At 36.6% G+C, this 72,089-nt stretch overlaps 2 protein-coding genes across 2 annotated transcripts in view; one reads left to right on the top strand and one right to left on the bottom strand.

Annotated features, from left to right (window-relative positions):
- Positions 1-37,013, bottom strand: part of LOC150076138 (protein turtle-like) — a 481,828-nt gene extending 444,815 nt beyond the window's left edge. The window contains exon 1 of the mRNA XM_090387265.1: positions 36,897-37,013. Within this exon, the coding sequence (XP_090243391.1) occupies positions 36,897-36,957 (61 nt within the window). The 5' untranslated portion in view covers positions 36,958-37,013. The remainder of the gene's footprint in view (positions 1-36,896) is intronic.
- Positions 37,014-37,635: 622 nt separating this feature from the next.
- RpL40 (ribosomal protein L40) lies at positions 37,636-68,382 on the top strand. The gene is made up of 5 exons (XM_090387849.1): positions 37,636-37,735; positions 46,061-46,178; positions 53,597-53,683; positions 58,588-58,690; positions 68,235-68,382. Exons 2-5 carry the CDS (start codon positions 46,076-46,078, stop codon positions 68,326-68,328), a joined length of 387 nt encoding a protein of 128 aa, XP_090243975.1. The 5' UTR covers positions 37,636-37,735; positions 46,061-46,075; the 3' UTR covers positions 68,329-68,382.
- Positions 68,383-72,089: the final 3,707 nt, after the last annotated feature.

The following is a 72,089-nucleotide window of genomic DNA, read 5'->3' as shown; positions in this document are numbered from 1 at the left end:
GAACCAAGCCGCTCAGCACAATGATAGAAAGTAGTAACATGAGAAAAGCTAAAAGGCGATAACTTATCAAGTTATTCAAAAACCGCAGAGGATAAATTCTTTGAGAATATTATTTTTACCCATAGGTAAAAGTTATGAATTACGAATCTTAATAAAACAAAAGATTCATTAACTTAAAAATTAGACAAAAGATTTCATCCATCCAGTTTCATTAGTTTTGCTACCAAGCTTAAAGTCATGTTAAAATCTAAAATGTATGAACATTTTTAGAATTTTTAAGACTACTTTTCTAATAGAAAAATCGTTCTCAGGTGAGAAATAAATTTGCCACAAGCAATTGAGTTTTTATAGCTCCTAAATACCTTTAAGCTTTCGATGCCCAAGACATATCAAGTTCACATACTGTACTGCAATAATGTGCTTGAGAAAAACTCCAGATGAGTACCTGAAATGAAAAACTGCTAGCATCAGAGACTCACGCATAACAGAAAAGCATTGTGCAATTTCCAAATATTGAACGATAAATCTAAATGCAGGTAGGTATCACTTATGGGAATGCATGTCTCTGATGGCTACCAATGGTCTGCAGAGTGAATCTGATTGGATCAGTCTTTCACCAAAACATACTAAGAAAAGATAATGGAATCGGTAGTCAAGAATTGATACAACTGCAGTTAACAAGACTGCTAAGATAGCAATAATAAAATTAAAAAAAAAAATGAAACTGTTGTTAAGGAAACATTGATTATTTGTGTAAGTAAAATAGATTGTTTTGTTTCTCTTTCCTCTTTACCACTCTGTAAATATTTAAAAACCATTCAATATTAAAAGAGAAACGATAACTTCTCTAGCACTGAAGGCTTACTCATTGCATTTATACTGGGCAGTGGCATTTAAGAACAGCTCTACTGATAACAAAATGCTGTTTTTAGTTGATAGCGAATAAATAAAGCGCAGAAAAACTCCACATTAAAAATAATAATGTCTGAGAACCTCGGTCATCACACCTTTTTAAGAATCCCAGTCGTGCTATCACTTTGAAAGTGCTGTTACAGTATTGCCGTTATAGCATTAATATTGGATAACATTAATTCCCAATGAAATTCACACTTTTATAGTCTTTTACGAAAAAATAATATTTTAAATATCCTTTATAAGCCTGTAAAAAACCCTTAAAATATTCAAGTCCTTGAAATTACACCAGATCAAACTGTGATTTCAGTGTTATATCCTTGCGATGTGCGTGGTGCAGTGAAACCATTTGCTTGCCTTTGGCCAAACTTCCCTTTTAGCGACTGGAGGCTGGAATAGCTGTTTCTCCACGATATATCTAACCAGTTTCCGCTAATCGCGTGAATTAATTTTCCTGGGTCATCCGAGGTGGTAGAAATGGCAACATCTGTGTCGAACCGTTAGCGCTAAATAGCATTTCCTGCAACAGATTTTCGAGATCCATGAAAATTGTTCCTAATCGACTTTGCACAGATGTAGCAGCCAATCATTACACCAGGTGAGGTGTGGTAGCGTGCTCCATTAATGTAGCAGGAGGCTGTTTCACGGTTTTCATAGTATTCGGATCCTTAGTTATAGCATTATGGGGATTAGTTACTTAACATGTTGCCAGAAATTTCTCTAATTATACAAATGTTCAATTTGTATTACGGTAAAGAAAACGACTCTCCTGAATTGCATAAATCCATTCAAATTATAACTACATAACAAGTGACTCGTACGTGATGCCATTCACTTTTAATGCTAGCATTTAAAACAAACATTCTTTTTGAAACGAATAATTTTAAAGTTGAGATAATTCTTGAAAAGGACAGATAGTCTATCTTCCATCATATATTGGGACATTTCACCCCCGGTAAATAATGGTGAATTCCATAGATCACATGATAGGTAGTGGTAGTATTAGTATTAGTATTAGTATTAGTAATGGCCGCATGGTGCAAGAAAAGTAGATAATAGTAACAGTTACAGGTAGGATTAAAAGGCATGCGCAGTCAGTAACATGTAGATAGAAGAGAACGGGATGAGAAAAGGATCTTGATCTCCCTTCACAAGAAGTATAAAAAAACTATCATATTACGAGAGTCAATTCATGTGCCAATGTGTAATATTTCTATAAATTGTGTATGTCCTCTCCTCGATTTGCCTGTTTTCTGGACGAAAAAGCCGAATTTCCAGGAGAAAAAACCTTGCTATCCAAGCCATAAAAGTTCCTCACTTCATGACGAGATTCAAACCCGAGCCTTTCCCACTTGGTGTCATAGTCATAGTATAGTCATAGTATATTGATGTACGTAAGGTGGCACATACATCTAGACTTAAAGTCCATCTCCACCGTATAATCAGTATCAAGCAGAACATCTACCAATAGAAAAAAAAAAAAAAAAATCACTCTGAAATCGGGGAGCAAACACCAAATTGGCGATTGCCCTCCGATGCCATCCCTAGAGCCGAGTCTGGGTCAACTATTCCTGTCTGTGCACAATGCACGAACTCCACACCCATCGGATGAAGTGCAATATCTATAGGTGTCATCTTCTCCGCATCCTGGCTGTGCCCACACCAGGAATACAAAAAAAAAAAAAAAAAAAAAAAAACATATGCAAGCAGTCAGGAATAAATCAAGCATCATCAGTTCGTGATGCCAGCAAAAATAAAATAAAATAAAATAAATAAATAAATAAAAAAATAAAATTAAAAAAAAATCCTTCTGACTGCCCGCAAAAAAAAAAAAAAACAAAAACTTAACTAAGCTGATTCAACAATAATCCCGCATCTTAGCATCATAAGATGCCAGCAAAAGAAAAAAAAAAAAAAAGGCTGAGACAGTATAGATAAAAAAAAAAAAAAACTTAATCACTGTCAATCAGAACATTAAGCTGCCTCCTCTTCTGAAAAGCCCTTCTGGCAAACTCCTGAAATGTCTGAAAATAGTCAAACATAGATAACAATTTATATTCATTACCTCTGCATAAATCAACCACCACATTTACAAGATTAATTCTCATCTGATCGTAAACCGAACAGCCAAATAACACATGGTCCCAAGTCTCTACGCCTGACGAACACAGTACGGGTCAGACTCTATCCCTAGCTCACACAACTTGCCCTTCAAGGATCCGTGACCAGTTAATAAGTAAGAAGTCTCCATTCTCAAATTAAACTACTTGTTCTTCTTATAATCTACATTAAAAGTTACATCAGGAATAAACCTCCTGGTCAGAGCTCCAGCCACACTGGAATTCCATCTTTCCCGCCAAATTTCTATTAGTTTTGACATAATATTCCTATTAGATATCTTTCGATCAAACTGAATATCATTACTAATACCAATAATAGTAGTAACTGGCCTACACTTCCTGATAAAATAACAAAATGCCCTAAAAATTATAAACATATCCAATGGAAGAGCACCCGCAATAACCTGTATTGCGTTCATTTTACACACCCGTAATATAGTTAATAACATAGATCTTTGTAATGAATTTAACTTATTCCTAAATTTAACAGTAATCACTCGCAAAAACCAAACAGACGAAGCATATGACACAATAGGCAAAAATATAGCTTTGTAGTACAAGGAAAGAACTCTTCTATTCAAACCCCAGTCATTTCTTGTAATTCTGACAATAGAGGCTGTAAAATTTTTAACCTTACTAGCTAAGTATTCTAAATGAGCAGTAAATGTAAATTTATCATCCAAAACAACTCCAAGATTTTAACCTGAGGAACAAGAGGTATCTGTTTATTATCAATAACTACCTTCGGTGGACGGTAATCAAGCTTACCTTTCGTAAGCATCATCACTGTTTTAGAAGGAGAAATCTTGAGTTTGTTATTCGAAGCCCAATGAGCAAGACTGTTCACCACTATTCCTATTTTATGTTCAATTTGTTGTCTAGATTTACCCTCTACCAACAAAACCAAATCGTCCGCAAAAGCTTTCTTATGACACTGAGACTTATCAAAGGCTAACCACAAGTTTAAAACCAAGTTCCAAAATACCAGGCCCAACACTGATCCCTGAGGACATCCGCGGTTTATAACCCTCTCATATTTCAAATGCTGGGACCTTACTATGAATTTCCTGTCACTTAAATAAATTCTTATTATTTTATATAGCATATCTGGGCATTTTAATAATCTTAATGCTAATAGAACACTCTCGAACCAAACAGTATCGAATGCTTTTACAAAATCAACAAATAAGGCCAATACATACTTGCTATTAGATTGCTTACTGAAATTCACTAAATCTTTCCACTAGGTGTGGAGAGGACGGTGATTATAACCACTGTGCAACAGGTGCAGTTTCAGAAAGCGATAGTAAGTTGTCACAGACCAGAATGTCCACTCGGCAGACAGCAGAAAGAGCGAAACACCTTATAACAACTCGAAACATCGCATGCCAATAGAACATAGAAAACAATGCGCTTAATATTAACGAATTCCCGAGTCCACAGTTTAAATAGGCAGTAACAGAAAATCGCAAAGGCATCCTTAATGTGCTGCCTCGAAAGACACTTGACAGAATTGAGATAAGACTTGGCTGGATAGAACCAACAACCATTAGAACACCTTATAGAATGAATTACCGTGGTCTTGCAGCTGCTGAGAGACAATATCGAGTTTTTTCCCACCCTTTCCAAGTCACCACCCATTCTACTGTAGAGAACGGCAGCATTACAGCAATGGTAGAATGTGAAATGGAGCGATGAATCACGCTACATAGTTTCAGTATCAGATAGACGCACCTAGGTGTGGCGTATGCCTAAATACGATTCCATCTATATTGTATTGTACCAAAAATGAAGTCCAGTCAAGTTGTGTGATGGTATTGCCTGTTTTACGTTATTTGGTATTTTGATTCACCGACTGTCATCAATAAAATCACGAATGCAGCTGTCTATTGTAATGTTCTGAACAATTCTGCTTTACCTGCACTGTAGCAATTCTTTAAAGAGGGATTGTATTTCATCAAAGTCACGAGGCCAATACAACAGTAGTTTGAAGAGAATAATGTGAAGAGCTCACTATTTCAGGGCCAAAGCACGGATATAAATCCGACTGAAACTTTGGGATGTTTTGGAATAGCGACTGAGCAGAAGAAGGTATCCCAGTTCAAGTAAAGAAGTAGTCACAGCATTACGGAGGAGTGGAGCAAGATTACAGTCTCCACGTACCAAAAGCTTACATAAAATGTCTTCCAAAGGGTTAGTGATGTCATTAAAGTTAATGGGAGGTGACTAAAAATATATTTTTCTAACCATGTTTTTTCACTTATTGTAAATCTTAATACATTATCAGACGGGGATATTGCATTTCCTAATAATTTCTGAACAATTATTTTTTTAGAATACCAATCAGCAAAGACGTGTCTCAACAAAGAATCCAACTGTAGCAGTCACCTGAAAAATTCTGTAAAACATCTTTTAGCGCTTTAGGGAAATGATATATGACAGAATTTTGTGTGAAGTTGGAGAAAAATGGCCACGAGACGCTGAAATTCATCCTGAAATCTTGTACGATCTCTATATCCTGTGAAATCCCAGATCGTGAAGAGTACGTTGCAAAGTCTATTCATATTGGCGCAATAAAGAATATTTATAGACTGGATACATTAAGTAGGGCATCGGTATTCAGGCAATGGAGATAGTTTAAGGATGGCAGTTTCCACAGGAAAGGTTATGCTGATCCTTTTTTTCAACTCTGAAAGGAATCGTCCGTAACGCTTGAGTGTCCAATAACTAAACGGTGAGTGGAGATTCTTATTCGGCGGCGTTTCGCTATCGCTTGACATATAAATTTCACAAAAAAAAGGCCATAAATGTTGAATAAGCTATGGTCTCTGCTGCAGGATAAGAGTAGATGGCATGTTGTTTATGTGGCTTGAGGGAATACTAACGGATATCGGAGGTACATCACTGGAACATCCGTTCTATAGTCTGGATCTCCGCCCTATATTCTGGATCACTTCACTTGCGATTTTTGCGCGTTCCCAACTTTAAAACATGAGAATGAGGGTAGATATTTGGTATGGAGGTGAAAAAAAAAAAAAAGCCACAGCCGTTACATTGAAGTGTATTTCAAAAAACGGCCTGTTGCTGTTTCAGACATGGATAGTACGCTGCAAGAAGCCTATTATGTATGAAGACTGTCATTTCAAAAAGGGTTCCGAATGCTACAGACAGCTCCAATTCTGAATAACAGATACAGTTACAGAACTTTTCAAATGGTTCTCTTTAGTAGCTAAACGTACGTGAAAATCTCTGTAATGCAACGTGTATTACAGACATCTCTCGAACTGGAGAGGAAGTTGTATAGGAGAATGACATCGTGCAAATTTTAATTAAACATTTAGAATTAGCACAAAATAAAATCATCTTAAACATGAAGCTACACAGAATGAGAATTCCCACATCATTAAAAAAAAAAAAAAAAAAGAAATAGATGTGTGTATTCATTCCTTGTGAGTTTTAGTGCGAAATATGTGAAATTAAATATTCCAGATTAAAATGGAAGAAAAAAGTTGGGAACACAGATACTGTGACAAAAAATATTCATATGAATTTAAAAGGACATTTTTTTAGTAAATAAAAAAAATCAGCTCCATGGTATAAGTCCATACAGCTCTCCTGGCCCATATCCCGGTGGTTTAAGCCCACGTGTACTTTCTCTTGTCCTTTAGGTCCAGCTTGGATAATGAAAGATTATATGTGTTCAGCGGAGGTAAATTAACTGCAGCGAACAACCAGTTTGCTATTTCTAGGACTACACTGATTAATAGTCAAACTACGAGACTGGTGCCACATTCATAAACATTAATCCTATACTGAAGCAAGTTGCTTGAATCATTATTTTCCACGTCTGCGTTTATACTTTTTCTCAATTTCCTTGTGATATTTACCACAAGGATATTGAGGATAATATTCACTATAACCAACAGTTTTCTATCCGTTTTTACCCTGATTAATCTTGGACGCCAAATGAAGTATCTGCTTACTCACACCATGCAGAAAAGGCCTGAGTTCGCTTCTCTTCACTAACCAAAGTTGCGAAACACTTCCTGTCCGGATGGCTGAGACATTTATGAACTTGTTTGCCTCAGTGCATAAACTAAATTATTATATCAGCTGAGTAAATTCAGTAATACATAGAAAGAAAGAAGAGTGTTTACTGGATCCATAAAAGTTCGAAGCTGAAAAGTTTTGCCCTATTGCACCCTAAACATAACAAGCCTTACTCTATTTCGCTATTCATGTTATTTATTTAATAAACGACATATGTAACAGGACCAGAGTACTTGGTAAACGTAAGTACACTACTTACACGTCCAAATAAAGTATTAAAATATTTATAGAATATTTACATTTACAAAGCGAAAGTACAATATTTCATATAAAGTGAAAAATGTACCAAAAATACAGCTGGCATATGAGTTTATCATATCTGAGGAAGGAGTAGTTTGTGACAAAACGAAATAAAGGTGAATCGGGGGACTTTTTTGGGCATTTTTATTTTTTCCAGAAATGGAATAAATTATGTTTTTAACCATAGTTCATTGTTTTGGTAATATTATTCAGTATTGACGCAAATATAAATTATTTAACAAAATTACATTCTCTCTAGGGCGATACTGTATGTAATTAGGATTCATTAAGTCATTTCTGTTTAATATCTTAAGTGCTGGTCTTGTCCCGTTTCTTTCTTATAACCTCACAGTGTATCATCATGGCCATAAGAAAATTGGATAAGTCAGAAAGCTTGTGCATCTGAGCTTTGTGCAGATATTAAAGCTGTTTGGAGAATTTTGACTTTGTGTAATTCTGTTTCCCGCGTCTCTGAGAAATATAATGTGAAAAAAGAATTTCTGTAAACTGTAAACAGCAAGGCTTTAAGGAGTCCGATTCTGAAGATTCACCACTATCTCAATTTCGGCTTTTTAACTTCGACTTTTTAACTTTTTAACTCCGACTGACTGTATTCAGTTTTTCCAAGCACCACTACACGGTCACTGTAAATTATCTTCTACTATGTAATAAATAAATAAATTTTCTGTTTATACTCCGGACGACCACATAAGGTTAGAAGGAGTTACCATGTATCAACCAATAAAGTCAAGGTAAATAAAAGCTTGTTTTTATTGTTTAACTTTTTTTCAACACAAACATATACAGAGAAACTGTTTAAATTTTCAATTACGTGGGATTCTCTATTTCATGAGGACACCCAAGATACATTGTGGTTCCAGTCCATCTTTTTCATCCGTTAAATCCGAAGTCAGCTAAATCGACGTCAGTAAAAATCGAAGGTTTACTGTACTTATTACATTAATAAGTATGTACATATCGTCATCATTTTATCCCCATTTGGCCTAAAGAGGAGCCATAGAGGACCCGAAACGGTGTTTATAAAGCTTTTGTAAATTGGAGGTACTGGGTAACACTTGGGTTAAGTGTCTTCTAAGATGCTTCGGAGACTGGGCGATAATTAACAAGGTTCCCATCGACTCCTCTCTCTCTTTCTCTCAAAAATAGGAGCCAGTTGTATCTGTTTGAAGTAGGATGAATTTCCCCCCTCCTCAATCGCTATATGCGTAATTTAATAATACTCGCTTATACTTATACAAGTATTATTATGTTTTCTAGCCTTTTAGCATTTTTATAGCAGTAATGTACTCTGGTTTCTGGACTTTTGGATCTTGAAGAGCATTAAAATTTCATTTATTTTATATTATTATTGTCAGTACAAATAAAACTTTTTATATTCGACTAGGAATTCTATTAAAATAACGTCATCGCTTACAGTGCGACACTGCATCGGAATTTTTTAAAGGTTATTCGGGCAACTCGCTGTACGCCTCTTACATAACCACCGATTTAATTAAAATTAGTGCCTGAGTAACGGAGTAAATGGAAACAGAAATCGCCACTCATTGACAAAGTACATTAACGGAGAAACCACTGTATGCATTTGAAAAATATCCTTTAATCTTCTGCCCTAATTAATCCATTAAGGACTTAACAAATAACGTGAGCGTTCGTTAAAAAAACCATCCAGTACTTTCTTCATTATTATAGATATTATAACCATCCATTCATTAACGTTCAAGAGGATGCATTCCCACCTACCGTTACCTCTGACGTAACGGGTCTGATAAAGCAAAAAAAGTAAAAAAAAAAAGGAAACCAACAGAAAAATTATACAGCTGTAGTGCTATGGAAAACAGTTTTTGAAAGTTTTTCTTTCCTTAAAATTAAAATAATTATTTATAACTAAAAGCGTAACTTATAAACATACTCTGACATTTAGAAACTCATGACTCAGCCGCTGAAAAGAATAGATTATCAAGAAAGCCCATTAGGACTGTCTCTTACTGATTCCTTTATCTTGCACGAGCTTATTCTCAGCCCATTCTAAACTACACTCATATATGGGACAATTCTCAGTATACAATGGAGTTATACTTTAAATGAAAGAGTTCTATAGCACAGAGATGTAATGTATTGTATATTAAAAGCTCTCAGTTGTCTTTCGTTTTGCAGGAAGAACGATAACTCCCAGTCTAGGAAAACAAGTTCTCGGATGCCAGCAATTTCCTTTGACCATCATGTTCATCACTCTAGGCACATTTATACCACATAGAACGCGGCAAACGAGAACCACGACGTAAGTTAGCGAGCTAAGCTAGCAAATTTTGCCAATTAATGCCTCAAACACGAGTTGGATTGACCACAGAGGACCTATAGACAATCCCACATCACCAAAGGCGGTATGAGGGCTGAACTAATATGCAGAATGTGATTGGTTTAGATTTCACGCACTACTTACTAATATCCTGCTACAGAAAGTATTAGACCAAAACGAATTAAAATATTACGCTACATAAATTTAGAAATGAAAGAGGAATTATAGAATTAGAAATTAACTAATAGACTGTGGGTTTCATTATTATTAATTCTTCATCCTCGGGCTACTAAGATAATTATAATCTTTGCACTTTGTCTCTTCAATCGTCGTACTTATTGTTTTACACCGATTTATGGCTAATCTCTCTGTTTGACTTTCTTCCAAGTCTTTTAAAATCGGTTTATGAGATTTTCATAATTTTTCTGCAGGGTGCGCTGTGGCTATAATTAAATTTCGTCTGCTTCAATGCATTTGCAGAGAAAACTAATTGATGGCAGGCGTTCATGTACAGTACAATGAAAAAAAATTGGGGACATGTGTGATCGATGGTATGTAAATGAGTCATTCACCTGGATAAAGAGTAAGCGTTAGCTTTTGTAATCGTTTGTGAATGACGCTAAGAATCGCGCAGTAGCTGTGTCTTTTTTAAATAACACCAATAGTGATTGTTTAAATAGTGAAGTTTAACGCATCGCTGCTGACTGTTTAATCAGCATATCCAAAGCGACATTAAGAAAGCTTCGCTGGATGAAAGAATAGCGATGAGATCTAGTATCTGCGAATAGCGTCAAGTAAATGATGAAAACATGTGAGAAAACAGATTTTTAATGAACGGTTACGCTCTACCACATTTACAGCCCATGTCGTATAACTGTTTCAAATGTATTTCACTATCGAGAGAATTATTACGAATACTTTACGATTTTCTACAAAATTGGCGCCTTGGTTCTCTGATTTGAATTTCTGTGAATTTTGGCATTGGAGCTAATTGGAGAATGACGTCTACCTTGATAATATTGATGCCCTGTGGACTGAAAGAGGATCGCACATCATATCCCGAGTGATGTCTTATGTGCTCTAATAGAAAATTTTAATCTTCCTTAATGACAATGGAGATGGAGTACAGGAGAAATCTGTCAAAGTTTTCTGATGATTTTAAGGTAGGAAACGTGGTTATCGATCTCTAACAGATCTCTACAGAAGTCCTTGTACCAAGTCCGTTCCAGGTTGTTTCTGCTTCCCACTCATGATGCTTCAAGGTGGTCTTGCATTGAATCATGATGGGAAACACTTTGGTCCAGAGGATTTAGTTTGTCTCCCGTGTGCCTCTATCTGACATCCTGTAATTCGTGTGCTAATTCTTAATGTGATGTGATCTCGGTGATGGAAACTATTAACTTTTTCTTTTCCTTAAACTTAACACATTACCTTTTTATATAAAACTGTTTACTACCTATTACCTTTCCTTATGTAAATAAGATATTGTATGTTATATTATTCCCCAGTATATGCTGCCGTTTCTGAGTGAAGTGTCTACTTCAGTATTGATTTAAATAAAAAAAAAAAAACAACATAAGAAAGATATACATCTTAGCTTTAGAGTTCTTATATTCGTTTGAGCGATTACACCTATACCTCGTTTAACGAAGTTTCACTTAACAAATTTGCGAAAGAAGTGGAATAATTCCTGAAGTTTCAGGAATTTTTTGATATCGAAGCCCCAAAGAGCGAGGCTACTTTTATTTTATTTTGTTTTTCACAAAGAATTTGTATGTTCGAAATAAACAGGCTTATGTAGCGAGGTCCTCTTAAATTCCTGCATTGTCTAATATTAATTTGAGGACCTTAGCATATATTCGTGATCGTTGTCAGGAAGGGACACTTGCCCCCCCCACTCCTACCGAATTTTAGACATTACTTTTTACATTATTTCATATACTTCTCCAAGCAGGATATTGTTTTTCATAAGATACATCCTATCCACATCCCCCTATAAAAATATCGATTTTCGCGCATAAACTAGGAGTCTGTTTATGCCCCTATAAAGATATTTCCTAAACTGTTCATTTATCAGTCCTTTTACTTACGCTAAATGAAATTTAAATGGAATTAATGATAACAAAATACTGATATTTTTATATCTGCTGAGTTCCTAACAAGGTTAAATAAGTCCGATTAATTTCAAACGAATTTCAGATTCTTTTAAAATTGTGTACAGTACACAGAAGAATCCGTTTAGAAATCCTTAACACAATGGTTGCTAACGCTGCAGAAAGATGAAGCAAGGATTTTATCATAGGTTTTTCTCGGGAAAGTGCTGCCTGAAAGATGGCTGGACTATAATAATTACCTGAAAAGCTTTTATTGACTTTAAGCAGTTCTTTCTTTAATGGTATGTGTGTGTGTGTGCATGCATCTGCGTGTGTGTGTGCATGTGTGTAAGAAAAGAAGATCAAGGAAATGCATATTTTCTCAGTAATCGATTCCTTTATTGGAAAGCGCATGATAAGGCAACGTTTGCTTGGAAAATAACTAGAGATTTGCAGGCTGGTACGAGATAACAGGCCGAACGATCTTAAATTACTGTTGTTTTTAAACTCGGAAAGGAACTATTGGCCCTGCGTGGTAATTTATTATTATTTATTTACGATGAAATATACTTGGAAAGTACTATTCTGTTTTTATAATTAAATAAAAATAGTGCTTGGATGGTAAACGGCCATAAAATATTCCTATTTGCAAATAACTTAAAATTTTAAGCACTTTTTTCAAAAAAGAATTGATGTCCCATGGCCTTAGCTGCCTTTACGTTGTTAATAATCAGAATCTATTTCTGAATTATGTAGAATGGATACAGGCAATTAAGAGTACCTGAATAGGAGTCTGACAACTGGAATATGGGGATGACAGAGGATATGGTAAGCTGATGATGTTCCCTAAGAGAACATTATACATTAAATCTAAAATCTACCTTATACATTCGACAAGAATTAAAATTAAACCAATATACAATGGCTGTATGTAAAGAGTATGAACGTTAAACTTTAGTGAGTATTATTTCAGTGTAGAAGCAACTCCAACCCTAACATTTGTACTGCTTGAGATACAACTGACGTCACATTAAGGTAGTAAGATCAGCTGTCAGAAACTTCTTTAAGGCCTCGCCTACACGTCATCCTATCGTGACAGCTGGTTTACCTATCTTCACCTTTATTAAATTTAGGTAATTCAGCAGACCATGTGGAGCTGAGGAAATATTTAAAGTTCAGAATGTTTGAGAAGGCATTATACTTTATAAAACATCTTAAATTTTGGAATATAAAAAAAATAAACCACACCCAATACACACAGCCAATATCCGAAAGCAATGATTGAACTCTATTAAAGGATGTACAATAATCTGGAAAGAGAAGTCAACTGAATTACTCATTCTCATGGGAGAGAGAAACTAGAATTAGTGGAGCATCAAACTGTACTCCACCCTTCTTATGTTACAAGAATGTTCAAAATATTCCAGGTAATGCATCATTATATTGAACTTCTGCTTTTATTCACCGTTATTGATTATGATATTCCATTTTGTAATACTAAACTCGATGAGAAGGAACCTTAAAATCGAACTGCAAAAGTAAAACGAGAAAGCATCATAGAAAATATTTTTAAAAAATGTATAAAAATTGTAATGATTACATTTGTGGGACGGAAGAATCCCTCAGACAAATTTGAATATAAATCGAACCAAAATAATACAGAATTTCTACAAAAATTCCAATTAAACGCAAAATAATATTTTTCATGTGCTGAGTCAAGCCTCATTTCATTTTGAGTGATTGCAGAAATAATTAAATTGAACGATTTTCATTATTGACGTGAGCATATTTCACGTCAATAATTCATCTTAGTACAGTATTTATATTTATCGATGAACTATTTTGGAGGCTTCCATGATAAGATATCCGCGATGCCAATAAAGATACTGTCAATAAATCTATGTCAATAATTATTTCGAACCCGGACCTTTGTCAAACAAGTGGAGATGAGTTATGATACTGCACCTAAGACTAACAAACTCAGCTCATTCTACATTTCTCTCTTTTGCGTTTTGTCAATGTTGTAATTTTTGTTTCTTAATTTAAAGTCATTATACCAGGTCAATTATCGTGTCCTTAATTTCATTCTCAGAGACTCGCATTTCACTTAGGTAACTATCGGGTTTTTCATTAAACTTGAAACAAATATTCCTGGAAGATATTTCATTGCAATATATTCTAGTTTCTGGACTTCAGGAACTAGAATATATTGTAATGCATAATTGCACTGTTATCTTTGATCTCAATGTGTCCTATTATATGTTGTACATTTGCATCTATTTGGAGTTATCTCAAAATTCATCGAACTTCATACATATATGAGCCAATTTGGTTGCATGATTACTATTTCATACATACCATCTGGAGACTAATCAAGCTTTCACATAATCCTTGACGGAACTATATATTATAATGAATAAGTTGTATTTTCATGTATGACAATATTGGGTATCTAATACCATTAGAGTCTAATGGATTTCAGGACTAGAATATACTGTAATGCATACCTTCACCGCTATCTTTGATCTTAATGTACCCCATTACATTCTGTACATTATCTGTTGCATCTATTCAGATTTATCTCAAAATTCATCAATTCCATATACACGATCCAACTGGGTTGTATGATTACTATTTCATACTTACATACCATCTACCTTCCCTCAGGAAGGAAACATCCATAGAAACATGTATTATAGTTTAACCAGACACAAAACTAGCAACAAGCGTTTCCCTCATGTCATACATACTATCTGGAATTCTCAACCAAGCAATCAATATTCAGAAGGCATACCCAAGCGTCCGTATTCCATGTTAGCGTGTTTTGGTTCAGTTGGAGCTCACAGCTAAGTATCGCGTCTAAGTAAAGACAAATTTATGCTTCCCAGAATATCTTCGCAGAGTGGGAAATCGATTTTAAGCCACACATACATACCATTTGAATTATTACATAGACGAGTACGTTAAAGTTCCGCACTTCAAGTCAGAACTAAATGAGTCATATATTATTCTGCATCTACTGAGCACAATACAAACAAAGTCTTTTTTTTTTTTTTTTTTTCGTTAATATAACTAAGATTTGAAGCAGATTTTATTCTACGCAAAAATGTACTTCGGTTAACTGGGAATGCGGGTGAGTGGCACCATTGAGTTTTCTGGGTGAACAAAGTAAGTTGTAAAATATTCGACTGCATAGTTGTATGCAGCGGTCATTGTCGTTTACGGTGAATCTCGACTCTACGACAAAAAGTGAATAGTTAAAGAGCGTTCTGAGTAAACACATTTACTGGCCCAGACTAATCGATACTAACGATGAACCACTTATAAAGAAGAGAGGATAGATGATAGCCTTGTTGCCCGGCGCCTACTTAATCCATAGTTTAGGTGTGTTAATTTCTATCGAAAATTTGAGCCTAATGCATTCTTTAAGTCATGGTCGAGCTATCATACTGTTGATATGCGTGTGTGTATGTGTAGCACAAATGCGGAGATAATGATCTTGGTGGACTGGTGTCTTAGATCACTCGCTTCTGTCTCTTAGTTCACTATGCACTTCAAACCCTTACCACGTGTTGAGAAAGCCCAGATGCTTTCCTAAGAGAGATAATCGATTAACATCTATCATGTCTTAAACATACAGCACATGTTTCTGATAGAATGATCAAGAATACTGGTATTATATCCGTCATTAATTATTACCCAATTCATGTACGTATTGCATATAGTACGATTGTAATTAGATGTAAGCACAATTCCTAATTAAATTCAAATATCTTTGCGTTATGATAGAAATTCAGTAGCTATAATTGCTACTAGAAGCATTTAGGACAACGGTAAATATACACATTAATATGAAGATACACGAGAATTAAATATTAAAATTGGTATACTGTATTTTTAATGTGGTCATTCCAGACTTGAAAACGTGATAGAAAATTGCTCGTGTTTCCTTATTTGTTAGTCTTCGAACAACTATTCTCACAGTTCATTTTGAATTAACTTAGCTAATGTTATAAGAGGACTCAAGTCCATTGTTTTAAAGAACGGGCAAAATGAGACAAAAGGCAAAGTCCTTACAAAGTCACTAATCTCTCAAATTGTGAGGCCACCTCTACTTCAATACAGTGCTTCACTTTCGAGTGCTATCAAAACGGAGGAACTTCTGTGTTTTTCTCACACCAAGGCCAAGTTAACCAGTCTCTGACGGGGGTTTGCATGGTTCTTCATCCCGGAAATTCAAATATTTCATTCAGAAGAGCGAGGAAACTGGCCACGAAATACACGCAATTTTGAGACATTACATACTATGTAATTTCTCATGAAAAACATGACAGAAAATTTTCTTATTTGTCGGTGTCTTTGAACAACTACTACAACACTTTATTTTAAATCAATCCTTCCCATAAAAAGTAACATCCATTTTAACAAAACTAGCAAAATTAAAAAGAAGACAAAAAGCCTTAAAAAGGCATCTATTTCAGATTATCTTAGTAATAGGGATGTGTGTCTCGTCAAGATGGGAGTAATTTTTGTTTTTCTCACATCATGGCCAAATTTCTCGGCCTCTGACAAGGTTGCATGATTAATCCCAAAAATCCGGATATTTCATTCAACAAAAACAGGTAAAACCGACCATAGAACACAGGCAATTTAGAGAAGTTACATACTAGGCCTCGTGGCATTTTTCGCCTCGGCCTCTAAACAACAAGAACGTTATTTATTTGTAACCCATCTCTCCACTGAAGAAATACAAAATTTATTCTTCACAGGTAAGTACAAACTCCACAAAAGTTCCTAATTTGGATTTCACGGATACTTTCTTAAACTGTAGTTACATGGTAATTTTTATGTACTTGTAAACAACAAAATTTGTTAAGCTCTTTAAATGCTTTAATAAGCTGCATCGAAAAATGGTCAAACATAAAACTTCCAATACATTTGGATGTTGCTAATAACGAGGAAGAATTACAGCGCTCCTTGGATAACCTGAACAGCAAAGTAAAGGAGTACAATATGAAGATTAAAAGAATGAAAACCAAAATAATGTTAATTTCAAAGTGGCCAAGGAAGAAGATTAGACGGAATAATATTGGAAGAGGTGGACAGATACAGATACTTGGGAAGCATAGTGACAGAAAATGGAAAAAGCCTGGAGGAAATAAAAATAATTGCAATGGGCAAAGAGGCATTTAGTAATATAAAAGAACTGTTAAGAAGAAATTTCAAGAAGGAATTAAGAAAGAAAATCGTGAAAACATTAATATGGACTGTTGTACTACGTGGATTAGAGACACGGACACTGGGAAGAGAGGAGATTAGACGGTTAGAAGCTTTCGAAGCGTAGGTGTGGAGAAGAATGAAAAGGGTGAAATGGGTGGACAGGGTGAGTAATGTGGACGTCTTGAGGAAAGCAGAAGAAGAGAGAATGTTAGTAAAAGAACTAAGAAGAAGACAAAAGAACTTTTTAGGACATGTTCTGAAAAGAGAAAGCATGTTGAAGAAAGCGATTGAGGGGAAGATGTGTGGAAAGAGAGCTGTAGGGAGAAGGAGAATTGGAATGATGGATTGGATGGGAAGAGGAAATTATGCAGATATTAAAGAAAAGCACAAGATAGAGAAGCATGGCGTCAATGGAGCCCTGAACCTGCTTGAGGGCAGAGAACTAGAAGAAGAAGAAGAAGCTATTTGGATGAAAAACTTTAGAACTTTTCCAAGTTTACATGTGTAAATATTCTGCTTATTTCAGGTGTGAAACTTAATTAAAAACAAACAAAAAAGTGAGAAAAAAAACTAGTTTGTTAACATATGAAACGAATATTACACTTGTCTGTGTGTTAGCGTTAAGCGCCAAAACAACTAAGGCTATGAGGCGTCATTTGTTGTGCTTTAAATTGCGTGTATTCTGTGGTCGATTTGCCTGTTTCCTGGCCGAAGAATCCCAACTGCAGAAAGAAGAAACCACGCCAACCTTGCTCGAGACCGACTAACTCAGCCACGTTGTGAAAAAAAAATAAATAAATAATAAATAAATAATAATAATAAAACCAGAAAAATTCCTCGACCGGATTCGAAACTGGACTCTTTCCATCAGGAGGAGAGGAAGGACTGTGATTATACCTACCGTGCTACCATGGAGGGCTACACTTTTTTATTTAAATAAAGATGTTTTCACAGAAATAGACTGCGACTTTATTATTACTCTGTAGAGTGATATTGATTTTCAGCGAAATGGTAAAATATTTAAAAATATACATTAGCATATAGCACTGACGGGTAGCTCAGTGGATATAATCACCATTCTCCCCACACGGGGCGAAAAATTCCCTAGTTTAAATCCCGTCGATAACGCGAGGAACCTTCATGGGCTTTTTTCACTCCGTGGCTGAATTAGTCGGTCTGAGGCGTAGATAGCAAGATTCCCCCCTCCCCGGTTTTTCGTCCAGCAAAACAGGCAAATCGACCAGAGAACATACGCAATTTACAGACACAACACACATGGGTAGATGAAATAACTTTCCGGGTGACCCTAATGAAATAGCTTTCTTGCAATAAATTATCCTTTCTCTTTTTATAGATGGTACAGATTGGTTCCACCTCGATTCTCTAACTGGTTGTTATATTTATTAATTTATTTTATAAATTTTTAATATTATCTCGGATGCTGGTTTGACTATCAAAATTAAATATGAAAAGATTTATTTCATTTGTATCGTTGCTGGATTTAAGGAAGAGGGTTGGGAAGACTCTTATAACTATGCCCCTATATAGCGAGCCAACTTCTCATGATGGTTCGATTTCCCAGTCGGTAAATACTTCTAGTCAATGTAGGAGAAACTTCATGGGATTTCTAAGCGCCGGTCTCTGGCGAGAGTTGCAATATAGGCAGTTTACAAATACAATAAAATGACGCCTCATGGTCTTAGCTGCCTTAACGAATATTCTACATAACCTAAATCCCTCGTAAATGTGTTTGATATAAGTCTATCCGCGAGATGTACAGTATGAGCAGTAAGTACATATAAGTACTCGTAAGCAGCACTCTTAAGTGCTTTTTAAAACATTTTAAAGTATAGTTTAAAATTTTATATTATTGGTTTACTGTTTATATATGTTGTAATTGAGGATAAACTCCTCGTTATGTATGTGTTTGAACAAAATAAAAATAAATAGCATATCAGGCTTTTTTTTTATCATGTAAGCATTGGCGTTGCTCCAAAATATATTGAAGCAGGAAAAACAGAAAATAACTTGAAAAGTAGCTAGGTAAATATATCGAGTCTTGCACTGCATGGTTGTTTTGATCCATTAGAACCTACGGATGCCTTTCTTAAGTCTTTTAAAAGGCAAATGAGTTCGTATATCGAGCAACGAAGAAAAAAAGTCAGTGTGGCAGTGTTGATCGAAACTACAGATGATTCACATGTGTTCCTGGACAATGAAACGATGCAATATTGATTTTTGTGTCAGTCCCAAGTAAGCTGCGACACAGACAACTAACTGCCTTCCTCCTATTACCAAAGATGTGGAAGCAAAATATAATGCACGACAAGACTCGTAAACTTTTACAATCATCCTAAGTTGGAGATACAATCAGGAACAGGATTAACCTCATTTGGCAAGAGGAGATTTCATCTAAAGCGCCATATGTAATGGAATTATAGAACGTACGCCAATGAAAGAAAATAGAAGTAGAAGAAGAAATAAAAAAAAAAAGGCACAATCACATTTCCAACAGTCGAAAAGCCGAAGGACATTATTAACACGGATTAAGGATAATTACGGAAGTATGTACAAATTTATACTAAACAAACATTTTTATTTTCAAGTTCTTAAACCTTGTTGCATAAAGGAAAAATAATTACTAAATTAAATTAAATTTAAGTTGTCCAGCATTTATATAAAGCAAGACCATTTATGATACCATTGATAGGTGCAATATGACCAATGTAACCTTTGCACCTAAAAAAGAATAACAATAATAAATTTAAGGGCCTACATAGAATTGTTGGTAGTTATGTAGCTTGCTTGTTTCATGGCAAGGCACGCAATAATGCTTATGTTTGTATTGATCGTATAAGAATATGAACCCAATGAAACAACATGCGAGCTACCCTACGTTCTTATACTGATCACTCCACTAGTGGCCACAAACCTATCTCAGTTTTCTTGAAGTACTCTCCACAATATGCAATAGTGATGAGATACGTTGTATTAGAAACGCAGATATTTTGTTCGATAAGAATGATAATAGATCCCTATCTTCTGAATGGCAGTAATTTTACGACCTCACTTACCCTTCTTTCCAAGACAATGTTCTGGCTAAACATATGAAAGATACATATGCTCATCAGCGAAAGCATTTTTAAAGGTCAGATAAAAGATAAACCCAAGAGTGTAGCGTTATACATGAGAGAGCACCAACAGGAATACCTAAGAGCAAACCAGTTCCCCATTCGAAAAACACTGGACATTGTTTGCATATGTTCTGTTTGTTTCTAACGACGCCATGTAAGATTATCCCAGCACTTCACAGCAGAACTGTGCATTATCTTAACAAAAATCATGGCACACTTGTAGTTGTGAACAAAATATGTACTCTGTGACATTGAAATTGCAGCACCCTAGAGAAATAGGAACACAGAGAGGATACTTAGAGTTAATGATAGCTAAGTATTAAGGAAGGCATGATAAAAGCTACAGACGCTAATGTGGGTGTGAACACATTTAATGACAAAAAAATAACGCTTACAATGGACAGATCAATATGATGAAAATCCGCCACGATTGCGGATACGCTGAGCTAAGCATCTAGATATTGAGTCGTACAGGTTCCACAGAACATCCGTGGTCTTTGCTGGCTGCGATGGCTCTGTAGATGGCCTCCAATCATGCCCACACGTGACCGATGGAGAAATCGGAGGATCTGGCTGGCCCAGACAGTACATCCACAACACGATGACACACAGAAGAAACCCATCCGGTATATATTTGGCCTTATCCTGCTGAAAAATGGCGTCAAGACCCAGTAAGAAGAAGACAGCGACGGGTTCCAGAATCTCGGCGTTATAGCGGCGAGCAGTCAGATTGCCGTTGACGAACCTGTCATGAACTGCCGGTAAGTAAGTCAGGTTAGGAGTGAGTTAACGGTTGGATTGTTGGGCGAAAAACCCAAGTTTACAGGAGGACAAACCATGCAACTCTCGCCTGAGACCGACTAGCCCAGTCGCGTTGTGAAAAAATCCTATACAAATTCATTGCGCCATAGACGGAATTCAAATACATGCCTTTTTCACCCGATGTGAAAGGACAATGATTATAACTATTGTGCTAGCGACGAAGGCACTTACTTACATTTTGTGGCAGGGATAGAGAGATTTGGCCTCTTGGTGCAACCCTAATGCAATCTTAACGTGCAGTCTTTGCTGATTAAAGGTGTCAGCTACGCAATCGAGGTGTTACAACTCACAGTCTACGCGCGTAGCACTGATTATAATCATGGTCTTCTCCACACTGGGTGGAAAAGGTCAGGGTAAGAATCCTGCCATGACGGGAAGAACTTTTATAGGCTTTTTTCACTCCATGGCTGAGTTAGCCTGTCTCCGAAGATTTTTCCCCTGGGAAGCTCGATTTTCCGTCCAGCAAAAATAGGAAAATTGACCAGAAAACAGTTTTCTCTTTGAGTCTTTCATTAAAGGCTTTCCTTCTGCTCTTTAGAAAGTTAGCGCTATCTTTCTTGTATTTTATATACAGTATTCTTATCTTATTAAAGGTTCTGTTTATTTCAGAAAACTTCTTTCATTGGCTTGTTATACGACAGCGTTTATTGGTGAGGACAAGTTATAAAAAGAGGGGCTAAGGTTAACGGACCCCCAGATTTTCAAAATTAATATAGGGCATCCATCTCGGTTTGTGGTGGCTATTCTGGGACAATAAATTAATTACATGTCGCCTCTTGTGACTGATATATGACACTATCAAAAGCCTTCCAAAATCCTAAATATTAATTTTCTCAAAAGTTATTCCAACACAATTTGGAATCTGTGATTAATACTTCGTTAATTTTTGATTCTAGAATTTTTAATTCCACAGAAGTCAGAAATAGACCTACCTACAGTTACCTATATTACTCTTAGAAATCGCTTTCTGCATAGGCGAGATATTTGCACTTTTCAACATTCTGGAACTTTGTTTAAGCCTAAGGATAAGAATATCTGCATTATTCTAAATAAGGAGTTCAATGACCTTCTTAGCTATTTCTTTCAGCGTAACCGGATAGATACCATCAGTTCCTTTCGTTTTCCTCGCTTTTAAGCCAGATAACTTCTCTTCTAAAGCTTTTTCACAAATGCATTTATTGTGGAATAACTGTTGGTGAGTAAGGCAAATAACTCGAAAAACCATATAAAAATGATTATCTTTAAATTTTTTCTGTAAATATAATGAAAACGACTTGTTCAACTCATGAACTATCTCCTTGGGATCGTCAGCAGTTTTAGGTCAAACCATGCAACCTGACCTTAGAGTAGACACCATTTAAGATACTATATATATGGACCTCATGGCTATTTCTTTCGGCACAAATTTTAAACAACCAAATCCTTTTTTCGAATGACCAGTTAGGTAAATTTTATATCTCGTTCTCTTTATGTCTCTGCGTGGAAATATACAGTAAAATGAATAAGAAATTTTTGTAATGGGTACTTCAAGGTAAGAGTACAGAGAGACCATAAAATAATTTCCCATGATGAATTTAAATTACCTTCTTCTTTTCTCATTAAGCATGCTGCTTGTTAGGTTAGGATAGATCACCCTCCCATCTTCTGCTTTGCTTATCTCCAGTTCTTTACTATTTTTGTCCACCTGTCATTATCAACCCTATTTATATGTTTTTCCCATTCTGTTTTTATTTTCTATTATACATCCATTCATTAGTCTTTGTGGATAGCACAGTTAGTAGAATTGCCGTCCTCCTACACCGAGTAGAAAAGACCTGAATTCAAGTCCCTTCGACGACGAGAGGAATTTTTATGGGTCTTTTTCACAACGAGGCTGAGTTAGTCTATCTCAGGCGAGCGTAGCATGGTTTTTTCTCCCCGAAACTCGGGTTTTTCGTCCAGCAAACAGAAAATCGACCTCAGAACAGACGCAATTTGCAGACAATATACACGGAGTAATATGGCCTTAGTCACTGATGCTCCTAAAACCCTACAACAACAACATCCATCCATTCATTAGTACTTTGCAATTTACATAGTTTTCTGATTTCCGCATTTTTAACTTTATCTGTTAGTGTTTTATTAGTTATTTTCCTTAGTGTTTTCATTTATTTGTTTTATTTTTGCTGTTGTACCTCTTGTCTCAGCTGCATATATTATTATAGGTCTTTATATACTGTATTATACGTCTATCATTTTATACATTTTAACTTTATCATCCCGATTGATGTTTAGTTCTTCCGAATCTTCTATGCTTGATCTTCTATTTGTTCGTGAGTTATTCCTGAACTATTTATCTGTATTACTAGGTAGTTAAATTTCAATATTTGTTCTATCATTTTCCCTTCTAATTTTAATTTATATCTATGTGTTTTTTTTTTACTATTGTTAGGTTGTTTTCCCTATGAATATTTCCATATTATGCTTCTGTTATTTTATTAAAATGATATAGCATTCTTTGCAAATTATTTTCATTTTCTGCAATTAGTATAGCACCATCTGCATAGCAGATGGTGCTGTACTAATAAAATAAATAAAAACTTATATTTAAGTTTTTATTCCAATGCCTTTACTTGTTCTATTCACTTCATTAAAATGTAAATTATGTAAATAATGAATAAACAAACATTTTCAAGTTACGGGTTATCCGAGTGATTGCTTATACACACAAGTGTATTTTGTCTGTAAATTACGTGTGTTCTGTGGTCAGTCTGCCTGTTTTTCTGGACTTAACGATACGAATTTTCGAGGTGGAGGAAAAAACAAACAAATTTACTACCTTCGCTTGATACCGACTAACTCGGCCACGGTGTGGAAAAGCTATAAAAGTACGTTGCGTCACTGACAGGATTCAAATCAAGGCCTTTTCTGCACGTTGTGGGAGAACGGTTATATAACTTCGGCAACCGTTATATACTTGGGTAACGAGGGCTGTGTAAAGGAATATTTATTTATTAGATCAAAGCGACGCAATATATTGCGAAATCTGTTTGGAAAGTATCTTGCTTCAGTTCAAGTATTCGATACAGTCACTTTCAGTTTCAATTACTAAGACTAGACGAGAAACAAAATTACTCACAGAGTTATGAAAGTGGCCTGTATTAATAGCAAAAGGCTCTCATCTACTGTAATTGCATGTTTAAATTCCAATAAATTTAAAGGCTGCGCTTTGTAAACTCTTTGAAAAAGTCACACAGGCAAAAGTCCGTGTGTATATATGTGGGCGTAAAATGCCAAAGCAACTAAGGGTTGCTATGAGGGGTCAGCATATTGTGTCTACATGTATCCTTCGGTCGGTTTGCGGTTTTATCGGAAAAACAAAAAAAAAAAAAAAAAAAAACATAAATTTTCGTGGGAAAAACCATGCAACCGCTCACTTGAGACCGACTAATTTAACCACGTTGTTAAAAAAGCGCATAAAAATCCTTGCGTCATCGATGGAATTCGAATTCAGTTTTCCACTCCATATGGAAGGGATGTGATTACAACCATTATGCTGCTCACAAGAGGGAGACAAATGTCAAAGGGATAACGTTATCGCAGTATTCTTGAGCGACTAGATACACTTCCTCGGTTATTGTAATACTTCTGAGATGGATTTCTTAATGGGATATTTCTACGTTAACAGCAGTGCTGTGAGAGAGAGAGAGAGAGAGAGAGAGAGAGAGAGAGAGAGAGAGTTTAATGTAAGTAAAGAATTCACTTTTGCCCAAATGACGTAACAGTGGTCATTGTAGGTATCAGCAGTGCTGTGAACGTAGAAATGAGCCAAGTATGTATGTATATTTGCTAGTCAGTCTGCATTTTTATCTAATCTTTAAAAAAAACAAGGTTAGCAAAATCTTTCCTACTCACATGAACACTCGGAGTTATTGATTGAGCAAATTTGATCTTATACGGTTGTTACATCTTTACCGTTTGCCGCATGACTTTTAAAATCATCTTCCTCTGTGGAATAGCCAGGCATTGAGCGACATCTCTGGCAGTGCAAATATTTAACTTGATGTTGAAGCTATTTCTTGAACAATTTCGGATAATTTCTCGGCTGTCCATCAGTTGTTAGCTTATCACTTCTAAGGAAATTGTGCACACTCCCAACCCTTTCAAACTTTTAGCTAGACTAATGAGTATTTTAGTAGAACCTCTCTCTCAATACATATCAGGTGTTCTGTCAATCTAATTTTTTGCATGATGATTAGCTGATATAAATCTAAACAAATTTAATTCATCATTGGAAGTTATTTTCTACTCGCCCTGTATTTTTCTTAACTTTCTTATCTTTACCAACAAAACTCAGCTTGTTTTTCTTAAGTAGATTTTTGGAGTTCATATTTTATAATTTTTTGTTTGTTCTCCTCGACTTTTCTAGCATTTACCTGTACAAAATTTAGAACGCAGTGTATCAAGAAGCTCAGTAGTTTAATACGATTCAAAAGTTTTTCCTACTATTCTCAGAACTCAGAAAAAAAAAAAAAAAGTGTTTTCTTTGTGGGAAGCTGAAACTATGTCTCCTGTATATAAATATCATAAGCGCCTAAGTCGTAAGCTACCCTTATGTTCCAACTTTTAAATTACTGGTGTCTTTTTGATGGGATTCGTGCAGTGACTATTTCGGTTAAGCCACTTTGGGTTGTTAGAGCAAAAAGGACTGGGGGTAATTCGTTATATACTTTTAGAATTTTGAACAATGTTGATGTTGTGAAGAGCAGTTATTGTGTTTTAGCGCTCATCATGTTGTTACTATTCGAAAAATCTTGTGGATTCGTAAATTAAGCATAAAATTTTATTGGAAGAGAAATGTCAAAATAGCTAACATTGTCAACAGAATATTTTTTTGGAAAAATATTTTCCAGATTATTTTCGATAATTATCCATAATTGAGCAAGACGTTGACATCCTACCAAGACACCGGTCAGAGTTATATTTAGAGCCTATGGGATTGTTGAATGTTCGCTACCAACTGATGCTTCTATATAATCAATGATATCATGAATATCTAGAGAGTCAACCCTTTGCGCGGTGAGTTTTTTCGAAAAGTGAGATATTTCGTGTTAAAATGAGATGAGCCATAAATGACTGATCGACAAATGGACGAAAATTCCAGCTGCCTATTACAAGTAACTCATTCAAAGTGTTCCATGACGGATCAATTTTGTCATTGAGGCAACAGGTGGATGATGAATAGTCTCTATTGCAGCATAACGAGCTTGACTTAGTCACTATCACAGTAGCGAAAACTAATTGATGCAATTAGTTCTCTAAGGACCTCCAAGACTGCAGAAGTGAACAATGTCCCCAGTACATAATTCAGTGTCTGTCCATAGTCCATATATCATTGATACACTTAGATTAGGTTAGATATGCGTTAAGCGCCAAAATAACTAAGGCTATAGCGCGTCAGTATATATCGTGTCTGTAACTCATGTATTCTTTTGATTTGCTGTTTACTAACGAAAAACTCGAGTTTCCTGGAGGAAAACCATGGTGCCCTCGCCTAAGAACGACTAACTCAGCCACATCGTGAAAAAAGCTCATAAAAATCCCCCGCGCCATTGACAGGATTTCAATTGAGGCCTTTTCCACTCGGTGTGGCAGGATGGCGATTACAACCATTGTGTCACCCACCAGGTTATGCGATTAACAATGACTAACCTCCTTACAACTCTAACTGCAATAATAAATATTAACGAGGAAAAAATTGAACTTTCTATGTAAATTACAGGCTGTGTTTAATTCCCTGAATACTGTGTTCTGCTCTGCTTACTGGAAAAGATCTTCTAAATTAAATGAAACATTTTTTATACTAGAGTTTCTCCTAAAATGTACAAGTAGTTTGTAGGACTTCAACAATTTATCTATTGAACGGCCTATTCTTGTTGAGGTGCATCAAGAAAAATTCTTGGTGGGCTTATCCTTACGGCCTTATTATTTCCTTTTATTGAGATTCGAAAAGTTATATACTTGTGCGCAGATAATATCAAAATGAGCAATAATTCCACCTTCGCTAGGTACTATGGACGTACCTGCCCAAATAAAAAATAAGCTCAGGAGGGTTTACAACTACTTCATAAAACAGTTAAACTCTCATACTTAATCCACAAAAACGGGAAATTATAATATATTCACTAAAGAGGCAACCAACCATACTGCGACAGTCTTTAGAAAATATACCAATTTCAATTGCTACCTCTCATACTGATCAAGGAGTCCTTTTCGATACAAAACTCGCGTTCTCTGAGCATATTGACATGCTCTTCGAAAGGATGAACTGTCTTCGTTTGACATGTAAACTGCACGTCCTATATGATAAAGAAGGCGCCGAAAGCCACTGATCGGTCCCTAAAAACTGCAGTCCATCCTGTGATTTTATATTCTGTGAACATTTTTGGCGTTTGCCATTATGAAGGCAATCTTTGCCATGATTTACTAGCTATTGAAATGAACTAATAACAAACATCACCTTGCTCTGGTTTCCTGATTTTAATAGTTGGAAGCGTCTAGTGACAACTATTAAGATGTTAACGGGGATAATATCCTCTATTCTAGAAACGTGAGAGTGGCACATCCTGCCACTATCTCAAAGATCCACCAGTCTTTCAAATATCATCTTATCGTCTAGAAATGGTTGATAGATTTGTATCAAAACATTTAAAAATCTATGTTAAGGAAACTAACTTACCTGGGTTGTTGTCCCTCCTTAAAATAATTTTTAAAATGTTTTTTATAAAAAAAATGTTCGCCTTTGCTTTCAGTTTACATGCATATTATTAGCATTAACTGAAATTAGTAAAAAATAGTATTTAAAACATCTTTTTCCTTCTGTCTTTACAGTCACTGATGAAGTGGTACAGAAAGTATCACGACTATGCACGTCTGAGTAGTATCTGCAATTACTACTCCTAGCAAGAAATAAAGATAGATTTTGGCTCTACGCAGGGTGAAGCGTTCCAGTTCCTCCTCATAGGTTAGGCTATTTTAAATAAATAAAGATTTTGAAGTTCTCCAAAAGATTTATTTATATATTTAATTTTGTTCATTAAAAGATTTATTTATATATTTAATTTTGTTCATTAAAGTTCGTATTTTTCCCAAACGTGATGGTGTCCGAATAATTTGGCAGGGCAGTATATTTCCCTGCTGTATTCCACACCAATTAAAGCATCAATAACTCAAATAAATAAAATTTAAAAAAATCCCTCCAGGAGGTTATTTTAATTGACGTCGATTTCGGGAAGTCGTGTACTGTCGTTGCTTATGTTAAAACTAGTTTAAATTTGAAGAAAAACTGATAGAATTCGGAATTTATCAACCATTAGCCGGACTCCTGTGTTTGAATAAAAGAGCAAATTGCACTTCTCAGATTAGCAATATGCCACGCTTCACTATATTTACGTTACATCGCGGTTTTCCCTTTCTCTCAAATTCCCTGATCAATTACTGCTTAATTGCAAAATCGTGCTTTCCAAGAATCTTGAGTAAGTTTCCAGAATTTTAAAATTTATAGTTTCCGCATCACTTGAAGAGAGATAATCACTTCTGCTCTCAGTGAATTTATTTTGTAAAAAAAATTTATTTCCAATTTTCCTGACCCTGCTGCTGTCTAATACCATATGGAAAAGGCCTGGATTCAATTCCCATCACCCGCCGAAGTTTTTGAGAAATATTCGTAGGTTTTTTTTTTTTTCCCCCACTGTGACCGATTTCTTTTTCTATTTTAACCGACTTCGCACGAGATCAACCGGTCTCGAGTGAAGCTTCACAGATTTTTATAACGGAAACTCGAGTTTTTCATTTCACAAAACACGCAAAAAAAAGTCATAATACAAAATAAAAAACCACAAAATTTACAGATTCCCGAAAAGTGACGTTCCTTGACCCCGGTAACACAGTGATTACGTATGCAATCTTTCTACACAGTGGGCAATGGCAGGCTTCAAATCTTTATGGGCTTTTTGATGTGAAAACATCTATAGCCGCACCTAACAATGGAATGTAACGGAAGTGTGAGACGGAATTGACGCGAATGACGTCACATCCTAAATGACGCTAATTCAGTCACTAACATTGATTCGGTAAGTAGCGGGCGTGAGCATAAAACGTCACAATCATACTATTCTACAAATGGATTTCGCTAAGCTCTTGCAAGCCAAGGATGTTTTCACATAAAACATCTTTCGTGCTTACGGATACACACGCTTTCACAGTGTGCTCGAATTAGTCGGGTTGCTTGGTTTTTCTACCGAAAACTCGCGTTTTCATCATAGCCAAAAGGCAAACCGTCCGTGTAAAACACTATTTACAGAAATAATACACGGACGTCTCGTAGAATTAGTTGCCTTTCCAAAAAAATAAATGGAATTATCTGCCTTTATGCAAATTCTAAACAAATGTAACCTACTTACTGCTAACCCCCCCCAATGTATATAAGTATACCTCGCTTAACAACACTTGAAAATTGCCATCAGTAGTCGGTTTGCGACATCACTCACTTCGTTATGATAATACCTTAAAAATAATTCCTATAAATATTAAGAGCCGCACCACCAAATAACAATCTTCCAAGCTAATTAAAAATGAATAATCGTCGGGATGTTTCTCGCGAAACCTAAGCGTCATTCAAACAAGTGGAAAGTATTATACATGAAAGGGCGGTTAACACATCAAATATGAGTGGAGATTGCCGAAAACTATGGTCTGCTTAAATTCAAAATACAATATACATAATCAATATACAAAATACATAGTCAACAGACCATATCATTCTCCTTGAATTTGGAGAGCCGGCACATGATATACAAAAGAATATAATGGAAACTGCAAAAATACGTCTGGCTTAGATAATGTTCGTGGCCTGAACCTTGCCTTGGACAATGGAGAAATTACCTCCTTATCCTTGCTAGTAAAATTCATGTATATCATTGCCAAAAGCCCAAATTTTGTCCTAGCAGTCTGTTTGCACTGCTCAGAGAACTTCATGTCTGACTGCACAATTAGTCCCAGGTCTTTTTCATTTTCCATTACCCTGAGTGTAATATCACACATTTGGTACGTTAATCTGAGATTACAGATACTAATGCAGTACTTTGCATTTGTCAATACTAAACCTCAACTGCCATTTCTCAGTCAGTGTGCCTTATTTTTCGAGATCATGTTACAGTAGCATACCCTGATTACTGTCATTAACCACCTTGCCAACCTTCGTATCATTTGTCAACTTAGACATTACGTCTGATATGCTTTCAGCAATATAATTTATAAATATTGAAAACAACAACGGTCGAGTGCGTTAGAGTTAATCGAAAATTTGTCTCCCGACGAATTCCTTGGACTTGAAAACAAAAGAGTGTAAAACAAGGTTGAAGAAATGCTAACGGTTAGCTATTGTTAAGCATCAAAGCAACGAAGGCTATGAGACACAGTGCATTGTGTCAGTAATTGCTTATATTCTTAAGTCAGTTCGATGAATGCCGGCCCAGAGTTTCCAGGAGAAAAGTCATAAAGTTAACCTGAGACCGACTAACTCAACCACTTTGTGAAAAAGAGTCTATAAAAGTTTTTCGCGTCATAGGTGGAATTCGAACTCAGACTTTTCCACCCTGTGTGAGAGGAGGGTGATTATATCCACTGTGCTACATGCGAGAACGAAGAAATGCTAACGCTGCAGTACCAAAATGAATAACAGCCAAGGACATCAGAAGCCTTTACTCATTTAAGAGCAGCAGAATTAATAGAACATAAAAAGCACGCGATTCTTATCAGCCCTTGTACAAGTAGAAGAAGATGTAATAGTAGGATTTTAGGAGCATCAGCGACTAAGGCCATATTGCTCCGCATATGCTGTCTGTAAATTGCATGTTTTTTGTGGTCGATTTTCTGTTTGCTGAACGAAAAATCCGAGTTTCCAAGATAAAAAAAAATGCTACCCTCGCCCGAGACCGATTAACTCGGCCAAATTGTGAAAATGGCCCATAAAAGTTCCTCACGTCATCCCGGGACTCGGACTCAGTTCTTTTCCACCCAGTGTAGGGAAGATAGCGATTCTACTCACCCACGCGGGCGAGTGTAAGTAGATGTTAATAGACTTATATTTTAAACGACCTCAACCGCCTCCAACTACAACAGAAGAAACTTCATTGTTTGTGACCGACTAAGATTAAAAAAATAAATAATAATAATAAATAAATAAACAGCAACAAAAAAGTTCATTTATTTTTTTACCCTACAACTTTCTTTTTTCTCTTGGTTACAGGTCTAATGGGCCCGATGGTCCATATTAAGGAAGGTCCCCACGGACTCAGTATGTGCAAATTTATCTCCAATTCACAAAGGGTGACACGAGTAATTACAGACCTATTAGTTTAACTTCTGTTAAACTAACAGGTTAGTTCCCCGGAGTTAAACTAACAGTTAGTTTAACTCCGGGGAAAATAATGGAGTCACTGGTTAAAGAACCATTGCAGGATCATCTAGACAAGATTGCAGTAATAATTCAGACACAGTATGGGTTTGTTAAGAGGAAGCCTTGTCTGACCAAATTGATTGGATACTATTATGTAGTCACAAAGGATGCAAAAAATAATTTTGATATCATATACTTGGATTACAGGAAAGCTTTTGATACTGTACTGTTGCACATGGAAGACTCTGTACAAATTTCAGAAGTATGGCATTAAGGGTAAGTTGCTACAATGGATAAAAGGATGGTTGAGTGGGAGAAGACACAGTGATAATCAATGGACACTGCTCTTCGTGAACTAATGTTATTGATGGAGTTGCCTAGGGTTAGGTGTTGCGCCCATTGTTGTTTTGTATATTTATCAATGATATTGATGAAGGTATATCAGGCTTAATGTCCAAGTTTGCAGATGATACAAAGGTTGGCAGGGTTGTTAATGACAGTATGCTACCACAAGCAAACCAACCACAAAATGCATACGGTTTGCAGATGCACTGTTATGGCATAAACTACTCATGTTGTTATTCTAAGTAACTGATTATCTCTATCGATCTACCAAATCTTTAAAATTTTTAAAAGCAAAAAAATAAATAACCACTATACACAATGAAAGATAGCAATGCTCGCTAATTTATAATTTTAAAAACAGGTTTCGAACATAGCTCGTACTTGTGCGTTTATTGGCTTATGCGTGTATAGAACTTTAAATTACGCTATACAAATGGGCGATAGACGATGAAAACAATTGTGGCTCGTATAATGAAGAATCGGTAGGCGCTTAACGCTGTGATAACATAAAATGATTAGTAGAGTGGTTATTAGTAAATGATTAATAAAATACAAATCGGACATTCATTTCAATTTTCAAAATAGGAATGAGAAAATACTCAGTAAATCGGTATTTAAATTATAAAATATCTTAAAATAAGTATAAATATGAAGTAGGTACAAAACAGGGGAAGAGATTTGCAGTGGGCGATCTGAAAGTCCTTGGAAAGTCAAGCACGACGAATGACACTGGCCTATTGGTAAAACGATATCAGATAACTTTGAATTTGCGCCCACTGAATAAAGAAGTGAATTACCATAAATGTAAATGGCAAAACTAAGTGGAATGAGTACCACAGAACCGGCAATCACGATGGAAATAATGAAATGCAGATTAAAAATTCCCTAGAATGAACAGAGAAGAGAAAGACGCCTCCCCTAAAAAGAACGAGCAAATGGTCATTAACGGATGAAAAAAAAAAAAAAAACCACACATATATATATATATATATATCCTGAACATATTTCCCATTTATCCCTGAATATATCTTGAATTGAGACATCTTAATGGGTGATATTATCAAGAAAACTATGGAAACACTTTATAGACTACGATAAATATTTCAATAATTAGCATTAGGTTACAGACCTTATACCACGTCCATTGACTAAGGTAAAAGCGTACAAATTTTGAGAAAAGCAAATCTGTACCCCTTGTTTTTACTTATCATGCGTGCGAAGAATCTTCTGGTATAGGGTTTATAACGTGATGCTCATTTATTAAAACATTATCGTGGTGAATGAAGTGTTGGAATATTTTATACCTCGACACTGTACATTTATACAACAATATCGAGAAACAGACTAATGTGATTTATATAAAAGTACATCTACTTGTATTAATTACAATGTTACATTCTTTGCTTGAAAGAATCCACATACAAATATTTTTAAATATGTGTAATTATAATTTTTATAAAAGCTTTTTTTAAAGTGAGTTAAGCTTATTATTCGATCCCCAATTCACAAAGGGGGATCGAAGGATGACACGAGTAATTACAGACCAGTTAGTTTAACTTCTGTTCCGGGTAAATTAATGGAGTCACTGATTAAAGATGCATTGCAGGATCATCTAGACAAGACTGCAGCAATAATTCAGACACAGCATAGGTTTGTTAAGGGAAAGTCTTGTCTGACAAATTTGATTGGTTATTATGATGTGGTTACAAAGGAACTGGATGCAAAAAATAATTTTGATATCATATATTTGGATTTCAGGAAAGCTTTTGACACTGTTGCGCATGGAAGACTATTGTACAAATTGGAGCAGAATGGTATTAAGGGTAAGTTGCTACAATGGATAAAAGGATGGTTAAGTGGGAGAAGACAGAGGGTGGTAATCAATGGGTGCTGCTCTTCGCGGACTAATGTTATTAGTGGAGTCCCACATGGTTCGGTGTTGGGTCCACTGTTGTTTTGTATATTTATCAATGATATTTATGAAGGTATATCAGGCTTAGTGTCGAAGTTTGCAGATGATACAAAGGTTGGCAGGGTTGTTAATGACCGTAATGGCAGTGTGCTACTGCAACAGGATCTAGATAATTTGGGCAGATGGGCTAAGAAGTGGCAACTGAAGTTTAACCTTGACAAATGCAAAGTACTGCATATGGGTAGAAGTAACCCCAGAGAAAAGTACCAACTGTGTGATACTACACTAAAGGTGGTAGAAAATGAAAAAGACCTGGGAGCAATTGTGCAGTCAGATATGAAGTTTTCTGAGCAATGCAGACAGGCTGCCAGGGCAGGTCATGGGTTTTGTCAATGATATATAGGAATTTTGCTAGCAGGGAAAAGAGGTGATTGTCCCTCTGTATAAGGCAATGGTCAGGCCACGCCTTCAGTACTGCGTACAGGTCTGGAAGCCTCATTTTAGGAAGGATGTCGATTTGCTTGAGCGTGTACAGAGAAGGGCAACAAGATTGGTGAGGGGAATGAAGGGATCCTCTTACCAAGAGAGGCTTAAGTTCTGCAAATTGCAGTGGCTGGAGACTGGGCACCTGCGCGGTAATCTGATTGAGGTATATAAGGCCTTGAATGGTTGAGCACGCTGAATTCTGATGGGATTCTTCCACTTGTTTAGATTACGAACCTAAGGGGGCATACATTCAAATTAAGAAAAGACAGGTGTAGAATAGATGTGCGGAAATTTGCCTTTAGCCAGCGGGTGGTTAATTGCTGGAACAAACTTCCATCTGTTGTTGTGGAAGTTGATAGGTTGAATAAATTTAAGGAGGAACTGTACAGGAATTTGGAGGGAATGGTGTGATTTTTTTTTTGGCTGATGCTGCATAAGCTCATACACTTGCTTTCTTGCATCACATGCCACTACTACTACTACTACTATTAGTTTGCCTTTTGTAATCTGCTCTTGGCTTGAAGAATGGATTTGGTCCCTGCCGTCAGCCAGATTTCACTTTTATTATTATTAGCCACATGGTGCAGGGAAGCCTGGGGCTCATGCTGCACCAGCCAAAAAAAAAAAAAAAAAAAAAAAAAATTCCAGTTACCCTGAGAGAGAAGTAGAAAGGAATCATCAAGAAAGAGAAGAATGATGATATCCAGCTTAGGACCCTGGGTGTGTCAAGCCCATACTCACCAGATGTGAGCCCCTGGGTTGCCTTCACCTTTAACATATGTAATCACGAAGCAAGGAACAATGTAATTGATTACACTAAAAATTACTTTTAGAAATAAACGTTATGATGTATTTGTAGAAGGATAAAACTTATGTTGCGGTAGTAACATTGCGATCAGCAGTTTCCCCCAGAACAGTGGTTGCCACTGGTGAGGGCCGTTCAAATCGCAAACGGACAGTTACCTCAGGTCAGGCAATGCTATGGAATGTGAGCCGTAAAAATATGCATCAGATATCTTCAAATAGGGCGAAAAAAGGCATAAGAAATGAATATTTCGGAGTTCGGAATATTTAATTCGATTCAATTAATCATTCTTCCCTAGAGTAGGCTTTCACTTTTTTTGGACAAAGAATGGTTACAAGAGCCGAAAAATACTTATAAGCTATTTGTGCCATTTAGTTGCTGTTTATGTAATGCAATTTTAAATGACATCTCACTTGTGTATTCCCACGAATGTTTAATATACTCATATAGAAATGCTACAAAAAAAGCAAGAATTTTAAAAACAAACGTTAACGTGTGGAAGTAAAATAAGTTGCCTTGCTGCATTACTTAACAACCCGAAATTTTTTCTCTCAAGGATATACGTTTTGTGAATTTTGTCATTTTTTCGTATTTCTCTCTATCAATCAAGTATTTTATAAATTATTTCACTGATAAAATAACTTTTAAAATAAGGGATATAAAATCAATTTCACTATACTCAAGTAATTCCAGAACAAGACGGAGATAGTCAGGCTTTCCAGCTTAAGGAAGATGCTGGGTACAGTCCATGGGAGTCTACAGGTGGGGAAGGGTCAGAGAAGGTCATTGGAGTTATTAACATAGAAGTGGCAATATACCTTCTAATTATATTTCATTATACTTGATTAAGGGAAGGGAGATATTTGATGAATATAGTTCACCATTGCCCTTTGGGCCTGAAGCCTCATTTTAGTTTCAGCAGCGAATCTCAGTCTGTCTTAATGCATCAAGTTATGTTATAATAATAATAAATTAATTGAACATCAGCATAACCTTTGCTCAAAATTTCTGCGACATTTCATATCCTAGAAAAATATTAATTTTGTATAGGAAATATCTTTATAAGTTCACAAAGCTGAACTTATAAAAGATTAATATTGGTATATGTTATTTCCATTCACTTTATCATCAGCTGTAATTCCTTCAATAAGAATTACTTTCACTAGAAGAAGGCAAAATTACAACACATTATAATTTGAATAATAAGCACAAAAGCTAGATAAGTAATTTACAATACTGTATTTAATAAATTAATGCAATGTAAAATTACTTAATAAATTATTAATATTTAATTGTATTTAATTAATCAATGCTATGACAATATCAACCGACATTTTTTGGATATTTTAAAATATTCAAATAACACCCATTACTTGTCAAAAATTGCAGTTCGGATACAAAGCACTTTCAGTTTTCGTATTTTAAGATAAATGATCTACTGGAATAAATTACTAAAAAAACATTGCTGTTAGAATGTCTGTTTGAAACTTTTAGTTTGTTACCAATATCAACACTTAACGACGTGTAAACTATAATCATATTAAACATTATTATAGCGCTATTTTGTAGTAGCATGCAGGATCTAATTAAAAAACTACCAAAATATATTATAAACATACTCAAGAAATGCTGACGAACTCAAAACCGTAAGAGAATTTCTTTCACACAAATTAATTTTGCACATTTCTTTTTCAGAGTACAGATATTCATAAGAGAACTCGATAACAAACATTTTTTATTTAAAAAGAAAATAGCATCAACCAAAAATATACGACAGTTACATTCTCAACTCGCCGCTAATTTCCTTCGTGAGGTTGCGGCCAACATGTTGTGAGGCAAACGTTATTTTCTTTTCGACAGATAAACAGGTAAAAATTGCATTCCTCGTAAACTTTCTTACAAGCATAATATTAATGTGCAATCATAAGTATAATTCTCTTACCTGTGCTGTATGCCCATAAAGATAAAAACATTGCCACAAGATGGTATTTCTTCAAAATCATCTCATCAAGAGGTAGGCTATTTAAAGTCCCTCCCTCCTTCCAAGACACCTTACGAAGCAGACAGACCCCTCACACTAGATGTTTCTCCTCCGCCTCACTCACGACAAAGTTTCATGAAAATGCATCTGTGTATGGTTATACATACAAGACAATGATCTGCTCAGGACAGAAAAAAATCACAGAACTAATATATAGAAGCACGCCATTCTAGCTTTCTAACAGCGGGTCACGCTTCAAATAGCAAACTACAACCTGCTTTCGAGGATCCTCAATGCCTTGAGAGCAAGGTGACCAATCACTAAAATTCTAACCACCGCTGCAGTGCGTCTCGGGCTCACGGGCAAACGTAACCCCTGACAGCGGTCTGAAGCGTTTCTGGCACATCACAAACGCAGGTTTGATCGCAGAAAAACGCAGAACTATCACTTGTGAATTTTGAAAAAACGTCCTAAATTCTTTGCGTCACACAAAAAAAATCGCACTCCCTTTAACTTAGTATCTTAATTATTTTATGGACAGTTAAAGAGTCGATAAAAATTCAATGTCTATATTGTCGATTGTTGTATAGGCTGAGGCAGTGTTTATTACGATGCTGCGCTTTGTTCAAATTGACCGAAGTACCAATGTTGCACACAGTGCCCTCTACCATCTAAAAATCAAACTATAACAGAATATGATCCTGCTTTCACAGAGTGAAACCCCGTAGTAGCTTTGTTCAGTTTAGGTCGAGTGGTGGACGTGTGTGTCGACATTTTCTATTTCTTTTTAGTTTCGGCTGGTAAGAGATTTTAGCTAATTTATTGTTTCTTTTAATTTTCGATTTAAATTTAATTGACGTTAGCATATTTCATTCATTGTATAACCGAATAATATATACTTTATATTTGGAATAATTTGAGTTAATGTAACGGATGGAAACAGTGGTACAAAACGCTTGCGAACTTTTATGTTCTAAAGTGCTATGGTGAAGTGGGCTATTGTGCTTATTAAAATTCTTACGATTTTTACTTCGTGAATTTCAGCAAGCGTGGGCTGAATTCCGAATAAATGTGCAATACTATATTTTGGATGGATGCTTGCTTTTACTTCCTAAAGTAGAAATGTTTGGATGAAAAGGACAGCATTGCTCAAAATCTATTCGAACTGAGCTACAAAGAAATATTTCATTTTAAATGGAAATCGTGAATATTTCCAGGTTGAGATAGAATTGAGATCTGTCACAGGATTTTGTAATACTGTTTAAATCTGAATCTTATCGAATTCGCCAAGTTGATTACAAGAACATTAAGCGTATAGGGTTTGGCAGTATCATGTATTACTCAATCCTCTTGGGAAAGCCACATTGAAAATGTGTTTTTGCTTTTACGATTTCGAGAGCAAGCCATATGCTGCAATCGTTTTGTTATGCAAAACTCATTTTTAAGTTAGACCACTTCCATTTCTGCGTAGCCCTTATACAATATAAACTAGAATTGATATTTTCTAGTTTCCTTTGTGTAATATTTTCAGTCAGATACATGTTCGTACTGGTCATATGTTAGTGACATTCACTTGAATCAGAACTTGTGTTATGTAAATACAGATTTGTATTATGAGTATTCCATTTTACTGATGGTTAATAACGGTGTTTAGAGCTTTCAAAGCCTGCGAAGATTGCAAGTTACTGGTCTAATTTTTAATGTAATGGCCTTCACTTTTTTGAATTATACTCTTATAATTAATTTCATTTCTTTCTGCACCCTTAGTTAAATGATGGATCTTCTGAGGTTAAAGAGGTATTTTAACTCTCCATCTGTTTTAGCTCTGTGCTTTAAAACTACTCTGTACTCAACGTTAAATCAAAAGTATCATTCCAGATAAATTGTTCAGTTTTCTTCATTAAAATTTTTGATAAATCTGTATCGAATTCTGTTGAAACCAATACCCACCCATGTATTTTGTATAGCAGCTGCCACTGACAAATATGAATGTTTGCACTTTTTTATTTTGGCGTTACGTATAGAAATTGAAAAGCACCACTTTTGAGTTTTGATGAATTCACTTTACAGTCTACTGCCATTAGAACTTTAAAAATATATATATATATGATCCCACTGCAAGTGACTTTTCTTATGTGAATAAATATCTGCTGTAATTTTATTGAAGCATATTTGTTTCTTACCGAGAGAATAAACTTGTATTGTCTTTTGCATAAAGAAATTCATAGGTAATTTATGTACAACGTGGAGTACAGATGTTTTAAAGTTCCAGTCTATTTGCTTCATAAACTTAATTCATACATGTCATACCGTGAGCTTAATGTGGTAAAATGAGGAATTAAACAACACTGATTTTGCTGATGTTCTACTTTCCAAAATGGCACATAACTACAATCTGTCAAAGCATGGTTAAGAAAAGCAAGGATTATAATTGTTAAACAGTTCTTATATGTTCAGTGTTATGAAACTTTATATAAATACTGTACACTACAGAACACTTAAGACCTCGATTTGATCCTTAGGCAATCTAGCAGTTCAGAAATGCCTTGTGGAGATGAGTGCATTTGAAATTATCTTCAAATATCACATGATTGTGCTAAAGCAAGACATAGAATCTGTGTAAATGCAGAGAAATGTAGTGTGTTGCAGTTTAAGGTATGATGCAATTATCCACAATAATATAGTATCGATTATAAATTAGTATAAAAATAATAAAAACTAAGTTACCAGAAATTTTGACATAAAAGTGTATCTGCAAATAAAGGATGCTTATATTTCTTAATCGTAGTTTAATGTTTGTCATTATTATTACGCCTAATCGGTGGTTGTCATAGAGGGAAGTTAAAGTTACAGGTTTCGATCTTACATAGGAGAAAGAAGGTTGCTATTCACAATCAAGATGGCCACTCGAACAATTACAGAGCAGAATTTCTGGGATCGCTGCTCTTGGCACATTCCTCCCCTTATCTCTGGTCTTCAGCACAGCTACTAACAGATCATAGCTGCTAGTGCTTACTGGCAGATTCCTTTCAAAGCAGTTGCTGCAAGTGATCGATGGTGACCTCCAAGAAGTGGTCAAGAACAAAAAAATACAAAGGGAATCTTTACTAAACACTTAGATCTGTGCTTTTGCTTACAATAGTCTATGTATATTGTAACAGGTATGCATTGATGCATGTGTATTATGTAGCATGTATGTATTTCTCATTTGTATCTGTTGTCTGTATAATGTAAATATGTATTGTAAACCCCAGACACCACCATGCTGTGAAGGGAATAATTGTATGTAGGCCATACTACAATTAAAGATTCTATTCTATTACAGCTAAAGAAATTGTGCTCAATTAAGGAAGTTTAGAAACATTTGCTACTAGTCACAAATCAGATCGGGTAGAAAAGTGAAGGATTTCGTTCAACTCTGTTGCGTGAAAACAGAAAATATGGATTGATTGTGAGATGGTTGGCACAATATCAGTCTTATTAGAAATTGTTTTTCTGATTCCAGCTTGCAATGAACTGTGTATATAGATTAGATAATGAACAGAATATACTGGCACTATCATAATTCACCAAGCAAACTTTGATCCACAGAATTCTGATATTCACATTCAGAGCATAGAAAACATATGGGTGTAAAATGGAAACTGAGAGAAAATTTGGAATCAAGAAGGATTTGTTTTATTTCTGTGTACGGATTTTTGTTTAGAAACCTTTTTCAAAGAGAACTGGAAAATTGCTATAATCCATAGTTCTTACAAATGCAAAAAATATGGATTGTAACTGCAGTGTTATTTTTATTGTTATGGATAGCTACATCAAATCATAAGTTTCCAAACTGCATTTCTTTGGATTTATTTGTAGATTCTACAGTGTACTGATTTAGTGCAATGATGTGATATTTGAAGACTTTTGTTTTAATTATTTTATTTTTCCTTCAGATCAGTCTATATATTGCAAAGCATGATATGATACACAATGTCTGACCAACAGAAAATTTATTTATTTATGTAAAAGATGATTATAGTGGTGTCGCGTGTCAAAATAAATACGAAACTGGCCTATGTTAAAACACAAGATTGCTGTCTTAGGGTTTCAGTTGGATGACCAATATTAAATGTGATCTGTGACAAAACAAATAGCTTCAGCATGACTATAATTTCTCATCTTGTTGTATGCATGCACTATTTAGAGCAGCGTTTCCCAAACTTTTTTAGTCACTGAACATTCTTTATCCCACAATATATTTACGAAATACAAGTTTAACTGGAGCCAAAGAACTGTTTGCTAATATTTTATTACGTATGACACACTATGCATCAGGGGCATCTTTATTTCCAACAATGTAAAGCTGAAATTCAAATAACTGTCGTCATACTTTCATTTTGATCTTTTATTAGTTTGTTCCTGTTTTTTCACTTTGGATTTTTGGGAAACAAAAGGCTGTGATTGTTTATGTGATAATATTGTGTTTGATTTTTTCATCAACTGCAGTTGCACTACTAGGAGTACTTGCTTCTCGTTTTAAAGTTCCCTTTTTCAACAACAAATCCATGATCATTTATTTTAATAATAATGTTTTGAAATACTGATAATTATCAAAAAAATTTATACGAGGAAGTGAATTTAATATATCGGTTCGCTTCCCTCTCTCCTTTAACCCATGTGCTCCAGCTAAATTGCATGTGAATGGCATATTAGATCACTACCTTTTTCGTAGATCTTATTACCTCTACGCATACTTCTCTATGCAAAAGCCCGCCAAAATATGTTCTACAGTCTATTTGATTATTAGTCTAACCCAGTATATTAATAACTGAAAAAAAATGTTAAAAATTATAGTGATACAAAAGTGGTGTATGCTACAAATATGCAAATTTTATTTTTTTAATTATTAATTACGTTTTTACTCGGAACAGTTTACATCTATCTCATGGAAGAGTAGTGTCCCGCAGAACACAGTTTGGGAAGCGCTGGTTTAAAGTTCAGTATTAGCAAGACCAAATGATGCAAGGAAGTGGAATTTTTCTGCATCAGTCAAAAATAAAATAAAATAAAGCATCATATTCGTGCTATTCCTACATGGTAACCACCCAATTCGGGTTCGAGTTTAGCCAGACTCACTGTTCCTATCACATTTAGAGGCAATTTATTCCAGTGTTTGACAATTCACTACCTGTAAATAAATAAATTTTCTGTTTATACTCCGGGACGACAACTACGTCAGTAAAATTTACAATAAATCGTCAATAGAAATATTTATCGTGTTTAGTAGTCACAGGCTTGAACCCCAGTCCACTCAAGGGACGCGTGCTGTGCGCTCTCGCTCCTGACCACTCGGCTATGTCAGGCCTAAAATAAGTGAACTTCATGAGATCCAGTCTTTTGTTATTCTTAATTTTATGTTTGTGCCATTTGGATTTTGTCTCACTTGCAAGGGAGAACAGAACAGGCCTTCATTGATTTTGCTCAATTTCTTTAGTGACTAATACACCTGAATTAATCTCTGCTTGGGTGTCTAGTTTCAAACTTTTCAGTCTACACCGGTGCCTCCGTAGCCGGGTGGGCAGGAGCAGCAGTGCATAGCACACGCTTCTTGATTAGACCGGGGTTCGAGCCCGTGACCACCAAATATGGAGGATGCGGATAGGTCAGGGAATGACCACCGCATATCCCAGAGCAATATGGCCTTAGTTGCTAATGCTCCTAAAAACCAAATAACTAACAAACAAGCAGTTCACACCCTTTAAGCTATTCTTCACATGTGCATTTCTTTGCACTCATCCCCAACTGGTTTCCCTTCTCTGAGCCCTCTCCAGAAGGTTTTTTCAAGTGTGGTCTTGAATACTTGAATACAATATTCCAAATGCAGTCGAACTGTTGCCGTGTAATGAGGGATAATGACACTGCTTTTCTAGCTGCCTGTTTACACTGCATGGAAAATTTCATGTCGGACTGAATATTGAACCACTTATTTCAACTCTCCCTAGCTGATTCCAGGATTTCTGTTCTCTGAATTCATAACCTTACATTTTAGAGGCATTAAACCATAGTTGCCATTTTTTTAGACCATATAGGCAACCGATCCTGGTCCTTTTGAAGAAACATGTTCTAGCTGGGATTGTCAACCACCCTTCCTGCCTTCAAGTAATCAGAAAACTGACAACTAACTGCATCAGTATGAAAATAGAGGGGATCCAACACTGATCCCTGAGAAACCATCACTTGTTACTCTCATCCACCCTGAAGACACTATTTATGACAACCCTCTGTCACCTGTCTTTTAGCCAGTCTGTCATTCAGTGTACGATCTTTCTGGAGGAACATTGAGGCTCCATAGATACCTGCTGGTTAAATTGCATTGACAAGATTAGTCTACCAGTCATCCTAGCCAAAACATTTGCTAACAATTCTGCAACAATATCATTCTCCCAGAATTCTTGTCCTGAAACAAAACTGAAAAGCAGCATTGGGTTTTGGTCATACAATTGGTAATTCTTTCTCTTTCCCAGGCTGTTGGACTATGTGACATCCATTGTGAAATGAACGAACACACTTCATGAAAATACAAGGACTGTTCGATATTTTTTTTTCAAAATGTACTTACTCCAACATTTCTGACATTCTTCAAAAACATGGTGGAAACCATTTTTTGATGTGCAGTTGAGAATTGCTTCCAATGCCTACAACTTCTGATGACTGGAACCATTTTCCTTGCAGATCTCTCTTTAACTTTGGAAATAAAAAAAAAAGTTCACAGGATGCTAGGGGAGGGCTGTAGGGTGTTATGAAGAACACATTTGACATTAATGCTGGTTAAGTAAGTGATGCCATTATGAGCAACGTGATGTTTTGCATTGTGATGCAGCTTCCACTTACCTGTGTGCAGTACTCTTCTGTTGTAAGGTCCTGTGATAGTCATGACATGGCACAACATGCTTGTTAACTATTCCTTGAATGTCACAAAAAGAGATGACCATAACTTTCCCTGCATAAGCCACAACTTTTGCTTTTTCAGTGTTGGCGATAATGTAGACTTCTGAACAGAGCTTTGTTGCTCTGGGTCAAAATGATGAATCCATGTCTTATCTGCCATTACAACCTTGTGCAGAATTGCACCATCTTCAGTAACCATCTGTTGAAGCTCCTGACACTTCACTGCAAGCTTGCTGTTGCTCAGGTGTGAGTCAGAACACAGCATGCACTAACACGTGTCATATGCAAATGGTCATTGTAAATTCTCTGCATGCTTCCTACCAATATTCTTAACATCTATCAGTTGCCTTACTGTTATACAATAATCTCACAATTACGGAAGCAGTGTTTGTGGTTTCTGTAGTTAGAGCTGCTGACCTCCAATTTTTGTGATTGAATCATGTCCATCTTTAAAAATTCTAAACCACATGTGAGCTGTGCTATATGGAAGCATAATTTCACCATAAGCCTTTTTAATGTTTCATACACTTCAGTTCATGTTTTCTTTAGATGGAAACAAAATTTGAGAGTGGCATACTGTTCCTTGCTTGTAATGTCCATCGTTACATGGGCATAAACTTGGCAACCACCAAGGTCACACTGTGCAAGAGTCAACTGCACAGTTGCTATGTGATGCAGTTTGGTTTGGTCTTAAATTCTGCAGCGCAGCTAGAAATAGCCAGTAGTACGGTTGTTTGTAAAATATGATCGTTTTTTATTATACAGCACTCATATAAGTCATCTGCTCATCCTGTATAATAGTCTTCCTTGAGTGACAGTTTTCTGGCTCCCAGAACAAGGCATAAAAAATGTGAATTCTTGTTTTCTTCACTTTTCTTAAACTAGGAAAGGTCCAAGGATTTCTATCAATTATTGCCTTATTATAGTTCAATTAACTGCTTGTCCAAAATCTTGGAAAGAATGTTTTTGGGAGAAAATTACCTCTTTGGGATGCAGTGTGGATCTTGAATAAACAGGTCCACACCAGACCATTTAATTTCAAAAACCTCTATCCATGATAGCATCCTCAAATGCAATTCCCTGGTGTGTTTTTGATGTGGAAAAGGCATTATGACAGCCTAGTGACCATCCAAGCTTTTACTGTGTATATTTTATTTAGTCTGTCTCTTTTTTAAGTGTGAGTAGGTTCCACCTAGGTTTTAAGTGATTTTTTTTTTTTTTCTGTCAAAGTAATTACACTACCAAACAAATGTAATAAAAAAAAAAAAAAATTGACTTTAGCATATTTTCCCAATCATGCAACATGAATGAGGATCATTGAGTGACAACTGTATAACCTGTTGGCTATCTTATTTCCTGGGAAGTGGCTAATGGCTTCAGGCTTTCTTTCCAGAAGACCTTTTGAACATTTTTTTTTGCAAATGAAATCTCCATTTTGATCCCGAAGTGAGGTTTGGACAAAATTCTTGGAGTTCATATTTAATAAGTGGATTTTTTTCAGCACGTTTGTCAGATGCAAACTAAGTGCATGGGATGCGTAAACATCTTCCAAGCTCTTTCTTCTTCTCTTATGCATTGAAGAAAGCGCATAAGAGAAGGTGTGGTTTGCCTTACACCTTCTCTTATGCACTGGTGTTATTATCTGAATTAGATTATGAGACTCTGGTATACACGACTGCCAGGAACAGTATACTCTGCTGACTTGTTTCAAGCAAATTTGTACTGTTACCGGAGCATTTCAAACATCTGCCAATGTTGGACTGCTCCATGTGTATATTTGTTTTTCAGACAGTGGGAAAATCTGATACCCATTGCTGCCAATTCCTTTCACCCTGGCATCTCATTTATCAGTGTATAACCTCTCCCTTTGTTGGGGAGGAGGACAGAGTAGCAGCTCTGGAATGGGTTCCTAGAGGTTGTGCAAATTTCATTGTTTTATCAGTTTTTTTTTAATTTAATTTGTGTACATGTATTACTGTTTTTAGCTGATTGATTATTGCTGTTTTAAAAATATTAGGGTTCTGTGAATGATTGATTTGTGAGAGTCTCATACTGTACTAGTTTCCTTTAGATGGATCAGGTTTGGTTATCTTCTTTTTCCAACATTACCATGGTTTAGAAAGTACTACTTTACTGTTAATGATAAATATGATGTTTAGTCATCTTGAACATTTGAGTTTATTTCTTTGCAGATAAAGCATCTAAAAATGCAAATTTTTGTGAAGACATTAACAGGAAAGACCATCACTCTAGAAGTTGAACCATCTGACACAATTGAAAATGTGAAGGCAAAGATACAAGATAAAGAAGGTTAATAGTTTTGCTGTCAGTTTTTTAGCAGTAAAATTCAGCTTAAATATTTCTGGTATTTCAAAAATATCTAGTAGCATTATTAATCCTTTCAGCAGTGGATTTACCACACTCATATGGAATTCTTGTGGAATTTTGAAATTAAAAAAAAATAAACTATACATATGTTTTGAATATTAATATGTTCTTATTTTTACATTATTGCCCTTGCTATGGTAAATTTTTGAAAATCGAATCATAATTTAAAAAAAAAAAAAAAGTTCGTAAATAAAATCTCATTACTTTTTTTATGCAGCAATATCCTCTACGTCTGTTTATGTATTACTTGACTTTTTTCAAATGCTAGATCAGAATTTCACCAGAATTCTTCAGTTTCAGCTTTGCAAGCTCGAATTGCAATGGTTAACCCCAGGCAACTGAACTGTGGTTAATTGGTCCAATTTTCTATCAAACATTAATTGCAATAAATGCTAAACATTCAAAACTATTGTATTTCAAGGAGCCATGTGTGTAGCTATACAGTACTACTGTGCATGCATTTGCTTGTTCAGGCAGATGAGAGCATCTCACTGACTCGCATAACATAAAGCAGTTACCATGCTGACGTTACAAAGAGTGGTTGTGCTGCTCTTCATTTTCGCTGTCTTTTCTTTTTTCAAATTGATTCCGCTTATTAATACTATTCACTATGCCAAAACGAAGTACAGCAGGCCCCCGTTATAACGCGGTTTGCTTTACGCTGATTCGCTATAACGACTAAAAAAATAATAATAATAAAAAAATTCGATCCATCCTCAATCATATCAGGTGCTGAAAAGAAAGTGTTGATAGTATCTGGATGAAGATCTAGTTTATGGTTTTTATTGAAAGCCCATTCGACTCAAGACAGCCCATGTGCCTTATGTGTAATAGTTCTTTTTCAAATGGGGGCTATGAAACAATGAAGACATGGGTCACTTAAAAAGGAAACATCCTGATAAAGTTGGGTGGAATGATTGTGTCTTAAGAAATCATTGCAAAAACTAGTTGCTCATACAGTTGCTGAGACTTATACAACCAACATTAGAGACTGTGATTTCAACAGTGAAACGTCAAAATCCTTACAGTATTTTAAAAGCATTGCCATTGAACAAAGATTCGATTTCAGGACAAATTGACGAGATGTCAGTGAACATTGAAGAGCAGCTAATTGACAAACTAAAAATGAGAATTTTCTATTCAGATTGATGAATCCACAGTTACTGACAACAAGACCCTTCTAATAGCATACATTCATTATTTCAAAGATGATTGTAAATTGCAAGAGGAGTTGTCGTTTGTAAAATCCATAGAAATTTATTATATAATATCTGTGTAGATGCACCATAGTTTACCCATAAATTTTAACTACGTATTGTAAAGGCATTGTTTTAATTGTATCTCATATTGTGGGCCTTCACAACGAGATAGCTGGTATTGCACTACTTCAAATAAATAACGCTTCTCTGGTAGAGAAGACTACTGTTATTTATTTTCAGTGGATACCACAGCAACTGTGATGGCATGTTGCATTATCAGGGTACCTGTCCGCCCACTATCTTCGAAACGATCGGCTAGGTGACTGTATCCACAGTGCCCATGGAGGTATCTGTAGAAAAGGCATGCAGCAGGAACACCATCTATGAGGCAGTGAATGGAGAGACTGTTAGAGATGAATCATTAATTAACCTGACTGCCCTCTTCTGAATGGAATCTAGGAGTCTGGGAGATTTTGGAGGAAAGCCCCAGATGCGGGAACAATATTCCATGGTAGGGCGGATTTGCGATTAAATCGCAAATCCGCCCTACCATGGAATATTGGAAAGTACTACTTTTCTTCCAAAAGCCACTCACTCTGTACAAATTTTGTACAGAGTGAGTGGCTTTTGGAAGAAAAGTAATGCCGCAAGCCAAATAGAAAATCAAGTGTTTTGGATGCAGAGGAAGCAATATTTATAATGTGCTTGTGCTGAGAGAGATTAGAAGTCAGGGTAATCCCCAAAAGAGATGTACCGTATTTCCCCATGTATAAAATGCACCTTTTTTTAAAAAAATTTGGGGTCTAAAAACTGGGTGCTTCTTATACGGTGGTTGTAGATTTTTTTTACTTACATTTCCCGCTTTTTCGCGCTTGTTGTCTTTACGCTCATTGTTTCGCACTTGTTACTGGTATATTAGGTTACGTTTTGCCACGTTCTGCCCAGAAATGGCTTAGAAAAGATTTTCATGCAGTGCTGAATTAAAGTTAAAAGTGATCCAGTTTGCAAAAGTGAATGGAAATCTTGCTGCTGAATGTAAGTTTGGTCCTCCTCCAACTGAGAAAACAATCCGAGACTGGCTATGGGAACAAGAAACCCTACTGAAAATGCCACAGCAAAAGAAGGCCATTAGAGGCAAGTCAGCAAAATGGCCTGATTTAGAGAAGGAATTGAAGATATGGATTGAGGAGCAAAGGGCAATTGGAATTCCTGTGTCCACAAAGATGGTTCAGCATGAGGCAAGAAGAATTGTTGATGAAAAGAAGTTACTGATTTCAAAGGAGGACACAATTGAGGCTTCAGGTTCATGAAACGGAATGGACTAAGCATGTGTACATGCACCAGACTTGCCTGAAAGCTATGAGCAAAAGGTCCTTGAATTTCATCGTTTTGTCATTCAATGTCGGAAGACACATATCAGTTTGAGTTGGGACAGATTGCAAATATGGACAAAGTCCCCCTTCAATTTGATGTCCCGAGTAACAGAACTGTTGATAAGAAGGGGGTGAAAACTAACTGTGAAGACAAGTGGACATGAAGAGAGCCATTATACAGTTCTAGCTTGTGCCGACGGAACCAAGCTGCTGATTTTAAAATGCAAAACAATGCGAAAGGAAGACATTCCTCGAGGAGTGATTGTCCACGTTCATGACAAGGGTTAGATGGGTCAGGATGGGATGAAAATCTGGTTTGAAAAAGTTTGGAGCAGGAGACCAAGTGGGCTCTTGTGCAAACCTGCCCTATTGGTGCTTGATCAGTTTAGGGCACACATAACAAAAAACACAAAGAAGATTGCTGCAGAGCAAAAAACAAAACTTGCCATCATACCTGGAGGCTTGACATCCTAGCTCCAACCACTTGATGTCAGCATTAACAAACCCTTAAAAGCTGCCATGAGAGACGAATGGAACCAATGGATGAAGTCTTCTGTGGACAATTTGACACCAGCAGGAAGAGTGAAGAAACCAACTATAGGAGAAGTTTGTACCTGGGTGAAAGGATCCTGGGATAATATAAGATAGATCGTTGTCAAGTCATTTAAGAAGTGTGGCATTTCAAATGCCATAGATGGAACTGAGGACGAGGCAGTATATGAAGACAGTGATTCATCATCAGACACCGATGAGGACAAGTTAATGGATGGGAGTTTGGACAGTGATGAGTTGTATGAATTTTATGATGAATAAAACTTGAGTTCGATAACTTTATGTAATACTTTTTTTTTTTTTTTTTCAAATTTCGGGCCCCACAATTAAGGTGCATCTTATACATGGGGAAATACAGTATCATCTTGCCCAAGAAATCAGAGTGTCACCAAAGATAAACATAGGAGAAGAAGAATCCTTTTTGTGAGATATAAGGCAGGACTGAGATTTAGAAGGATTGAAATCAACTAAGTTGTCTGCCCCACTTGAAATTGGCATTTAAGGAATTGGTAGCAGATATTTGAGAAGTTGAAGCTGATTGAGCAGGGCAAGGTTTCTCAAACTGGAAAGTGGAATGCATTGTGCTATCATCTGCAAAACTATGGATAGGATTTCCATGCAGTGGAAGAAGGTCATTAATATACAAGAGGAAAAGAGTGGGGGAAAGAACTGAACCTTGGGGGACACCAGCATTAGTGGAAAAGCTCGAAGACAGAGAGACATTCACCCTCAGTGAGTGGTCAGAGAGAAAACTGGATAACCAATTACAAAAACAGTTTGCAAACCATGAGATGGAAGCTTCTTTAGAAGACCTTTATGCCAAACATGATCGAAATCCTTTGAGATGTCAAGTGCAACTGTTTGTGTTTCACCAAAACTTTTCCATTGAATTTGTCAATAAAATGGGTGACATAAGCTAGAATAACACCATTGGATCTACACTGACTGAATCCATTCTGGTGATTGTTGATAAGGTGGAAGGTTTCTAGGTAGTTTGAGTTGGTGGTTAATTGATTTCTCTTTTTACTTCAGAAAAAGTAGAAGTAATTGCGATGGGGCAGATTTGTCACCCTTTTTAGGAATTGGTTGGATATGAGCAAATTTTCTAGCAGAAGGAAATTTGCTCATATCCAGAACCAGCACAGGTTTTGAGAACACGTGGAGAAATACCATCACGACCTGGAGCTTTCTGAGCTTCAAGATTTGTCAAAATCCTTTTGATAGAAACCACAGGAGGCATTGATTGGAGCGTGTTGGGAGGTGTTTTACCAAGATCATTAATACATGAGTTGGAAGGTGAAATGGGGTGGGAGCAGAGATGGACAAAAGTTACGGCCGATCGCTTTGGCAAGAGAACAGACTACTCGGCTACCATTTTGGGCAAGAAGCAAGTTTTCTACTCTTAGCCTGTTCAAAATCTAGTTTGGACTGATTAATAACTGCTTTACAATTGTTGTGAGCTTTGGCGTAGGCAGAAAATGAAACTGAAGAATTGGAAACAAGCCAATTGCGATACGCAACATTCTTCTCTTGAACAGCCTTAGCACATTTATTGGAAAACCAAGGTTTAGATGAAGGGCGAGATATTTGACGTGGAGAGTGGAATATAGGATTTCATTCCTACAAGAATAATTTCACTGACATGATCTGAGCAAACTTTGACAACATCAGAAGTTTTGAAACAGTAATCCGACCAAAGAAAAGAAATCTCGCATGTCATCCCATTTTGTTTTCTTGTAATGCCAAACAGCACGAGGTTGGGAATAGCCATGAGGTAAAGACTTCATTGGAGAAGAAACAATCACCAAGTTGTGATCTGGGGTGCCTAGAGGACCACTCACTTCAAACGTGTTGGCTCTATGGTTAGGATTGTCTGGTATTCTGGTAGGTAAATGAACAATCTGTGCGAGGTCATTGGTAATTGGAAAAGCCTCAGCATCTCCACCAGCTGTGTCTGTGTGACTAGAGAATGGCAGCCAGTGGAGTTGTGAACATTAAAATCGCCAAGGAAAATTACCTCACTGTTAGGAAAGTTGGCTGTTGAGAGGAGGTCAAAGAGCTCCAAGTGATTAGTGGAGTTGGGAGAATGGTAGAGACAACAGATGAATTTGAGAAAATGAGAGTGAGAGATTTTAAGCCAGAGAAGATCTAAAAGAGGATATTGCAAATTACCAAGTCTCTGACAGGGAATATCGGAATGGACATATGCACAAGTACCACCTTTGAGGCGAAAGGAATCATACAGCAAATAATTTGGGCAACTGAGATGAGCAATGGTTGAATCAACTGATAAAGAGTCAGAAATGAGACCAGGTATAATTGTGAAATGAAGTAGGAAGTGTTTGGGGTGTTTAGATCTTTTTGCAAATAGCTTGCTCTGTTAGTTTGACAATTCATGGTGTATTCAAAAGTAAGAAAGGGTTGGGGGCATGCTGTATGAAGTAATGAAATTTTTTGATGTGGTGTACACATTGCCGAATATACCCAGATCCTTAACATAATGTGGCCTCGACAATGTCCCCTGCATACACACTGCTTGGACTTCCTCCTGTCACTATTTGGCAGAGTAGAGGTGGCAAGATTATACACCAACTGATCCGGAAGCCTCCTAAAGAGTTACGAATAGGTTCGGTCCAGTGTACTAACTAGCGGCCAGCCTGCGAACACCGTTTTAGAGCTGTACCCTCAAAATGTAAGGAGATTTGGATCTTGCTGTGGTGTCATCATAACCTCAAAAGACATCAGTCATACTGCATGATGGGAGAGATGGGGAAGGGTTGACCGGAACTCAGCTCTGGGGACTAAACATTGGGTTCCACCAGTTGATGCATCATCTGACAACACAGAGGGATGGCATTGTGTGGTGTGGGCACCTTGTCTCGACCCCTGTTTATGTTGGTTCACACCTGGTGGTCACCCACAGTGTGCCTGTGCATAGGAATTATACCCAGGATTACTAACCTGATGGGCCCACCATCGTGGAGGAGCAAGCAGAGGATTTGGCTTGTCTGGCATATCTGAGAGAATGTCTGCTACAACCTCAAGGACCAAATGAAATTCTGAATGGTTCAGCATATTTTTATGCACAAGTCTTTTTGTAGATATCAAATATTTCATCTTTAAATTATGCCATTTCTTCACCTTTTATTTGTAATCAGTTTAATTTTGAAATCACTTTAAAGGGAACAGGTTTTTTTTAATATATTAAGCATTTCACTAGTCTTATGAATTATGCTATTATGTGATTATTGGAATATTCAGTTTTTAGTAATTACTTACTAGATATGCCAAGCACGCTGTCCATAACTTGGAAGTACACTTCTTCATTTAATGATTCAACGGTATTTATAATAAGTTTTGGTAGCCTTTTCTTTTGCAGGGAAAATGCTTTCAATACATTCCCAAAAATTTTAATACTGGGTTGATTGCTTGTATAAACTTAACCAGTTAGTTTTGAATTTGTCTAACTTGTTGTACAATATACCTAACAAACAGAATTCCCAAAATTACAGTGTGTAATGAATTACTAATGAAAATTCTTAAGCAATTTTGATGGATACTGCAAGGCATGTCTCCATTGACTTCTGCATTTTTGCCCACAGTAGAATACTCTACATGATGGCCTAATAGAATTAGCTTTTGGGAAAAATTGTGTAAATACTGCCACGAATGTTATGTCTACTATAGCATCCTCTAATTCTTCCTTTGAATTGTAGAAATCTTATGGAATAGGATTGTATCAGTGCAATGGTAGTGGACAACATACCATGAAAAACTGTCTTGGCATCCCAAGGTTATAATACAGTCCCTGGTGTTGTGGATCATCACCTTAAAGCTAGACTGGAACATTTAACCTTGATATTTCGTGTCAATGTTAACTGTTTGTGTTTACATACAGAAAACTTGATAAATATATCCAGCAATATTGTTGCAGTTCAAAATCTGCAACAATATCTAGCAATATTATTGCAGACTAAATTTTCCTTTCAAATCATAATTACGCATTACAGCTTAATATATTTTAGGGTTGCATTTTTTGTAGGAGTTAATTTATTCTTTTTAATTGGTATTGTTATTTCGGTTTTGAGATGAAACTTTTTAGGTATCTATTGAGGCTTACCTTTATGCAATATTCTTTTAAGTTATATTGAGTATATTTATCATTATAATCTTATAATAGGTGTAATAATTTTTTTTTTTTATTTTTTTATTAAAGGTATTCCTCCTGATCAGCAGCGATTGATATTTGCTGGAAAACAGCTTGAAGATGGCCGCACATTATCAGATTATAACATCCAGAAAGGTAATCTCGTTTGTTTCTACTTTTTTTCTTAATGGGCATAAGCTTGTAATTTAAAATCTATGAAACTTTTTCTGCTGCCCAATACATTAAAAATTGCAATGTACAGTTCCATTTTTTAACTTAAATTTTACTAAAATTTGCACTGTAGAGTTTTTTTTTTTTTTTTTTCTTTTTGATCACATCTCATATGTGGGATACTTTTTTTTTTTGTATTGCAGGTTGTTTAGTTACGTAATCTTAAGATAAAACATGAAATGTGATGCTTGTGAATTCCCTCTCACCACCATTCACTAAGAAGCAGGAGCATTTTCTTCAGAATTTTTGCTTTTTGTGGTAGATATTGTGAACAGCTGTAAAGACACATTAACATGTACACTGAGTGGACAGATGTCGTGGGATACCTACCTAATCAGTCACACAGTGAGGCATTGAGTCCACTAGTTCACGAAAGCGTTTGGGCGCCTCAGTGGGCAGGAGCAGCCGTGCGTAGCACACGCTTCTTGATTAGACTGGGGTTCAAGCCCATGACCACCGCATATCCCCGGAGCAATATGGCTTTAGTTGCTAATGCTTCTAAAAACCAAATAACAAATGAACGAAAGCGTTCCACAGGTATTTCCATCCGTGCTTGCTGCATCACTGTCTGTAATTCCATCGCATTCCTGGGTGGAGGATGAAAGCTTGAACGGACCCTTTCACAACATCCCAAAGATACTCCACAGAGTTCACGAACGAGGAGGCCATTCCTTGGCAGTAAAATCTGCTGCATGCTCTTCGAACCACGTTCTAGTCTCTGTGGTGAGGTGCATCGTTCTGCTGGAAGAGTCCATTACCCTGTGTGTGCATGATGACTGTGAGGGGATTCAGATGGGCTGCAAAGATGGACATATAATCTGGACAGTTCAGATATGCATACCAGAGGTCTCAACATGTGCCACTTTAATGTGTCCCAGACCATTACCGAATGTCACTTGTCCGAAGGGTTTTTGTTGACGTGATGGGTGCATATCTTCGTGTGGTTTCTGCCAGATACCACTCTCCCATCCACTCAAAATAACTGGGAATGGGACTTGCCAGACTAGGGGATCAGTCTCCAAGGTCTTTCGCCCAGTTGAGGTGGAGTCTTGTGTTGTGGTGTTAGCAATGGGATTCTGGGTCTGCGGCCCCATAACCTATTGTAACTAATGATTGCCTGGTGGTCTTGGTGCAGATGTTTCTGGCACTTCCCCCGTTAAAGTCTGTGGTGATTTGTGCCACTATCGTTCCCTGATTGGTTGAAACAGTGATACAGATGTCGACGGCCACGTTCATCCAACACTTTTCTCCGCCCGCAGCACTGTCCAGGATGAGATGTTATTCCAGATACATTCTTGATACTGTCAAACGGGGATGGTGCAATTTCTGTACCACCTCTAAGATGACCTGTGTGTCGGGCACCCACTTTCATCCCTCTTTCAAAGTCAGTTAACTCACAGTGTTTATCCATATTGACATTGAATTACCATTGATGTGAATGCAGTGTGCCTATATACCTGTTAAGCGGTGTGTTTGTACACTGGTGAGAGGGGTGACAGCGTCGCATTGCCAGCATCTAGGTATCCCATGGATTCTACCCTTCCAGTGTATATCTGCTTTCTCCCAAATGTTAGCTGAACTCTGCAACGATACATTAATAAACAAAGAGTGCATTTCCTGGAATTTTGTTGGCCAAATTGAACTTTTTGGGTGGTTATTGTATGACAAACGTGTGTGGCAGTGTGCCATTTCTAGTTGTGGGATTATTGGTGCCAACATTGTTTGAGGACAGTTATACTGTCTGATTCATCAATTGGAATGAGATTTCCAGATCTAAATACTGTATTCAAGATGCTGACTATTTATTTCTGTACTAGGATGATTACCTGTATATCTACTATAAAAAGCTGCATGTTGCTGGTCGTACTGTTGCACATACTCCTAGCAATCCTGCTTGCACAGCTGGGAAAATTTCATGAATAATCTGAATTTGCCATCCTACTTATACACAAGATGTTTCGTGTTCAGCTGTGTTCATTTGCATTTCTGTAAATTTAATTAAAGCATTTTCCTCTTTTCTTTTCCTAGTTCTTTTGTGATTACCTCACTTACCAGCTTGGCCATACAAGATCTACCTATAAAAAGACCATTCAATAGTACTTGTCTGACTTTCAATTACCTTATGTGCAGAAAGAAACATTGACATAGGTACAGAAACAACTAGTCACATACCACCTGAAAAACCAGTTTGGCTAACTATATGAAATACATAAAGGTTGCAAAAAGCTAAAAAAAAATTCAAAGTTTTGTCTACATAGTTTGTCAGGAGTGTTGTAAATAAATTAAGCAGACTTGAGTTTTTGATAGGTCAATCAATGCCTAATATAATTGAACTAACAGAAACTTGGTGCCACCCAAAAGCAGAGGATAAAGAATTTCATTATGGTGAGTAAGCATGTTTTGGGAGAGATGTGGTGGTTTGAAGAGGAGTGGGAGTCAATTGATCTTATCAAAAGCTCTTTGAAAGGCAATCAGGCTATCTTGAGTGAGATATAAGTTCAGGTTGACATTGTCTAAGTAGTGCAAGGTGCCTTGTGGATAAAGGCAGCACAATATATAGATCATTAGGATAATTAATTTTTTTGCCATTGTGTGGAGAATTTGGTAAAGTTCAAAACAAGCTTGGACTGCAAGTAAGGATTTTTGAGAATTCTTGCTTGTGGCATTTGCCAGTTTGGTAGTCACATTAAGATGTCCCATTTATTGATTATATATAATTTTTTCTGTCACAGAAATCAAATTACTTTGTCTATTCTTCATGTCAACCGTCTCTTCCATACACAAGGTCACTCTTATGTATGGAAGAGGTGGTTGTGCGGCTACATCTTTTGGAATTTCAGAAGTCTTAAGGATGCTCTTAGTACTATAGCCAAAACTTTTAGTGATGACCTTGTTCACTTCTTACTTCCCCCTCCCCCTTTTTTTTATTGCTGGGTAGATAGTGTTCCTTGCTTTTATTAGCATTAGTAGAGGCATATGCGAGAAAGCAAGCTTAGAGAGCATCAGCCAAAAAAACCCCGACACTTGCTAATTCACCCACCCAATTACTCCAAAAGTTTGTCCAGTACTTCCTTGAATTTATTAAAGCTATCAACTTTCACAACAGATGGAAACTTGTTCCAGCAATCAACTACACTGCTGGCTAATGGCATATTTCCACACATCTATTCTACAACTGTCTTGCCTCAATTTGAGTTTATGCCCCTTCACTTTCATAATCTGAGCAAGATTAAGAATCCCATCAGTATTGAGCCTGCACAAACCATTCAAAGCTTTATATGCCTCAATGAGATGCTGCAATTTGCAGAGCTTAAGCCTTTCTTGGTAAGAGCAACTTTTTGTTCTCCTCTATACCACACCATGACCTGCTCTGACAACCTGTGTGCACTGCTCAGAAAACTTCATATCTGACTGCACAATTCCCCAAGATCTTTTTCATTCTCCACTACCCTGGGTGTAGTACCACACAGTTACTACATTTATCTGGGATTACTGCTACCCGTGTGTATGAGCATCAGCCAAAAAAAAAAAAAAATTCACATAAAAAGTTTGTCCAGTTCCTCCTTGAATTTATTTAAGCTATCAACTTCCACAACAACAGTTAGAAGTTTGTTCCAGCAATTAGCCACCTGCTGGCTAAAGGCAAAGTTCTCAGCCCATCTGTCTAACTTTTCTAGATCCCATTGCAGTAGCATACTGTCATTAACAACCCTGCCAATCATTGTATAATCTGCAAACTTGAACATTAAGTGTGATATACCTTCATTGATAAATACACAAAACAGCAATGGGCCCAATGCCGAGCCCTGGGAGACTCCATGAAGAGCAGTGTCCATTAATTACCACTGTCTTCCCCCACTCAACTATCCTTTTATCCATTGTAGCAACTTCTTCTAATGCCATACTGCTCCAATTTGTACAGTAGTCTTCCATGTGCAACAGTATCAAAAGCCTTTCTAAGATCCAAATATATAATATCAAAGTTATTCCCTGCATCCAGTTCCTTTGTGACCACATCATAGTATCCAGTTAAATTGGTCAAACAAGACTTCCTCATAACAAACCCATGCTGTGTCTAAATTATTACTGCAGTCTTGTCTAAATGATCCTACAATGCTTCTTTAACTATTGACTCCATTATTTTACCTGGAACAGAAGTTAAACTAACAGGTCTGTAATTACTTGTCACCCTTTGTGAATTGGAGATACATTTGCACATCTCCAGTCTGTGGGGACCTCCCCTAAGTCCAAGGATGCACTTATAATTATGGCTAAGGGTTTTCTTGCTGCCTTCTTTAATATAACTGGATAGATCCCATCCACCCCAGGTTCCTTATGTTCAAATTCAATTTCGTCACATTTAAGCCTTGTAATTTTTCCTTCAGTGCTCATTCAGTTGTGAATTTATTGAATTCCAAATTATTGATAGCTAGAATAACATTTCCATGCCATTTGGAATGGGCAATATTTATCAAACTAATAAAATATAAATTAACATTTATAGTGGTGGAAGCAGTTACTTTTAATTGCACAGAATATGTACAACGGTTGATTGTTATGACATTCACTGTTTGTAGCCTGTATGAAACGAACTAAACATTTTATAAATAGTTTCTGTAAAAAAATTATTCTTGCCTTAACTAACTTTTACAGAAGTAAATTGGTTCTCATAACACTTCTAAATGTTTGAAGAAAATGTGTTATTTTGAGTGATTTGATTACAGTGACTAGTTATAATAATTTTACTGTTGGAATAAATATTGAAGTAAATCAGTCATTAATATGGACAAAAAAGTTTATTAATGTTTTTACTTGTTTGACATGAATAGAATCAACTCTTCATTTGGTCCTGCGTTTAAGAGGTGGAGTTATTGAACCTAGTCTGCGCATACTTGCACAGAAGTACAACTGTGACAAAATGATATGCAGGAAGTGAGTAACGATTTTCTTTTGTGAATTGTCTTAAATTTTTATTTTAAGAATGTTGCATAATTAATTACATTATTTAGATTGGTTTTCTAAGAATTTTAATAACCATGGTTTGTTCAAATTTACAATTTTTTAATTTACAATTTACAAACCTTCAATTTATGTGGGCAAGAATTTTTTGATATGAGAAAAATTCTTAATTGTTATAAGCGATTTTGTAAATCCAAATATGAATGAAACATGATTTGATTAGCTGTGAGAGTTGGGTAAGGAATAAAAGGATTGATAAAAAATTTAAAGCATCAGAAATGGGAGTTTTTATAAAAATAAATGGGGCTAACTGGCAGAAACAATGGCAAAACCATATTTCACATTGGGAAATAAGAAAAAATCATTAGAGTAACAAATATTCAAAGATAAGTGGAGCAAACTTAAGGTGGTATGGGCAGATTATTGGAAAGTGAAAGATATTTAAAGCAAAAAAATGAATGCTAATCAGCCTAGAGGGGAATAAGAGGAAGGTGGCTTGAACAGGAGATTGGTTAGCTTAGAAAATAGTGACTGGAAATTGATAATCCAGCAAAATTGATTTGTATCGTGAGAGTAACCTGTGTATATATATATATGGATGATGAACGTTTTCAGTATTTCTATATGATTTATGGTCTGCATCGTCATTACAACTTCATAAAACATCCCTTTTTGAAAAGAAATGGTCAAGAATGATATTTTCAGTATTTATATATTTAAAATATGAAGTTGCATGTTACTGCACTATAGTATATATAGGTTTTTATTTCTAGGGAAACTGCATGAACTAGAAAAGTGCTACTTTTTCAATTGTTTGTTCAAATTGTACAATAAGTCTTTTCTCTGAATTTTCCCATCAGCCTCAGCTACCTATGGATGCAAGTTATTCCAATAATTAACAACCCACATAGGCTAAAGGTAAACTGCAACCATTATCAATCCATTGCAGGGTGGGAGCCTCCTCAATGATTCATGTTGAGGAAAGTGGACCATAATCTGCCAAGCTGGTCTAGTGCCAGTTGGCAGATTGACCATATTTAGCAGTCATGGGCTTGAACACTGGTCTACTCAAAGAGTGTGTGCTACTGAACTCTCACTTCTGACCATTCTGACCTATGGAGGCCTCTTGTCTTACAGTAACTAGTTATTAATCTCAGTTACCCACACATTTGAAGTCTCCCTGTTTTTCTCCCCTCCCCATATGGGCACCCTTTTGCTATTCTTACCAGATGTGGTCTCTACATAGTTACAGCACTCCGAATGTAGCTGAACAATTGCCTTATACATTGAGATTATTCCCTATCTGTGCAAGCACTGGTCAACAGATTTTCAATATTTATTATTTATTTTTTATTTTGAAAGTATTTTTTCTATATTCTTTGGCATGTGTGTAGTTCAGAGATCAGCATTTAAAAAATTGTTTTGCTCGTTTTGAAAATACTTGTTTTTCTCATTCTATGGAATACACTATGTATGCCTAAAATGGGATAAATAAGGAGCATCCACTGTACTGTTTTAATGTCTTATATTGAAAACTTTATATTATAAAAAAAACTACAAAACAGTTTAAAATAATTAGAATTAATACTTTTTTTTTAGTTATTGAAAAAAAAATTAAATAACATCGATCAGCAAAATACATAAATAAATTTCTGGGGCCAGATGCCATCATCAATGCATGTCATCTGTCACTCTGAGGTCCTTGGTGATCTAGTTCCTGGTGTTGATTACCTGATTTTGGACAGCAAGCATGAATCTTTTGGTATCAGGGAAGCACTTCCCATTCATGAGCCATAGTGTCTTATTTGCCCATCCTTCTGTCCGATTGTGGTCTTGTGGTCTCCCTGTTTGTCTGTCCTTATAGCTTGGTAGATTAGGGCTGTGTTTTCCTTCAAGTAATTCAACAGTTCCTTAGTTGCCTTCTTTTGTTCACTGAAGTCAGTGATTCTGTCCCTTCTTTCTGGACTACGATCGGTCACTTGATTGCTGATTTTGGGTGGTGTTGGCGGCTCTTCATCATTATCCTGGTTAATCTCATAATCTCCTTTAGTTCAGCATTGGTTTGATCCATGATCTTGCAGGAGTTTGTTAGTACTAGGGCTGCGTAAGTGTTTATAGCTGTGACAATGTTCCTGCCATTCAGCCTTCTTTTAGCAAGCTTTTCAGCAGTCTCTGGTGGTATTTCTCCATTAGGTGGGCCTTGATCTCCTTGGGTTCTGACTGGTGAACCTTCATCATCCCCAGATATTTGTAGGTTTCTCCCTCTGGCATGACTTTAATCTCTTCTCCAATCTTCAGCCAATAGTTTCAGTTGACTGGATGTTCTTGATACAGTCCATAGGTCTTGTGTTTGTCTAGGCCAAATTGCATACTTATTTCAATGCTGGACTCTTCGGTGATCTAGAGTAGCTGTTTGAGTTGATTCTCTGTTGCAGCAAGAGTTTGATGTCATCTGTGTACATTAGGTGAGAGGGAATGTATTGGTTCTTCCTCCTTTGTAGGGTATATCTGTACTTGCTGTTATTGAGTGTGGTGGACAGTGGATTAAGTGCTAGGCAGGCAATAGTGGGCTTGGGGCTCTTTTCCTGGAAGATGTCCTTTCTAATGGGTATTAGTCTGGTCGTGATTTTCTCGACCTCTATGGTAGTGTTTGAAAGTGTCTTCTAGATCTATCAGGGGGGCACAGCTATTGTGTCTAGCTTTGCTACTCCACATGTTGCCCCAGAACTCCTCGAATGCTGTTTGATCGGGGACTCTGTCACCTTCCTTCTCTTGCCTGATTTTCCTGTATAATGCTCTTTGGTTTTCGTCAGATATCCTGTTGTCTTGTTTTTCTCTGGGGAGTTTCTGCTTGAGGGTGTCAAAGTATTCTTTGATCCTCTTATGTTTCGTGTGTGCTGTAGACATTATTTTTCTTGAGAATGGCCTCACATTTTTGGTCAGCTTCTTCTGTTGTCCCATTGGTATTGGGTCACGTGGCCTATCCTCCCTTTTATCTCTTCTATCTACTGTAGTTTTCTTTCCCAGCCTGGTGGCTGCTATATAAAAGTGCCAAGATGCAGAATTTTGAGCTTGTGGGAATGATAAGTTTTTGGAAATTTTTACTCTTTGATTAATTAACATTAAATTGTGTTTTACAAATAGTTTAAATAGTCTTAGTCATGCTCTTTGGTTTATTTTTAAATTTAGCTAGTGATTTTGTAACTTATGACCTATTTGTAGTGCTATTGTAATGGTGTTTTGGCATGAGTATCGTGGCACGTAACGAGTACAGTAAAATGCTGGAGTTTTAATTGTGATATATAAGTAGCTTGAAGGTTCTAATCGCTTGATGAGCATATATCTTTTTCTGTTTAGCTAAAGAATATTACTTTTTAGTAAGAGTATAAGTAATTTAACACTGATTGTAACATAGCATAATGTAGATCTTGAACTTGATACTGTAATATGTATCATTGGATTTAGGAATCTGTTAGCTTAGTGTAGTATTGTCAGTTAATCAGTTAAATTGTATTTAACGGAAATCATGTCCCAGACTAGAGCAGCGGGCACAAAGGGGAAGTGCTGTAGCTTGGAGGAGAACCTAAGGGGGCAATTCTCCAACATATCACAACCTTAAAAATGTGCAACTTGTGAACTGTTTGCAGGTGTTTCTGTAACAGGACGTTATCCGGCCAGGAGGATGTCTTTGTGTGTGCAGCAAGTGTGAAGAAATTAGGAACCAACTCAGTGTTCTGATGGTCATTTATGAGAGTTTGAAGAGTATGGGTAGGTGTCCTTGAAGGAATTAAAATGGCCCCATCAAATCTAAGCCAGTGCATCCAGTTGACATGGGTGATGAGGGCAGTGTTGAGTGGGGGTGTGTTATAGTTCTAATGACTCTGATGAGTATACCAAACAGCTACATGGAGAAATAGAGCAGGCCAGCAAATCAGAATGTCTTATAATGGGGGATTTTAACTTTCCAGATGGCTGGAATTTGTGGTTGGGCACTCACACTAGCAAGACTTGTGGATGACTGTTTTCTACAACAGCATGTTGGAGTGGCAACTAGAAGAAGTAATACTCTTGATCTGGTTATCAGCAGTAATTCTTCGTGCATCAAGAATCTGCAGTTACAGACCCATCAGGTGACTGGGATCACAGTGTACTGCTGTGGAATTTAATTAGACATTACTGTCAAAGGTAAAGAGAAAGGCTTTTGCTTTCATAAGTGTGACTACAGTGGTCTCAGGCACTTTTCAAATTCTGTGCAGTGAGATCAACTGAGGATGTTGCCAACAGCAAATTCTAAATGGGAAGTATTCAGGGAAATATTCAAAGAAGCTACTATGCTTTTTGTACCAACGAAGAAATGCTGTTCAAGGCACATAAATGGATGTAAGATGAACTATTGAACACATGTGACAGAAAAGAAAAGGTGCATGGTATGCATATACACTGGTGTTCAAAGAAAGTGTATCACCTAGGAATTTCCCATTTCTAACTTCTTTTTTTTTGCAATGGTATGTTACATTAATGACTAGCATCACAAATAGAAATACAAACAAAAGATATTTATTAATAGTTAAGGCAAAGCTAAGTAATATTTGACAGGTTCTCAAAATATTCCAAAATGAGCATTTGCAATTTTTATACAACAGTTTTGGTAAGCACGACAATTATGGCTGAAATGTTATCAGAAGCCCTCAATTTGCTTCAGTTTATCATTTTAAATGGAAAACAAAATTAAAAGGTTGCCAGGTGCAAACTAATATTTAGTTGAACTACCTCTGGCCCTGATGACAGCAGCACACAATTGAGGCATTGACGAGGTCAATTTCTGAAGATAATCAACTGATAGTTCGTGGTTCCAACCAAATGAATTATGGCTTCCTGAAATTCACCAAAGGTCTTTGGTTTCTTTCTGGCAACTGCAGATTCCACACGATGCCAACAGTGACTGTTACGCACTTGCTACCACTCCTGTATGTTCTTCTGATTCTCTTTTCAGCTCAGACCAAGAAGCTTTACGGTTTTTAGGGCATAAGCGCTTCAAAGCGTGGTCCTGTTTTGACATAGACTTGTTTGTTTCTGATTCTTTTTTTTTTTTTTTTTTTTTTTTTCCTATGAGCAGAACCAGTATTCTTCAGTTTGGAAAGAAATATCCTCACTGTCGACTGATTACAAGACACTATAAGCAATATGATGGGAAGAACATCCTTCCTCACGTAAAGCAACAGTAGCACTCTTTCTTCATGGTGTTAACTGCACATAACTCTCCATCCTGACACAGTCAAGGAATGACTGCAACTCTTGCAGAGCGTGCTTATAAAGCTGAAAGTAACTGCTGATGCAATCTGTAAGAAATATTGCGCTACACTTATGTTAATCGGGCGACAATTACAATTTTAAGGGGTGGTACACTTTCTTTGAACACCAGTATAAATTATCAGGTGATACAGAAGCCTGTGGTAGTTATAAATTAGTCTGTAATCAAGTTACAAAGGGGGTTAGGCAAGCTAAGGGAGATTGAGAGGTCTCTGACAAAGAGTGCAAAAAAAAAAAGAAAATAGCCAAGACTTCTGTGTAAATATTAACAGTACAAGGAAAGGGGTTGAATCACATTGGGCCACTTGATATATATGGGTTACCAGTTTATGTCCTTACTCAGGTTGTAGACAAATTGAATGGGTATTTTGCATTTAAATTCACACATAAGAATTCTTTAGGTAAGGCGATGCCAAAAGTTCATTAAACTGGAACCAGGAGCTAAATGACTGAAAACTGAAAGGAAAGTGGATGAGAAATTGTTGAAGTAAGTTTTGAAATCATATTCTTGGATTTCAGGACAGTTTGATGCTGTTGTACAAACTGGAGCAGTGTGGCATTAAGTGAAAGTTATTGCTATGGATAAAGGGTTGGTTAAATGGAAGAAGACTTAAGAGTAGTTATTGATGGGAACTACTCTTCATGGACAAATGTTATTATTGGAGTCCCCCAGGGTTCGGCGAGGCCCATTGTTGTTTTCAGTATTTATCAATGATATTGATGAAGGTATATCAGGCTTGATGTCTAGGTTTGCAGATGAACAGAAGTTGGCAGGGTGGTTAGTGACAGTCATCAGAGTGAGTTACTGCAACAAGATCTGGGAAAATTGGGTTGATGGGCTGATAAATGGCAGTTCGAGTTTAACATTGACAAATGTAAGGTACTGCATATGGGTAGCAGTATCCTCAGAATAACTTATTAGCTGTGTTGTACTACACTCAGGTTAGTAGAGAATGAAAAAGACCTGAGGGTAATTGTGCAGTCAGACCTTAAAAATCTCTGGGTAGTGCAGACATGCTGCCAGGACAGGTCATTGGGTTTTGTCAATGATACACAAAAACATTGCTAGCAGGGATAAGAAGATGATTATGCCATGGTTAGGTTGCATCTTGGGTACTGTATGCAGGTCTGGAGGCCTCACTTTAGGAAAGATGTAGATCTGCTGGAACGGGTGCAGATAAGAGCAACCAGGCAGGTGAAGGAAACAAAGGGTGCTCTTACCTAGAAAGGCTTCAGGTCTGCAGTTTGCAGCTTCTTTAGTCTAGGCATCTGATTGGGGTGTTTAAAGCCTTGAATGGATTGAGTAAGCTGAATGTTAATGGCATTCTTCTAATTGTTGAGACTACACACATTGGGTGGAGTAAATTCAAGTTAAAGGGTGTTTGCAGGTTAGATGCAGAACAAAAGTTTGCCTTCAGCCAGCAGGTGATTAGTTGTTGGAAGTGAATAGGTTGAATAAAATCAAGGAAGAACTAGACAAATTCTTGGAGGGTACAGATTGGTGAAGTGTGTTGGTGTTTTTTTTTTTTTTTTTGTGGTGATAGTTTGATAGCTTGCTTTCGTGCATCATTTACTACTACTACATACAGTAAATGGCTGTGTGGACGGTGTCTAGCATTACTTTGGTTCTGAATATTGTGATCTTTTCTGTTTCTACTTCAGCTGCTCTGGGTTGTACTTCTTTACTTGGTGTTCTGTTCTGGTTTGGTTGTGTCTCTATTTATTCTTTGTCACATCATGCTTGATTGGTTTTTTTTTTTTTTCAAGATTGTAGAAGCTATCAGTTTCTTTATGATGATGGTCCATCTCTGATCTGCTATTTGCTGTTCGGTGACCTGAAAACAGCCTGAAACTAGCAACCACTTGGTGTATGGTTTCATCCTGTGTGTTGTCATGTCCCTCTCTAGCTTCGTAGTATGCTCACATGATGAATGTACTCAATTTGATGATCCCTTCATGCATTGGCTTCTTCCTTCCTGAGTAGTCTTGTCCTTCAGTTGTAACCATATGAGAAACTGCCACTTGCTGCACTGTCTCTGACTTTTTGAACCAGTCCCTCTGCCTAAAGTCTAAACATGAGTGACTTTATCCTGCACAACACTCAATGCAATAAATTCAATATCTCTACTTCTCATCTTCATCCAGCTATGGATGTGGACCTGTTTTAGCTTAGGGTTTTGTATCTAATGGTGTGTGGTCACTTAAACCTTGGGGGGGGGGTGTTCGGTGATGTGACTTTCACTTTTTTTCTCCCTCCCTGCGATTATTTTATTTATTTATTTATTTTTTTTTTTTCCAAATTCAGGTCCATGTGATATTGGTGATCCAGCAAACAATTCATGCTATATAGAGTTTAAGATAAAAAAAAAAAGCCCGAGAATGCAGATAAATAGAACCTTTTTTGAAATTTTAATATATAAATAATTAACCTTAACAGTTTAATGCAGTGTAAATCAGGGTTCTTACTTTTCTTGGTTCAAAAATTTTTCTAGAAAACAGTGCTCGGGTTTACTAGCAGTTATCCCCTTGCTGTGAAGGGGATAATGTGTGTAAAGTATCCCTTTTATTAGTCAGCTGGGCTGTCTGATGTTTCTGTAACTATTACATGAGTAGCCAGTGTAATTTGCTCTTTTTTTTTTATAATTACATGGATGTAAACCTCCTTATCCCTTTGCATTTTCACCCAGTGATTTCTCAGTAAACCTTTGTCAGCCTGGCCATCTCTGTATATAACTATTATGTGCTTTAATGTTTTCATTGCATCATACTGCCTCACACAACACAGACCACACTACTGCTGGCATGCATGTTTCAAATATGCAAGTGCATACAACTACTTTTACTAAGTAACATAACTATTCCTCTGTACCTTTAAAATACATTGTGCCTTGGTAATTCTTATCACCTGCTTCTGTGTGACACTCAAGTTTTCATTAGCCCATAAAAACTAAATTTTCAAAATACAACATCCAAATAAAAATCAACAAGGTTTGTAATGAAGTAAAGGAAAAATTTTGAAAAAAACAAATGTGCGTTTTCTGTGGCGTTTAATGGATAAATACTTGGTAAAGAACAGAAGCAAAATCAGTTTTTCTTGTATTGAACAGAATTGTGGCAGTGGTCTTTATGCATCCAAACACTAAATTGTTGCTTAGTCTTTAAATTGTAATGTATCTGTGATTCATTACAAGTGACAGTTGAGGGTAAAAAAAAATATCCAGACTAACCTGCAAAACTACACAAACAAAAAATTAAATAAAATTAAAGCATTTCTGCTATAATAGCACAGAGTTCAATTAGTGTGCCAACAGAATCAAACAGTTAATTTTACATGCTTATGTGTGATATTGCACTGAAATGTGTTAATGCCAATCATAATGATAGCATTTGTCTTTTCTATAAAAGACAAAAGTGTCATTTAATCTCTTACAGCAATGGTCACTTTTGTAACTTTTAAAATGTTTGTGCCATTTAAATACTGCCAATCTTTCAAAAGCTTTTCAAATCACCTTGTATAGCTCCCAGCCAGTTTTTCTCACTATCACAAATTACTGTGGTTCTTTATTGGACAATAACAGAAGCTTCTGCTATCATATCAATGTTTCACAAAACACTTCACTGCACAATAATGGAAACCAGATATAATGAAGAAGTCAAGGAATGATTTATTCTATCACACCATACTTTGATTAAATAACTGTAGCAACAGAAGAGCATTGTTGGTGTTTTTCAGTGTCCTCATGTGTAGCAAAACCTGCCTAAAGCAATTTTTTGGTCTATTTATGATCAGAAAATCATAAAGACATGTAATTATGAAATATAAATGTAGTGTTTAATTTATTTGACAGAAAATGAAAATTAAGTAATGTAATAACTTCATGGGTTACTAACAAATATAGGTGTGAAAAAATATATATAAATAAACATTGAAAATACTGGCACTTAATCATATATCTTGCCCCAGAGGTAGGAAGTGTGTTTTTGCCTTGGCCTTGAATGTCTTTTCATTAATTAACTATAACAAAAAGGGGAAAAGAGCCAGGTACACTTATTTTGTTCTGTATAATGTGGGTTGGGTGTAGTCCTGTTTTAATCAATCATGCTTATGATTCTAATTTTTATGCACCATTAATTCTTTAATGTGATTTAGGTATTATCCATAGACTTAATGTGGGTTTTATATAATTCCTATTACATTTCATTGTAGGTGTTATGCTCGTCTCCACCCAAAGGCCACAAATTGTCGCAAGAGGAAGTGTGGCCATTGCAACAATCTCCGCCCAAAGAAGAAGATAAAGTAAACTGAATTCCAAAAGCCTCTGTTTACACTGTTTTTGGCTCTTCTGAATTAATAAAAAAAATGACATAAAAGAATCTTTTGATTAATAAAACAAATATTTACAGTTCACATAGTGTGAATGTATGTTAGTGCAAAGTAAATGAACTTGTCAGCCATGCAGACAAGGCATCTTCTGTTCAAATAGCCATATTGTATAACAACACTAAAAAGTAACAAGAACAAAAAAAATTACATCTTTATTTGTCCCAACACACATCTTAAGTATATCACTTAGTGATCAGGTGTGCGGATGCAAGTAGTAAATGATGCAGGATGCTGTGTGCATAGTTCTTTAGCACCAAACTGCAAAATTTAACGATAGGCTTATATCCTTTCATGACCAGATTCCCTACAATTGAAATAACTGTCTAATTCAAACATAAGTAAATTATAGTTTTACTAAAGGTTAAAAGATAAAATTTGCATATCATAGGTGATTATAAGAATTGTAATTGCATGTGTTTTGTCATCGATTTGCCTATTTACTGAACGAAAAACCTGAGTTTCTTGGAGAGGTGGGTGAGTGCATATAACTCTTGCCCGAGACTGATAATTAGCTCAGCCTCTTTATGAAAAAAGCTCATAAAATGCCTCATGTCATTGACAGGATTAGATGAATTGAAATTTTAAGTTTGCTTATTCTTTGGGTTTCAAAACTAGCATCTCAACTGATGTGTAAAAATTTGGGGGAAATCAGATATAGGGCTTAAAACACTAGCATCCATATTCTTCTGGCCAGCCCCACTTGTGAAAAGCCTTTCCATATATGTGGAAAGGTTGCATAGAGTCGCTTGTTTAGGATTGATTTTGTCAAAGTTTGATTCATGAACTGAATTCGGACATGAGTAAATTGTGCAGCTTGTTGCTCTTTTTAGTTTGGTAACAGAAGTACTCATATGGCTTTTTTCCTACACTTAGTATTAGTAATGGCCATGTGGCACAAGGAAGCCTGAGGCTTATGCTGCAGCAGCCAAAAGAAGAAACAAATAAAAGGAAATAGAAAACCTATAAGTCTGAGAATCTTTGCATAGTTAAAAAATATTGCAATATAAAGTCCTTGTGGGTAGTGCATCAGTTATAATCATTGTCCTGCCCAAACCATGTGAAAAGAATCAGTGCGAATCCAATCTATGGTGCGAGGAATTTTTATGAGCCTTTCACAGAGCCGGTCAGCAAAGATTTTTTTTTTCCTTCCCTGGATACTAGGAGAAAAACTTCATCCAGCAAAACAAGAACATGCAATTTAAGAGACAATGCCCATTGTATATGATTATTCTCAAATAACCTTGCAACAGCATCATGAGTCAACGTTAAAAATATGGAAGTGTCTTATTTACCTAGTTCCTAATGTAAATGTGCACTGAAGACTACAGCGTATGGCGGCATACATCAATTTGTGTGTAATGCGTATAATTCAATGTATGAGTAAAGTGCATTTAGGGTCAGACGGCATCAGGGATTTCCCCCATCTCCGCGTAGTTTACATTGTGGTGGGTATGCCAGATTTAAAAGTATGAATGTTGTACATGTGACGTGTACCGTCGTTCATCTGGTCATTAGCTGCTACACCCCTACTGAGGCTGAACGTTGTCCCACTTTTGAAGTTTATAGGTTGCGCTTGGTTTGCAGGTGGTGGAAGAGTTTGGCATTGGCAAAAGGGCTCTTGTGCAAATTTGGTGAAAGCTTTTAAGTTGTTTTGTCTTCCAGTAGGTGGCACTCCTGATTTTTGGGGGAAAAGCACACTTGTGTGATAAGGTGGCCACGGAGATACTCATACAGGTTACATTCGTGCATCAAGTGGTCCCAAGACGGGAACCACAAGTACACATGGGATTATCAGTAATTCCTAGCTTGGTTAACTTGCTGAGGATCGCCCCATGTCCTGAGAGGTGGTAGTTGGCGTGTAGTTCGGAGCAGAACCATGATGGATATAGATTTGTTGTGTCAGGGAGGAACTTTCTTGTAATGCCCCCTTTGTTGGAATTCGTCCAGCGTTGCCAGATTGTGAGTAGGTTTGAAGTCTATCTCGAGCTGTCGGATTATTTGCTGGGTCTGTAGTGTGTTCCAAGTACATCGTATTTCCACACCTGAGTTGCTGTAACATGCACAAGCCGGCCACCTCGAGGTTAAGAGGCAGAGCCCCTGTGATCACTTGCAATGCGTGTGTGGACACTGTTGCATGATCAGGTGGATCGGTCTATGGATGATGTCTAGTCTCCGGTAGTTTACCACCGTTGAAGACGTGAAACCAGATGCCAGAGGCATATGTGATTGCTGGGATGATGGCTGCCTTGTATAGGAGCGTGAGAGAGTGCCTTTTCAGCCCCCAGTCCCAGCATGTTACTCTGGCAAGCACAGTTCATTTTTGTCCGGATATATTTTAGGTGAGGTGTAAATGACCAGTTCAAGTATTTAAGTTCCGTGACTAATTTATATTCTGTTTGGAGTGAGGTAGCCCTTGAGAAGAATGGATTGTCTTTGTTGGTGAAATGGTCAGGTGGTGTCTTTCAGACCAGTCCTAAAGTGTCCAGAGTGCTCTGCTAGGGTTTCAGCTGTGCTCTGGAGTCAGCAGCCAGGGAGAGGTCATCGGATGCCCCTAAGATCCATTCATAGAAACTCGTCGAGCACATAATTCCATAAGAGGGGGCCAAGTACAGAGCCCTACAGGACACCCCAGTGTATTTGGTGCTCAACCTTGCAGTAGGGTGCCTGTACCATCCAAAAAAGGGAAGGACACCGCCCAGACTAGTTCTAGAGTTAGAGCGTGACCATGCAGCCGAGTAACAAGACTGAGGAGAATTTACAGATGGTAGGTCATCAGGTCGTACACAAGAGATGGGAACTACTGCCATGTTTCTTTACCCTGTCTTCCTCTTCACTTCAAAAACTGCACCTGTGAAAGTTCAGTAGCTACAAAAGAGGCATGATGTCAGGTTGACAGGGGAGCCGAGTTCAGGATACTTTTAGGAATTAGTAATCAAACTTTTCCAGTCATTCGATTCATTTCCGGAGGCTCAAATAGCTTTGTAGACAGCCATAGAGGTTTATCGGCAATTGGGCCGCTCTTAGTCTTGCGAGGATGCTCGGCCACCATATGGCATCAAACACCCCTGCATAGTCAATCAAAATTACAAAGAAATATTTTTGGTTGCTGTTCTCAGCCATGTTCAGGTGTTCCAGTGCATCAAGAGTGGATCTTCCCAGCTTAAAGCCGAACTGGTTGTTTGCTGATAGATGTGCAGCGGTATAGTGTGCTTCAATCCCCTGTCTTAGTAGTTGTTCTAGTACTTTGCTGAGGACAGAAAGAAGTGCTATGGGGCAGTAGGATTCTGGTATATGTGGCTGTTTTGATGTATTCTTGAGTATTGATTTAATGCTGGCAACCTTCTAGTCTGAGTGGAACCAGCCAGAATGGAGGCAGTGATTATACAGGTCCAAGAGCAGGTCAGGGTGTATTTGGCCACTTTCTTTACCATTTCTGGCTCCACCATATCTATTTCTGGGGTTTTCCTGTTTCTTACTTTGCTTGCGGCTGTTGAAGTTCAAGGTGCGTGAAAGGCTCCTCCACGCGAGAATTATGGTAGGCCTCAGCTTTACATAGCAGTTGTTCGCGAGTGTCTTCGCCACTCAGGGATTTAAAAGTGACATTCAAGATTTTGCTAACAGTATGCCAGGTTTTAGTCATGCTGCCTTTGGGTATTTACGAGTAGTGGGATTATCGAC

The sequence above is a fragment of the Mastigoproctus giganteus genome, chromosome 13 (assembly GCF_048544385.1).
Source record: "Mastigoproctus giganteus isolate SK-2022 chromosome 13, ASM4854438v1, whole genome shotgun sequence".
NCBI lineage: Eukaryota > Metazoa > Arthropoda > Arachnida > Uropygi > Thelyphonidae > Mastigoproctus > Mastigoproctus giganteus.
The sequence above is the reverse complement of the archived record's forward strand: the minus strand, read 5'-3'. Positions and strand labels throughout refer to the sequence as shown.

Excerpts from the sequence above, each read along its gene's own strand:
- RpL40 (XM_090387849.1), top strand. The coding sequence starts at position 46,076 with ATGCAAATTTTTGTGAAGACATTAACAGGAAAGACCATCACTCTAGAA. Across the intron at positions 46,179-53,596 it reads AAAGATACAAGATAAAGAAG|GTATTCCTCCTGATCAGCAG; the intron begins GTTAATAGTTTT and ends TTTTTATTAAAG. Across the intron at positions 58,691-68,234 it reads GACAAAATGATATGCAGGAA|GTGTTATGCTCGTCTCCACC; the intron begins GTGAGTAACGAT and ends ATTTCATTGTAG.